The sequence below is a fragment of the Lepus europaeus genome, chromosome 2 (assembly GCF_033115175.1).
Source record: "Lepus europaeus isolate LE1 chromosome 2, mLepTim1.pri, whole genome shotgun sequence".
Classification (NCBI taxonomy): Eukaryota; Metazoa; Chordata; class Mammalia; order Lagomorpha; family Leporidae; genus Lepus; species Lepus europaeus.
Genome location: NC_084828.1, coordinates 167,626,533 through 167,698,621, shown reverse-complemented (window position 1 = coordinate 167,698,621; position 72,089 = coordinate 167,626,533). Strand labels below are relative to the sequence as shown.

Here is a 72,089-nt window from a genome sequence, read left to right as displayed (position 1 = left end):
CCCCAACCGGGACTAGAACCTGGTGTGCCGGGGCCGCAAGGCGGAGGATTAGCCTGTTAAGCCACGGCACCGGCACCTGTTCTTTCATTTATCTATTTGAAAGGCGGGAGAGGGGAGTGGAGAGGAGGGGAGACGGGAGAGGGGAGAATCTTCCATCCATCCACCGGTTCACTTCCCAAATGGCCACAATGGCTGGAGCTAGGCCAATCCAAAGCCAAAAGCCAGAAGCTTCTTCCAGATCTCCCACAGGGTGCAGGGCCCCAAGTACCTGGGCCATCTTCCATTGCTTTTCCAGGCCACCAGCAGGGAGCTGGACTGGAAGAGGGGCAGATGGGACACAAAGCAGCACCCATGTGGGATATCAGCGCTGCAGGCAGTGGCTTAACCTGCTGAGCCACAGTGCCAGCCCCTCCCCCTGTTCTTGTTTGCTTTCCTTGATGAGCTCCAGTTGGCCAAGATTCCTTAACCTCTAACGAGGGTAAATCTCTAAAGCAGTGGGACTTATTAAAAAAAATCCAGATACTTCAGCTGTTACCCACATAGAGAAAAACAGAATCTCCTGGGCTCCATGCAGCAGTATCGTTACAACTATCCAGGTGACAGCAATGTGCATTTAAATGTGAGCACAAGTCAGCTGTGTGGCAACCTTGCCAAAGATGGGCCCAGCTGCCACTTTTGAAAACAATTAGGAAACTATTGCATAAGGAATCATGTTGGCATTTAAAACCATTTTGGGGGTAGAGGGATTAGTCTGTAAAAGGAACTCTGAGTAGTCATATAATGTTAGATAAGGGGAAAGGATCACCAATACACATGGGCCAGGTATAGAACTGTTGATATGATATGTGTTGATGTGATATATATATATATGTATAACTGTTAACACTGTTGATATGATATAGGGCGTAATTAGAAAGAAATGAAGTTTCAGCTGGGCCAGAGAAGGAAGCTGTAGAAGTGATGGTTATGTTGTTGATGCAGGGAATGTTATGTGGCATAAACTTGTTGGGTTGTTGTTATGTTGGTAACCCAACCTGTTGGATCTTGTCCTCCAGAATGTAGAGGAGGGTGACCAGTGATTTTCTGAGGACTGGGTGTATAGGAATTGTAGAAGCAGAAACATTAGTGAGTAAGGTAGCCATGATGGGAGGTTCTTGAAAGGGAGCACATATAAAACATTGCTGTTGGTAAAGGGCCAAGAGTAAAGTAGAATTGGTAGTTGATAAAGTAGGGTGAGAGACAGATGGATGAGCTGTAGCCTTGTTAAGGGAGATTTAGCTGGGTTAATTAGTTGGAACAGGTGTTTAGAGGACTCATTTACTATATCAACCACCACATCTCGGGAGCTGTTGGGAACTGAGAGTAAGCCCTGATAATTTTTATGATTCCATGGGGATCTTCCACGTTAGAGCCTATATATAAAGTAATGGATCCCTCGATTTCATCTTGCCAGACCTGAAGGTAGGAGTCGTTATAGTGAAAGCTGAAGGGGGTTGGACTCAGTCCCGTCTGCTCGTGGCGTCCAAGCTAGAGTGCTTTTAATCTTGGAGCAAGACCTTAGAAAACTGTTTTCCCGGGAGGTCATACTTATGGTTGGTATAGTAGTACTTACAGGACCATGATGAGCAATCTTTCCAGTGAGCATCATTACATGATCCTGTGTTGACGTACAGAGTGATAGAGCCTGCACAGCCTGTGATGAGGCAGAAGGTAGCGTTAAGTAATTTAGGAGGAATGCAAGTGGTGTAAATCTGAAATCGCCAGGCATAATGTGTTCCTGGGACTAGTGTAGATGTAGGGCAGGCATAAAAAAGCAGAAGAGATGATATTATCAGGAAATTCATCGTGGTGTATGGAAGAGGGAGTGAGACAATAAGAGAAGATATGGAAAAGTGTAGATCTCAAAGAGAGTGAAGTCTGAGGAGGTTCCCTGGAGGTGCAAATCTTCAATATCTGAAAGGAGCCAGGAGAGGTGGATAGGCAAAGCGTGTGCTTGATCTTCATCCCACAGAAGCTGTAGGAAGGGGTGGCTCCAATAGAAGAGAGGATCAGTATGCATCCGGTGTTGGAAATGGAGGGAGGCCGGTGATCACCGTTTCTTGGAGGTGGGTTCATCAAGGGCAGGAGGGTCTGAGTCCTTGGGTACGGTTGGTAATGGAACCTGAGTCTGGGTATACTTGGCTGTGAGTAGCCCAGTGAGGTGGGGGGTTGCTTAAGGTGGGTAAAGTGGACCCAGTGGGGGATTCCCAGTAATTCTGCTGTAGGAGTAGTGAGAATAACCCAGGAAGGTCTGGTCCATTTAGCATGTAGTTTAGTGGGAATAGGGGGCAAGGAGGGGTGAGAAGCAGACAGGAAATCCTCATCTCCTGCTGTAATAGGAGGGAACCTGTCTGAGGTGGCTGGGCAGTAGGTGTCTGTATGTTTCCATAACGTTTCTGGAGATGTTTTGAGAGTAGATGGGGCAGCAGGAGTGGAGATTGAGAGTGTATAGTCAGAGGAACCAAGGGATGTCCATATGTCAGTTCAAAAGGCAATATATTGAGAGATTTTTTTTTTTTTTGCAAGGGCTCTGATATGCAGCAGGGCCAATGGGAGTAGTTTAATCCAGCCCAAGTGGAGCTCAAGAGAGAGCTTGGTCAGAGCACTTTTTAGTGTATGATTTGTCTTTTCTACTTTTCCTGAGGATTGATGGTGGTAAGGTGTGTGGAAGTGCCTTGGTAAGTAGTTGAGTTACCTGGGATGTAAATTCAGGACCATTGTCTGACTGGAGAGAGCTGGGAACCCCAACGTAGGAAAAAATCTCCCTAAGTAGGATGTTGAAAAGTCTTAGTGCCCATTTGTTAGTAGCTGGGAAGGCCACAACCTACCCAGAGAAGGTATCTACCAGTGCCAAGAGATTTTTGAACACGTCACACTCTGGGCATAGGGGTGAAGTCAACATGCCAGTCAGAGGCCAACAGGTATCCTCTGGCCTGATGGGAGCATTAGGGTGGAGGACAGAGGTTAGAGTTAGAGTTTGTTTTTTGACATACAGAATAAGAAGAGGTGAGTTGTTGAAGATATTTGGTAACTAACTTCTGGTGAGAGAGGAAGAGACTGTTTGACAAGCGATAATAAAGAAGAAATGTTGGAATGAAACAAATGGTGGAGATAGAATAAGATGGGCTGAGTGGAGGGCTTGTTGTGATTGTTGGTTTTGAGGGTGGTTTATCAGCATAGTAGGTGGAGCGGAGTATGAACAAGAGGAAAAGGAAGACCGTGCTCCCTTGTCTGCTCTGTTATTACCGGCTGTGATGGCAGAGTTATCAGTCTGATGGGCATTACAGTGGACAAGTCCTATTTGTATTGGAAGATGGGCTGCCTCTAAGAGAGGAGTTATGTAGGTAGCATTGAAGATGGCTGGTCCCCTTAGTGGTAAGAAGGCCCCTTGCTTTCCAGATTGCTGAGTGGGTGAGGAGGATATGGAAGGCATATTTTGAGTCAGTATAGACAGTGATGATTTTATTTTTTGCCAGCATAAAGGCACGGGTTAGAGCGTAGAGCCCAGCCTGTTGATTAGTAGTATTGAAAGGAAGCTGTCCTATCTCAACTGTATCAGTGGTTGCTATCACAGCATATCTTGTCCTTTTTATTCCCTTACAGAAGATGGAGTCATAATCTGTGCATCAGACTAGAGTAGGTTTAACTAGGGGACCCTCCTGGATGAAGTAGTAAGTGTTTGATAGTCACAACATATGAGTGGACAAGAGCCATGTGATCAGGAGATGGAGGGGGAGAGGGGGAGGGTAGCTGGGTTAAGGTGAGGACAAGGTTTAAAAGTGAGGGTAGGGTCCTCGATTAGCACAATCTGAAGGGCCAGAATGTGAGATGGTGGAGAGACTGGAGGCCCTAAGTTAGAAGCTCCGACAGGTGGTGTGAGGACAGAAGTTAGTGGAGAACTGAACGTGAGTTTTTTGACTCTTGTGTGAGAACCACTGCTGAGGCTAGCCCCTGTAAACAGGGCACCCAACCCTTGACTGTGGGACCTAGTGTTTTTGAGAGATAGGCTACAGGAGCAAAGGAGGGACCAATTTGATGGCCAAGAACCCCCAAGGCCGTTCCTTGGTTTTCAGTGACATAGATGAGGAAGGGCCGTGTGAGATCTGGTAAGTGTAAGGAATTGCATGAGTCATGCAGAGCAGGTTGGGAGTCTGTAGGGGTCTGTAAGGTTTTCCCTCCACCCAGACTATGGAATTTGAGGCAGCAGAGGTTGGTCCTCAGTACTGGATGAGGACTGAGAAGGTTGCCTCTGGGTCAATAAGAAATTGGCCTACCTGCTAATGTCACAGTTACCCTGGCTCCCATGGAGGGATGGACATAGTTGGTTGGTGGGAGTCCAGGCTCTGTCAGTCCTCAGTGCCAGCCCTAGAGGGTCAACATGTGGCATGGCTGGGGTGGATGGTCTACTGACTCAATGGACAAGAGGACAGTCCGCTGACCGATGGCCTTCTTGGTGACATTTAGCACAAGGACCCAGTGGGTCCTGAGGATAGGGACATAGTCTGGCCCAATGGCCTATTTGGCCACATTTAAAGCATGGACCTGGAGGACTCCCGCAGTCAGCAGGGTTACCGGAGGCAGCAGATTGCTGCAAAGCCTCGGCTAGCATTTGGTACATTGCCTTTGGGGCTGTCTCATCCCTCCCGTTGTATACTTTAAAGTCCACCTCTAGAATTTCTGCCTGTGGAGTTAATTGGCCCCTGTCAAGCTGCTTCAACTTTGCCTTGATATCAGGGAAACTCTGGGCAAAGAAATGGTTCATGAGGAGGCTCTGGTCATTGGGAGACCCTGGGTCTAGGCTGGTATGTTAGAGGAGACTCTGCATGAGGTGCTGTAAAGAGGCAGATGGCTTTTCCTTTTCATCTTGACTACCTTCTCCCAGTTTATCATAATTCACAGCCTTTCTGGTGGATTTTCTGAGGCCAACAGGTAATGAAGTGATTTCTGGCCGTTATGCCATTGGGAGAGTAGTAATTCCAATTGGAGTTCGGTTTGGGAACTGTATCTGCTCCTACAGGATGGGCAGGTCAGTTTGATGGGTCTCATCAGCTTAGAAACAGACCTGTTCCCAAATCACCTTCGCCCCTCTGGAAGGAGGGTGTTGGAGAGGATCCTGAAGATGTCGTGGGAAGTCAGATCATAGGACTGGGTTAAATACTGAAACTCTTTAATGTACGACACTGGATTAGAGGTGAAGGATCCCAGTTTTGGTCTGATTTGTGGGAGACCAGAAAGTGGGTCAGGATCCTGGACCCTGACTGTGCCCTCTGCTCCTGCCACCTCTTGAAGGGGCGACACGGAGGCAGGCTCCCTAGCTGCTGCACTGGAATGAGTGACTTGGGGACCAGGCACAGGAGAGGGGGGTTGAGAGCTTGATGCAGTGGTGGCAGGGCGGGTACAGTATGTTGGCTCAGCAGAATGGAAGAGGGTGAAAGTGGGAGCAAGGGCTGGGTTTGAGATAAGACAGAGAGAGTGGGGGGAGTACAAGTGGACAAGGACTGGTTCTGAGATAAGGGCAGGCAGGGGACTTGAGATAAGGCAGGGGGAATAGAAACAGATGCCACCTCACAAAATTCCTGGGCAGGAGGGAGAAGGGACAGTGAGAGCCGAAGCAGAAGTCACCTCCTGGAATCTCTGGGCAGGATAGGGAGAGGCAGACAGGGCAGTGAGAGCTGGAGCGCATGGTGGGCTTTGAGATTGTTAAGTGGGAAGTGACTGTGCAAGGCCCGAGCAGGAAGGGGCTGAGTCGGTGCTTGTGGTGGGGAGCGGTAAGGTGGGGGCTCATCTGCAGGATCGATTGTAGAACAAAAGGGCTTTGGCTCTGGCTCTGGGTCTTTAGTAGGAGCCTTGGCGGCTAAGAGGACTTGAGCCAGGAACATGGGGTGCAGAGAGAAGGGTTAGACTGGCGATAGAAGAAAGCTTGAACATAGGAAATCTCCTTCCATTTTCCTGAATGCTCACAGAATTGAGAGAGATCCCAAATAATGTCAGGGTCGAACGTGCCGTTTTAGCGGCCATTTGGACTTGTTGTTGAGGTCATACATGGGCCACACCTGATTACAAAGAGATCTGGGGCCAATTTGAGAGCAACAAAATTATTTAGGAGACAACTGATAAGAGAGTTGAATGGAAAGTGGGACAAGGAGGCTCCCATTGTGACCTGAGGGGTTGGACTGGTGGATAACAGGTGTCCCCAAGATCATGGCAGTCAACAAAGAGAGTAGGGGAGCAGGGAGTGGGGTGGTCACCCACACCCTCTGTCACCCGGGGCATAAAGCCTGAATGAATTGTCACACCTGGTACCAGGACTTCGAGGTGAAGCAGAAGTCACAGTGGGAGAACTCCCCGTTCCCTGTCTTACCTCAGGATCAGGAGGGCCAGTCTGTGGATGGAAATTACAGAGTGTTCGGTGGTGATGAAGGAGGTCCAGGGGTGAGTTTTGTGGTTGGGAGGAATCCAGGATCCCAAAGCAGCTCAGATCTCTGTGGGGAGAGAAAGGTCAACAGGAGAGCCTGAATCTGAGTCATGGCACCAATGAAAGGCCACCACAAAACACACCAAACACCGGAGTTAAGGGAAATGTTTATTGTCATGGAGGGGGGACTGACAGGCTGAAAGGAGAGAGCAAAGAGAGCCTTGCAGGAAAGCAGGTCTTGTTATAGCCTTGCTGGGATAAGGAAGTAGGAGCAGTGACCCCTTTAGGGTGGGAGTGGAGTTGACACTTGTGGTTGGGCCATTTGGTCACCTGACTTCTAGTCAGCCAGGCTGGATTTTGGAGAGATTAAAACTTATTGTACAAGATGGCAACTGGGCCAGAGCCTAAGATGGTGCCCAGGGCTCAAGATGGCACCTCAGATTATATGGCACTGGTTTCACTAACAGGTGCAAGGGCCCAAGAACTTAGAGCATCTTCTTCACTCTCCCAGGCAAATCAGCAAGGAGCTAGATAGGAAGTAGAGCAGCCAGGACTCAAACTGGTGCTCATATGGGATACTGGCATCACACACAGTGGCTTTACCTGATACATTACTGTGCCACAAGCTTTGTAAGAACAGAAGGTTCTGCAAAAACAGATGATTAGAAACCAGTGACTACCTTCTCATTGTGAATAGATAAGACCATCATTTTTGATGTCCCAAACCCTGTCTCTGTCCACCAGGCATCTGTATGTTTGTCACTGCTGTTCTGGGAGGCTGGTCTCAGCAAGGACTTGTGAGCAGCACTTCAAGGAGCAAATGCTGTCCCATGTCTGTCAGAATACAAAGCCTCTCTTCAGGAAGGCATCGCCATGTACTTTCTCCCGTATCCCCTGGTGCAAAACTCTCAGGATTCAGCCAGCTGAGCAGACAGGCTGCAGTGTAAGTGTCAATCTGTTGAACTTGTTTTTCTTCTGAGATGTTTTTCTACCCTCCTGTGTCCATTTCCAGTTTTTACTTGCAGTCATTAGTAGTGTATTTCTGCATTAATTAATCAAAATTTTGAAGCTATGCTCTATACTGTGACCTGCTCAAGGTGCTATGGAGATAACGGTGGCTAGATCATTGAGGGTCCTCCCTCATGGAGCCTTTGGTCTGATGGCTAAACTGATGATTCACCAGGAAACATAAATAGGACAGGATAAGTGTCAATCTGAGCCATATCACCTGGCTTCTTGTAAGCCGTATCAGTTATCTGGGTATCACTTTAAGACCTCGGCAAGGTAAAGTCATGTGCCACATACACAATGGTGACCGCACAAAATTACATTGCCTAGAAACATCATAGTCCTCTTAGCTTCTATCAGAATACTCTGATACTCACAGAATGATGAAACTGTCTAATAACACATTTCTCAGACATAGATACATGACTGTATTTGGATCTCAGTTAACAAAGATGTTGGAATGTTTGAAGAAGTGGGTGACATGTGATTCTTATTCTAAGAGGGTTGCTCTGGCTTTGTGTGCAGAATGGCTTATAGGACAGGGATAGATTATAGGATGGGTCTGCCAGGTGGGGTTACAGCAGTATAGACAAGAGGGTATTAGAGCTGTAACTAAGGGTAGCAATGGCATGAGAGGCCAGTAGGGTTTGAGAAGTAGTTTTAAGGTGAATCTAATGGGATTGTTGTTGATTTTTCATATTTGGAGATAAGGGGTAAGAAGATGAAAGATTCTAAGAGATCTATAGATTTAAGTCAAGAAGTTATTCAGGGCTGGCATTGTGGCATAGCAGGTTAAGCCACTATCTGCGATGCAGGATCCCATATGGGTGCTAGTTCATGTTCTGACTGCTCCACTTCTGCTCCAGCTCCCTGCTAGTGTGCCTAGGAAAACAGTGGAGAGACCACATGGGAGATCCTGGAGAAGCTTCTGGCTCGTGCCTTTAGCCTGGTTCAGCCTCGACTGCTATGACCATTTTGGCGGTGAACCAGCAGATTGAATCTGTCTGTCTGTCTGTCTCTCTCTCTTTCCTTCTATGTGTGTGTCTATAAATCTGCCTTTCAAATAAATAAATGCATCTTCCAAAAAAAAAAAGAAGTTAGCATTAATTGAAATAGAGAGAATTTATGTTGAAAAGGGATTTGGTTGTTCGTGTGTGTGTGTGTGTGTGTATATATATATATATATATATATATATGAGAGAGAGAGAGAGAGTGCTGGAGAGAGACAGTCAGAAATTCTGCTTAACCACCTGGATGTTCTAAGAAGTCAGACAGCTATGTATGAGTTGGCACCTAAAGGTGACACCTGAGTGAAAACAGCAATTTGAGAGCTGTTGGTGTGGCCATCAGTATCGGTGATATCACAGAATACATGGAGAGAGAGGTGCATATGGCCTGAAGCTGATTCCCAGTAGTGCAGCTCAACATCTAGAAGTTGAATGAGAAAGAATTGGCAAAGAAAAGAATGTCACTGGAGGGACGCTGGGAGAGAATAATGTGGTCACAGAAAACAAGGAGGAGAGTCCGAGGGCGATGGATGGGTCGAGAGTGAGGAACATGGGGATGAAGGAGTGACTGCATTTGGCCAGAAGCAGGCCGCTGCTAGTCCTTGAGAGCAGTGTTGTCTTTCCTAAAATTGGAATGAGTGAAGAAAGAAAGAGAGTGAGAAAAAAATAAAGCCAACTCTTTCCAAAAGTATAGTGATAGGAAACAGTGAAATGGGGCAAGCTGCAGAAGGGTATGGATTGAACATGTGTTTGTCTTAAGGTTGGAAGGGACTGGTTGTTTGCTAATGAGAAAGTTTCTTGAGATGGAGTTAACTGATGCAGAAGACAGGAAAACTGAGGGAACAAAAAGGTGGTTCAACCTTGAATTAGGGAGGAAGGAAGACTATGTGATTGGTGTGTGGTTTATAGTTGAAAAAGTTCAAGTCTAATGGGTTCTGTATTTTTTTAGTGATCTATAAGCAAGAACATATACTGAGTGGGTGTGAATAGGACTTGATGAGATTTGATTACCTCTGTATGAAGAAGGATAGGAGCTTCATGGCCATGGCCATGGGTGTTTTGCTTTATCGTTGGAGCATTGTCCTAGGCAGCAGTTTCTATCAAGGCAGAGGGTCGGGATGATTGTGAGGGGGGAGCAGAAATCTGTTGTAACCCTGTTGGAATCCACACAACTGCTGATGTATGCAGGATTGCCATTGTATAACTGTGTGACCACGGAGAGTGCGGACCCTCTAGGACAACTGTGGTTGATATTCTAGCCAGATTAGCAGGAGGAGAGCTTGAAGGCAGTGTCGGGATGATCTATACTGTCACACGACAGCTGAGAATTATTGCAACCACTAGAATCCCCAAACAGGAAACAGGAAGGTGGTAGGTCTCCTGGTGGGGATGTGATGAGGTCGACAAATTCTGGGCAAACTGGAACACAAGCTCTAAGAAGGCAGATGTCTTAGGGGCTTGCCCCAGCCAGGGACAGCTTGAGGCTTATAAAAAGTATGAGTCTTTCTGGGTGAGAAGAGCTGGTTGGGATTCCAAAGACAGATGTGTCTCTACCAAGACAGGGTTGTGAATTTGGGAGTGAGAGGCAGGGCTGAGTGGAGATTGGCAAGAATACCCAGTAAGTGGAATGGACAGAAGGGAGATTGTTAGAAGACTAATTTATTTATTTTGAGAGGTATAGTTACAGACAGGGAGAAGGAGAGACAGAAAGAGAGAGAGGTCTTCCTTCTGGTTCACTCCTCAAATGGCTGCAACAGCTGGAGTTGGGCCAATCCATAGCCAGGAGCCAGGATCTTCTTCTGGGTCACCCACATGGGTACAAGGGCCCAAGAACTTGAATCACCTTCCACTACTTTCCTGCCATTAGCAGAGAGCTGGATTGGAAGAGGAGAAGTTGGGACATGAACCAGCATCCATATGGGATGCCAGTGCCATAGGTAGAAGCTTTGCCTACTCTGCCAGCCCCAGAAGGGAGACTTTTAAAGGGTGCTTATAGCTGAGGCCATGGGAAGGAAGAAGGATGTTTGGGGTACTGAGTTGTTTGTGATAGACGAGAGTGAGACAGGATTTCTTTTCTAGGAAGAGTTGGAGGAGGGCTGGATGAAGCAGATATTGGAAACAGAAGCCAGAGAATGGAAACAGACAATAAACTCAGAAGAAGCTAATCAGAGAGAGGTGGGGACGTTTCTGGAGTGGCTTAGGCCAGGGTCCCTCGTGGAAACTGGGAGGATACTGGCCTCCCCCACACTGAAGGAGGCCATGGACTCCTGAGTCAGTTAGACCTGGTCCACTTAGCTTATGGCCAGAAGTGGAGTTTGCTCTTTTGCACCCAGTGAACTTGAAGCTTAAGTCCACAAAAATCCAGCCAAATTCAAAAATATTCCTCTGCTTGGCCATAAATCTGTAGGCTGGGGATTTACCCAGCAGCCCCACTGCGATACTAAAGCTAAATTATACATTGAGTCCTTTGTCTGGAATACTATGATTTTTCCGTCTCTGACAGGTGTGCATTAAAGGTCGCTCAACAACCCCTGAAACACAGACTGTCACACCTTAATAGCTGACAGCTTGAACTCATTTCCCTCCATCATCGCTCTGGACTTAGGCTTCAGGCTCAAAGTTGGAGGGATGGGGAAAAAACAACTCTGTTTGTTCCTGTGGTTTTGGTAGTTTTAGCTTTTTAGAGTATTTTTAATTAAAAGAGTGATAGTTATGAAAAAATGTGAAGAAAATATAGAAAAAATGGAATTGTGAAAGCATTTTTAGTCCAATCCACCCTCCAAACTTAGAGATGGTTGATGCTTCATTATTTTCCTTCTAATCTTGATTTCTACTAACTTAAGATCACACTGGACTCATGATTATATGGCTGCTAAATATTTTATCACAAGCATCCTCTAGATTTATTTGAGAGGAGGGGGGGAGAGAAAAAGGAGATGGAGGGCACGCCCATCCACTGGTTCACTCCTCAAATGACTGCAGTGTCTGTAGGGTCCAAAGCTGGAAGCCAAAGACTCCATCCAGGTCTCCTATGTGAGTGGCAGGATCCCAACAACTTGAGCCATCCCAGCTGCCTCCCAGGGCCTGCGTCACCAGGAAGCTGGGAATGGGAGTCAGAGGTGGGAATGGGAGCTGGGTCCGGGAATTGAACCCTAGGTACTCTGATCTGGGATGCCAATGTCCTAGTGAGCACCTTCGCTGCTAGCCCAAATGCCCTCCTCAAGAGTCTCTTTTGAAACTTCTAATTTAAATTTTTCTTACAAATTCACAAAAAATTCCAAAGTATAATAAATGTCCATTATTTTGCATCCAAATTCACCAATTGTCAATATTTTGCCACATTTGCATTATCTGTCTTTATTAGATATGTAGTAGCATTGGTGGTGTGGTTTGTTTTCTGAGTCATGTGAGATTGAGTAGAATATACTTTTCTTATTAAGTATTTTGGTGTATCTCTCCTAAGAACAAGGACACTCTGATATAATCAGGCTTTGATCAAATTTCAAGTATTCACTACTGATATCATAGAGTTATCTATTAAAAGCTCTTATTCTTCTTTTGCCAATTGCTTCAAAAATGTCTTTTATCAGAATATTTTTCCAAATCTGATTCTATCAAGAATAATATATTGAATCTAGTTGGCATTGTCTCCTTGGTCTCTCTAATCTTACAAGGCACCTCTGTTATCTTTTGACTCATGTGAGTTAACTTTTTAAAAAAAGATTTATTTATTTATTTGAAAGGCAAAAATGCTGAGAGAAAAAGAGGGGCAGAAAGAGAGAGAGATATTTTATTCTCTGACTCACTCCCTAAATGGCTTCAGCTGCCAGGGCTCAGACAGGTTGAAGTGAGCCAGGAGCTTCCTCCATCTTCTACATGAATGGCAGGGGCCCAAGGACTTGGGCCATCTTCTGTCTTTCCAGGCCGTAGCAGAGCCAGGTTGAAGGTGGAAGAGTTGGGCCTCAAACCGGCACCCAAATGGCATGATGCACTGCAGGTGGTGGCTGTACCCACTATGCCACAATGCCGGCCCCAAGTGAGTTAACATTTTTGTAGAACACAGGTATCTTGTTTGGTAGAATGGCTCTTGATTTGTTTCCTCATGAGCAAGCTATTTTATGTGTGCCTTAGCGTCCACTAGGTATATGTAGCATACAGTTTTAGGTGTAAATTCAAGTGAAATAGTTCACAGTAGCAGTGAACTTTTACTTGAAACTTTAAAAATTTTTTTTTCTTTTATTTTTTTAAGACTCAAGGAGGTCATCTGAATGCCAACCAAATTGGCAGTTACCACTTTAATTTTTTTTAAGATTTATTTTATTTATTTGAAAGGCAAAATTTTGGGGTGGGAAGTAGAGAAAGAGAGAGAGAGATCTCCCCTCCGCTGGTTCATTCCCCAAGTGGCTGCAATGGCCAGGGCTGGTCCAGGCTGAAGCCAGGAGCCAGGAGCTTCATCCAGGTCTCCCACACTTGAGCCATCTTCTGCTGCTTTCCCAGGTGCATTAGCAGGCAGCTGGATCTCAAGTGGAGCAGCTGGGACACAAACTAGTGCTGATATGTGATCCCAGCATCCCAGACCCCAAAGAATAATTTTTTTAAACGATAGAGTCTTAAGGCTGAAATGCCAGGATCAAAGGATATGGACACACGGATATCCCTTGATGTCTGGCTAAATTGCTTTCTGACGGGTAGTGCTGGCCTACCACTGGGCTTGGAGATGCCTGGTTGGGATTGTTGTTTGAAACAAACTTTGTCTACATACTGCATATTGTTTGAAATTTTTCTTTGAATCGTACTGACCTGTTTTCCAGGCACCAGACTCCTAGGCTTCATCTTTACCTCCTCTGGATTTATAATATTTAAATCTTCCTGGGTACTCTCTTGGCCTCATTGTTGTCACGTTCATGAAATGATGATCACGTTACAGGGATGGGAGGGAATGAGAGTGTGTCTGTTCAGCCTATGCAGAGAAATGAATCTCCTACCTTGAGCTATGTGAGGTCAGGGTGATCCAAGACTAGCATTTGGGTCTCTTGAAACCCTCTGTGGGTTCAAGACAATTGTGATGTGATTGTCCATCTGCCCATTCACATTTCCCAGGGCCACTTCAGGGACTCTGGATCAAATGATGAGTTCTAACCAGTTAGTCATGCGTGGAAGTGATGTGTATCACTTAGATGAAGCATTTTAGATGCTGCGTGTGGGCCCCTGCTCTCTTCTCCTTGGGCTGAGTATGGAGGCCATGTGTATGTAAGATGCTCACCTGGGAGTTGGCTCTGGGTGACCACAGAGTGCAGCTGACCCAAGCTGTGGACCTGTCCTTGACACGGAAGCACCTAGTGGAGACACACGTGCTCTCCAATTCGAGGTCTCTTCTGCATGCTAGGCATAAGGAAAAATGCAAAATGTTGTGACAACCCAAGATTCAAATTTTTCTGCTGTCATATATTACCTTTCTGGAATTTGCCTATTGGTTTTCAGAACAGCGTCTTGCGTTGAATTGGGGATCAGCATCTTGATTCTACGGAAGAGAGAACTGAGACTAGTGACATGTGCAGGGCCTGACTCCAGAGCATCTTGTCTTTCCTAGCCCAGCCCCTTGAGCGGAAACGTGATGGGCACAGAGCATGATCAGAAGCAGAACTGATTAGTAGAGAGAGTCCAGGGCACAGCCTGGACTGTGCCATTACTCTTGTTTCCTTTTATATATTTTAATTTTGAAGAAAAAACAAACTGCAATAGGAAAAAAAATGAGAGTGATTTATGAAAGTGCAAAAAGGTGCATTTCTTACTTGTTTAAGGGATTCCAGTTCTTTCTCCTGATGATGTTCCTGGCACTCCGTAAAAGAAACTCTGGATTCTTAGAATATCATTTAATGAACTAAAAATATCCTTTGTTTTATACCTGACAACACATTTTTTAAACCATAGACAATGTGTTTATGCTCTACAAAGTTGCTGTCTGCTTTTATACTTTTCTCAGAGAAAATATCACACTTTCTCTCTCTTTCCTGTCATAAATGTTTGGAAGTTGTGCCATTAAGATTATTATGAGAACTACAGGATTAAGGGCACGACCCATTTGCCACTATTCTGTCCAGTCTCTGACTTAGGGAAAAGATACGTGAAGACAAATCTCCCTTCTTCCGTTCCGAGTTCAGCACCCTTCAACAGCTCTTCCTGAAGGAATGAGTTTGCCTTGAGCTAGACACCGTGCACACAACAGGACTTGCCAATAGGCTGTAGCTGACACCAGGGCAGCAGGAGGACCTCCCCAGGTATTTCCATATGAGCGTTTTCCATAGTCACGGTTGGAATCCATGCCACTGTGAACTTAAACCGCACATAGGCGTTGTATATCATGGGATTACAGGCGTACGAGATACGCAGAAGACGTCCACATGTATTGGCCGTCGGGGAGGTGGAACGCATAGTGCATTTCCCTCAGCGCAGATAGTTAGCTCAGAAGAGGCATGAGTTTGTGTATCTGTAACCCAGGGCTGTGGGCAGGCTTCATTTTACAAATCACAGGAAATAGCTGCTGCTCCTTTGCCGTGTCTGTGGGAAGACCATACCTCTCCCTGCCCCAGTGCTGAGGAGCTTCTCTTGGCCACAGAGTGGGGAAGTTGCAACGTGAGAATTCCAAGCCTGGTCCTTAATAGGCATTGTATTGTTCCCCTTGTCCATGCTGCAATTCTGCCATCACCATGCCAAGTGGACAGCCTGGGCAGTGCACTGGCCCCAGAACCGCAGAATAATGAGAGATACACAGAGCTGACTTGGACTTGGCTCAGATCCCGAGGCCACGCCCAGCACGGTACAGCCTGCAGCAGCCAGACTCTGGTCAGAAAAGTAAGAAGTCAGTGCTTGCTGTATGGTGCCAAGAGTCTGTGGTTGTAACACTCAAGAGCTCCCTGGTGCGGTGAGTAGAGTGTGTGTTTCCCTGGAGTCACGTGCTTATGGATACAGACAAGGTCACTGTGCACGTGACACCTCACATTTCAATGATTCCCACACCTGCTGTTTCCCAAAGGGTTCAGTTCCTGTCCTCCTCCATATTTCAGAAAACCTTGTGTAATTACAAACTAGGTCAGACTAGCTGTACTGTTGTGTCTTCCGGGTAGCCATGGCCTCTGCCTGTGGGTACTGGCCCTGCTGCCATGAGCCTTGGGGCACCACTATGTCCATGTAGAAGAGCTGACAGTCCCCATTCCCAAACCGTGGGCTGTTTCGTCTTCTGGGTGCTGAGACGGGACTGCACCTGTCTGGAAAGCTTATGAATGCAGGTTCTTCAAGCACGACCTGTGAGCAGTTATGGCTTGCCTGTGGGGCTGCACTGTGCAACTCCTACTATCTAGGAATCCCATGAATTGGGCAAGTTTCTTTGTTGAGCTGCAGTTTTCTCATCCACTTAATGGGAATGATAATATTGCCTGTTGCCTAGGACTTGCCTTAGGATCCAATTAGAGACTGCATGTCCGATGCTGAGTCACCAATGCTCACAGAATCACTGATGTCTGGTTTCCTATGGCTGCTGCTTCAACTTGCTTCTAGTCTGGTGCCCGAGAAGGACACAGGTTGATGATCTCCGTTTCAGATCAAAAGGATGAAATGGACTTCTCTGGGCCCAAAGCAAGGTGTGGGTGAGTCTCTTGGGGAGAGTCCTCCTTCCTGCCTTTCCCATTTTCAAGAGGTCACTTCTGTTCCTTGGCTCATGGATACCTTCATCCACCTTGAAAACCACGAGTCTGAGGCCAACGTGTGGTGTAGTGGGTAAAGCCACCCCCTGCGAAGCCGGTGTCCCATCTGGAAGCCCGTTTGGGACCTGGCTGCTCCACTTCTGGTCCAGCTCCTTGCTAATGCCCTGGGAAGACAGCAGAAGATGATCCAAGTGCTGGGGCCCCTGTCACCCACCTGGAGACCTGAAAGAAGCTTCTGGCTCCTAGCTTTGGTCTGGTTCAACCCTGGCTATTGTAGTCACTTAGGGAGTGACCCAATGGATGGAAGATCTCCCTCCCTCTCTCTCTCTCTTTCTCTCTCTCTCTCTCTCTGTAACTCTGCCTTTCAAATAAATAAATAAATACATAAATCTTTCAAAAAGAAAACTGACCATCAGCCAAATCTTTCTCACATTGCTTTCTTCTGCAATTAACTCTCCTGCGTCCCTCTTCCATTTTTATTTGATTCTATTTATTTCAGGCACAGAGACAGAGTTAGAGTCCCTGGCCATTGTGGGCATCTGGGGGGTCAACCAGTGGTTGGAAGATTTCCCTCTGTCTCTTTCACTTTGCCTTTCAAGGAATTAAAAAAAAGCGTAAGCACTAAACAAAAGTAGGCGGTTGAACTGCAGATAGGAAAATAGACCCTTGCGATAAAGTAATGTAATATCAAAGGATGCTTTGTTTCTTTATTAATATGAAGGTAAAGAAAAACGCCAGCTTATATGGGAGAACAGAGAGGAACCAAGCAAACTTTTTGGTTGAGACTTTGTTCGTTAATTACCTAGGCAAAAACCTTTTGAAAAAATAATTTACCGGGTTGTAATTCCATTTAAAAAATCGGCATATAAAAGAACTGCTACACAGTATTTGAAGGAGGCCAAGTGTTATGGTCAAGGCTGTTTCGTGGTTTGTAACAGGATCCCTTCTTACAAGGACAGTTTTCCTGCAGGCTGCTGTGGATGGAAGGTACCTGTGCTCCCAATATTCATGCACTGAAGCCCTAAACTCCAGTGTGCTGGCATTTGGAGTAAGGAAGCCATGAAGCTGAAATGAGGTTTGGAGGGTGGGGCTCTGATCTGATGGGATTCATGTCCTTTTAAGGCACAAATGCTTGCTCTCTTCTCTCTCTCCCCCTGTGTCCCCTGCGTGCTCTCTCTGCACAAGGAGAGGTCATGTGAACACGCAGCAAGAAGGCTACTGCCCACCCTCCCCTAACAGGGGAGGGGACATCCTGCCCGTGGGATTATACAAACTCCCTGAAATCATTTGACCTGGCCCTGCCAAGGCAACCACAGGCAGGACCCAAAGTTCAAACTATCTACAGCAGACTGATTGTTAAGTTGACAATTTGGTACAGCCAATAAATGATATTATCGAGATCCAAATGGCTCTTGGCAGAAAAAACATTCTCTACCCCTGCCCCACAAACCAACAGTGCAGGTCTCTTGCTCTGGGACTTCCCAGCCTCCTCACAGTGAGAAATCAATTTCTGCAGTGTAAGCCACCTAGTCTGGGGTATTTTGTTGCAACACTGAGCAGATGGGCTGCTTAAAGTCTTTTGAAATCACTTTTTAAAGGCTTTTTATTTTTCTTTTAAACCGATCTGTATTTGTAACAGCCTTTTAAGGCAGAATGTGACGCCGGCACTACATTTCCATTGACAAGACCGATTCTGACCTACTTTAAAATGGCTTCACGATACACCTAGGGAGCCTTCTAATTTTGTTCCTTTAAATAATGCTTTCTTTGGAAAACAAGCCATGTGGAAAATTCCTCCCATGCATTCGGCTCAATTTGCCATATTTATTTCTAGAGGTACGTGTAGAATTGGTAACTATAGGGCTTGGGAAGTTTGAGAATTAGGTTCTAGAAAAATGAAAATGACACCATTTAAGCAAATGTTTTTTTCTTTTAAGTGTTAAGAGGTACCTCAGAATACTCCAGTGTCAAAGCTTTGGGCCAATAAGGCTTCTAGCTGAATAGCTAAACCCTTTAGACTACCTAGTTCACATTAGATTGTAGACATCCTACCTTGAGCTGAGCTGCCAAAACAAGCCAGTGCTAAAGTGGAATAGCATTGCTAGTTCTCCCCAGTGCCCGAAGTATCACAGGCTCAAGCTTAGACATAGAAAGCAATACTATCTCCCCCTTCATGTAGTTATGATGCCATATGGATTCTAAAAATGGTAGCAAAATAAAGGAGGCAATTCTTGGAAGTATGTCATCAGAGGGAACGCGGATGAAGTGTTGAGCACGTGTACAGGTCCCCCGTGAGGCAGAGCTTGGTCGATTTCTCCATGTGTGATGTATGTGCTGTCATCTCCTCCCGGGGAGATGTTCTCCCAGTGCGACAGCCTTGTATCATCAGTGACAGATCATCTTCTTTAACCAGACCATGTTGGACCATCCTGTAGATCCTGTTAGCGTGTGTCTGGGAATCCACCCGGTGAAATCCAGAAAACAGGAGCAGGGTTCCGTAGAGCAGGACCACCAGAACCTTGACAGAACTGTGCTTGTCAGCCATTGTCTGTGCCTTAAGGTTTCAGTATCAGAGCGGTGAGGGTTTATCTCCAGGTGTTTCCTTGCTGCCATCTCACCCTTAGATGCTCTAAGGGCTTGGCCCGTTCTCATTCATTCCATGTTTGCTGTCCAGCTCCGTGTGCTTGTGACCCTGCAGCACGGGCATGACACACCAACCTTTAATTTAGACTGTTGTCTTTCAGGATTTTGCAGAGTTTTCCATACTTGTTTTTCTTTCTCATTTCTTTTTTTTCTTCTTTCTTGAGTTGCAAGCCCTTGTAGGTGACCAACATTAGAGTCTTCCCTTTAGATTTCTTCAGCTGTTAGACTCTGTGCCCATTCATAGGCTGAATCATATAGATCATTTCTAAGCTATGTGTTACTAGATTTTTGTTTCTACAACAAAATACCAGATAAAAGCTATTTATGAAGGCATAAAGTTTGTTTTGTCCCATGATTTTGGAGGTTCACAATCTAAGATCAGGTGAGCCTCATTGGGTCAGCCAGTTGGTGAGGCTGGAAGATGGCAATTGTGGCGTGTATGCAGAGGAGAGATCACATGTGAGCCAGCAAACAGAGGGAGCAGCTGGGCCAACTCAGCTTGTATAGCCACATGGCAAGGGCATGGTCCCAATGACCTCAGGATATCCCACCAGACCACCTCCTGATCTCCACATTTGGGAAAGGGTTCCACCCTCTTAGCACCATCGACCTATGACCTAGGGATTTAACAGTCTCCGTGACTCTAGAAGTCCTACCCTATTCAAACCATAACACCATGCTTCCAAAGACATTCCACAAAGGCTGGGTTGGCTTCCTGGTCCTTGACCTCGCCAGTGATCCAGTTTTTCATGCTGGTGCGGTTGTCCTTGCTAGAAACCATCTTCTCACCAGAAGCAGAGGAAACGACTCTGAAAGCTTGTTTTGATTTTGAGGGTCTCTGTGCATTCCAATCTTTATATTTCTGGGGAACTGCTCATAAAACTTTTTGTAATTGTGTTTTTTAAAAATGATGCATTTGTTTGAGAGAGAAAGAGTGAGAGAGACTGAGTATATGCTCTTATTCATTGGGTTACTCCCCAGCTAGGGCTGGGGCTGATCCAGAATCAAAGCCAACACCCAGGAACACTATCCAGGTCTTCTATGTGATTGGCAGGAACCCAATTACTGTGCCAGTTCTGCTGCCTTCCAGGGTCTGCATTGCCAAGAACCTGGAGTCAGGAGATAGAGCTGAGCACTGAACTCAGGCACTCTGAGGCCTGCTCCCTGTACTTATCTTTATCCCCTGCGAGTTCAGTGAAGAGTTCTAAACAATTTTGGATCTTTTTTTTTTTTTTTTGACAGAGTCATAGGCAGTGAGAGAGACAGAGAGAAAGGTCTTCCTTCTGTTGGTTCACTCCCCAAATGGCCGCTACGGCCAGCGCTGCACTGACCCGAAGCCAGGAGCCAGGGGCATCTTCCTGGTCTCCCATGTGGGTGCAGGGGCCCAGGCACTTGGGCCATCCTCCACTGACCTCCCGAGCCACAGCAGAGAGCTGGACTGGAAGAGGAACAACTGGGACCAGAACCCGACACCACAGGTGGAGGGTTAACCAAGTGAGCCTCAGCCCTGGCCCCGCAAATTCTTTTTGATAATTTTCAGAATATTGCTTTATTGTAAGATGCTATAGAAATATTTGGAGGGAGAGTTCTCCACTCCTCAAACAGATCGAGATATTGAGGGACTGGTCTCTCTTAGTTATTCATAACGAAAACTCAGCAGCCACACAACTTAATGCTGTGATTCTTTTTTCTGTTTTCAAATAAGCCCAAATGGGCATTTCTGGGGGGGCAGAAATGGGAGCTCTGAATTCTGATTTCTCCTTCAAGTGAAAAGCGCTTTGTGCATAGGAGGTCGTCCTAGGTCAAGCCTTTGTGGAACTTTCCATGCTCTTCATTGCCATGCTGTCAGGCTTTCTGACAAATGCAATGGCCTTTTTCGGCCGAGCCCATCCCGATGGACGCACTTTTCCTGGGTCGTCCTCATTCTTGTCAGCATCCTTCTTTCCCTCTGTTTGTTGGGACCCACATCTTTATCCTCGTTTGTCCTCAGACTCCTGTTCTTGTTTTCCCTTTTCTTCCTCTGCATCTCGCTTCCCTTCAGCCCCCTCAGTGCCGAGACAGCAGCCAAGGGGTTCTCCCCCTGGATGTCTCCCTGTAGCCTCTGCAGCAGCAGGCCCCTCCCATCAACCTCAGCTGGGACAGGAGTCTGCTCTGGGCAGACTCTTTACAAGCTAGTGAACATTCCAGCACCTTCAGTTCTCTCCGAGTACTGAGCACAAGTGGAGACGTTGCATTGGGTTCTGAGTGTATAGAGAAGCAGAGCAGCCCACACGTTGGACAGCTGGAATGAAATGGACATTTAGTATGTTAAGCCACTGAATGTTGAGATCTGTGTCACTACAGTCTGGTCTGTCCTGGCAGAGGTGTGATCTCAAGAATGTCACTGCAGAAGATGAATAACGAGGGAGTTAACTCATGGCTTTCAATTTCAAAGTGTAAGGCCTAGCTTGTTAGAAAATCCGATTGGAGCTCCGAGTTATCATTCATGAGAGTAAGTAAGAATTCTTTAGAGCTAGGGGGAAAAATTACATGGAAAGTAAATAAACAGTGTTCATGCCGATGCAACCTTGAGTTTGCTTCCCTTTTCTCTGTCTCTGGGAGGTGAGGTTTTCCTTCCAAGCCCAGGGAATCTTGGAGATTCAGGATCTGATGGGATCTGTGCCCCGTGCCCAGGAAAACACTGCACCTAGCTTGAGGAGGAACAGGTTGGGTTCTGCAAAGTGTATGTGGAGTTGAGTTGCTTCAATGAGGTCTCACTCTGTCTTTTTCATAAGATCAAGAGAAAAGACCCATGTGCCCACTAGTGGCATGGAAATACCAGGAGACATCAGGGGAGGCCTAGCTGGAATGAGCAGAGGGAAGTGGCTTTCTGGCATAGTTACCTTCCTGGGTGAGCATCCAAGGTTTCTCCTGGTCAGGCTCTGCCTGCCTGTCTAGCCACATTTCCCACCCTTTACTCTATGCGCCCTATTAAACTATTCATGCTGCTCCAAAGCTCCAAGCTGTCTCATACCTCTGCACCTTGCAAATGCTGTTCTTCAGCCCAGTGTTCCCTTCCAATTCCTTGTTTCATTGAAATCTAATGATTTATCCTGAGATACATCCGATTCGCCAACCCCTCTGTGAAGCATTTCCTACTTACCCGTGAATCATAATTCCTTTATGCTACCAGTGTACCCAACAGCTCTCTAGTCAATAAAATTCAACTACTATTTATTGAATATGCACCACATGTCAGACACTGGGTCCCACATAGTAAAGACTGGTAGACACAGCAATAAGGTTCCACTTCACTGCCATCATTCTACTTATGATGGCTGCATTACAAATCACCACACAAGTGGAGCTCTGTATCTTGTCTGTCTTGGTTTCTGTGGGTCAGGGATTCAGGAAGGCTGTGGCTATGCAGCTAGCTTAGGGTCTTCAGTAGTTAAATAGTGGTTACAGTTGGGAGAGCTTGGGAGAGCGGAGTGTCTGCTGGCCAAGCATCTTTCTCTTTGAATCCTGTCTTGGAGCCTGTCCACGCAGTCTCTCTGCATGGGCTGGTTTGGGCTTCCTCATAGCAGGACGTCCTCAGGGCAGTTGGACTGCTTCTATGCAGCTGAACTCTTCAGAGTTGAGTCTTCCAGAAGGTAAGCTAGAAACCACTTGCTTTTAGGACTGTGCCTTAGTGATCACCTGCTGTCATTGCTGCTGCATGGTCTCAGCTAGCAGAGAGTCACCCAGCCTGCTCAGACCTAAGGGCAGGGGAGTCAGCTCTGCCTCTTGGTGGGGGAAGCTGCAAGGTTCTAGAGGCTCATGTGGGGTGGGAGGTGAAGGCACAGCCATCTTTGGAAGACACAACTTGCCATAGTTTTCTCCTACTACTCTTTTGCATGTCTATCTCTGAAACATAAGCTTTTTGATGATTTGAAATAGATCTCATTCTTTATCTGTTCTCAAAATTGAACACACTGTCTAAAAAAGGGAAATCACTAAATATATACATGAAATGCATATTTTTTGAATAAATAGATTCTCCAATTCTTCCTACAAGTCCAGAAAAATCCCCATTTCTATCAATAGAAATTATGTCTATTCTTTCAAGACAATGAGCACTTTCGCTCAGATAATTAAGTTGCTTAAAGCAGCAGAGTTTCCAATTTCCCAGTAGTGTTTTCCCCTTAGCTATCCATATTAGCCAAGCTCTCTAGAGAAATAGAAGAGATAACATAAAAATACATACATATATATACAGGTATTTTAAATTTTTAAAAATATTTATTTTAAAGCAAAGTGACAGAAAGAACAGCTCTTTCACTTACTGGTTCTCTTCCCAAATGTCTGCAACACTAAGGACCAGCCCAGGCTGAAGCAAAGAGCCAGGAATTCCATTGGGTTTTCCCATGTGAGTGACCGGAACCTAAGTACTGGACCATCAAGTACTTCCTCCCAGGCACATCATCAGGAAGCTGAATGGAAAGCATGGAGTACCTGGGAGTTGGACCAGTGCTTCAATATGGGATGTGGGCATCCCAAACGGCAATTTAACCTGCTAGTTAAATTTAACAAGGCTAGTCCTGACTGGAAGACTTATTATGGGAATTGGCTCACATAATTATGGAGGCCAAGACATCCCACTGTCTTCCCTCTGAGAATAGGAAAGAAGCTTATGGAATGGTATAGTTCGAGTCTGAACTTCTGGTAACCAGAACAGCCAGTGGTATACACTGTGGAGTGCAAAGGCCTGCAAACCAGGAGCTCTGACGTTCAGGGGTGGGCAAGGATGAAGGTCCCAGCTCAAGAAGAGAGAGCAACCCCATCCTTTCCCCGCTGCTTCTCAGATTCTGGAAGACCTGTGTGATGCCACTCTCTCCCATCTTGGTGAGGGCAAGTTTTCTCTGCTAAGTCTACCAACTCAAGTGCTAATCTCTTCTTGAAGCCCCTCACAGATGCACACAGAAGTCATATTTTACCAGGCATCTTAGCATTCTTGGCCCAGGCAAGGTGGCACATCAAATTAATCATCACACTATCAACGTCAAGTCTTGCTAACATTTGTGCAGCAAACACAATGTGGCCACAAGATTTGTTTTCCCCACAGAGTCCTTCTAGGTACTCTAGTTCTCCATGCTGAAACATCTCCACTTGTAGAAATTTTGGCAACTAGTTGACAAAAGCCAGGACCATTTGTGGTTAAGATTTCAGTAGAGGGGCCGGCATTGTGGCACAGTGGGTTAAGCCACAGCCTGTTGTGCCAGCATCCCATATGGGCGCCGGTTCGAGCTCTGGCTGCTCTAATTCCAATCCAGCTCCCTGCTAATGCCCTGGGAAAGCAATGGAGGATGGCCTAAGTCCCTGGGACCCTGCACCCATGCAGGAGACCTGGTTGAAACTCTTGACTCCTGGTTTCTGCCTGGCCCAACCCTGGTCGTTGTGGTCATTTGGGGAGTGAACCAACAGTTCACTCTATCTCTCCTTCTCTCTTTCTCTCTCCTTCTCACTCTCTGTAACTCTGCCTTTCAGTAAAGAAAATTTCAGTAAAGGTGAGGATTCCCTGGTCTGGTTATTCTGTAAGTCTGGGCCTCACAATTGTCTCTCCCCAAGATCGCCAAGTGATTTACTCCTTGAAGCTGGGGATGCCATGCACTGAGGATTTGCTGAAGCAAGCCATGGTTTCCCTGATGATCCTTTTGCCATCACAGCAGGACTGAAGGGCATCAGCTAGTGCTTGGACAAGCAAATTTTAATCAACTCCCTTCACGCTGAAGAATGATGTTGGATGAGCTCCTTTTCCCCATCAGTTATGAAAGTTTTCAGGAGGGATAAAGCAGGACCGACATGGGATGCTTGTGTGGTGCTACCAAAAGGAGTAAATGGTTGAAAAGCTGCCCTAGGTAGTTTTCTTGTTTGAACCATGTCTTATCTATGATATACAATTATCACATTTATTATCACATGAATGTATGTTATGGATATAGTTACATAAATTATAAATATTGATGGTAACTTGCATTGTTGAGGTTTAAGTCCTTACTCTGCTGAAAAATATCCTGGAGTAATATTCTCTTCGCCATTTGAGAATTTCTGGGAGGTGAAAATTCAGTAGAGGTGGCAGGGACAGCAGAGCTGGGCTTCAGCACCCATGCGTGTGCCACAGTGTTGAAGTGTCAGAGCTTCTCTCTGGACTCCTGGGGGAGGCATGAGTCTCGGGGTTGCTCTTCCGTCTCTGCAGGTGCACTGTCCACATCGTCCATACAGGCTCCTCTCTGGCAGTCAGCTCCCATGTGTCTCTTCACCTGCCCCTGTGACCAGCTTGTTGCCTGGAAGAGGAAGGTTGAGATGATCCCCCACTGTGAGTCCAACTGGTTGTTTGCTGCAGTGGATGCTGGTAGCAGTAGGTGGCAGATCTGGTATCTGGGGGTTGTGGGCTGGGGTCGCCTCCTATACTGCCTCAGAAATCAACAGGCGGGAAGTTGCAGCATTGTTTGGTGCTAAAGGCGTGGAGCTCGGAGAGAGAAAATCGTGCAAATCTGGCTTCATGATCTTAAGCAAATCACGTGGCTCTTCTGAGCATCAGTTTTCTCATTTGAGACAGGAGTTAAGAACAACTTTCTTGTCTTGCTCTCAAGGTTACTGTGACAATCAAATGTCTTAACCTTGTGGGAAATTGCTTGGGGAATTGTAAAGCGTTACATAATGTTGGTTATTTTTCTTTTATCAGGGGTGATCCGCAGTGTGATCGCCCTCAGGGAGAAGGCTGCATGGAAGATGAAGTGGGAGGCCTTAGGGTCCTGAGGATCCTGGCTGCTGGGAACGATTTCTGAGATGGACTGTTTTGTTGTGGCTGCTGGAGGAGGGAGACTGGATAGAGGGTAGATGACACGCCAGAGGTGGAGGAGCAAAGATTGTAGGACAGCGAAATCTTGCTGGTTGTGTATTAGAATGGAGAGGGAGAGAGAGAGAGGAGAGAGAGAAACTGTCAACACAAGAAAACAGTATCAAAGCACATGTTGTGCATTCATTTAATCCTTCATCAAAATGTTTTTCAACACCTGCTCAGTACATAGCACAGAGGGAGTATTGGAGAGAATATTAGACACCCATTTACACAAATTAATGATTATCTGTTTAGATGCATAAACTAATTAGATCAATATTTAGAAAATTAAGGTGAATGTCTGATTTTAAGTTTCCTGACCTCATAAATTCTTGCTTTATCCAGCCTTTTGTGTTTTTCCACTGTGTGTAGGAGACAGCAGAGAAAGGGGAAGCAGGATTTGACAGAAAATGCAGCTTGGTCGTTCCCTAACTCCTGGTCTTGCGCAGAGCACTTCTCCCCAAACCCCAATTTACCCATGGGTGAAATGCAGGTGATGGTGCCTCTTGGGGCATCAGATTACTGGGATGACCAGTGCTGTGTTTGGCAGCGATGTGCCGTCAACAAGAGATAACATCTTTTGTGGGGATGGCCAATGGCCTGGTGGTGGTGTGAGAATCCCCTGACCATCACTAGGCCCTGGAGCTGCTGAAGCCCTGGTCATCACTGGCCCCCACCGCACAGGCAGCCACTGTGATGCTGGCGTTGGTTTTGAACAGGAGCCTTGGATGAGAGTGTGTCCTCTCCGTGTCACTGCACCGAGAGCTCAGTACAGACTGAGGGCTGAGCTCTGGCTCCTGGGGAGTTGCAGTCAGTGGCCCCAGCGAGGTCTGTGGGAAATGCGGGAGAGTGTGCCTGGGAGGTGTCACCCCACCTGTCTTCTCCCCAGGGAGAAAGCTCAGATTGTATGGGCAAAGGGCAGAGGCCAGAGACTCTGCTGCTCAGCTAGGGCTTCTCCTGCATGGAAGCCCGAGGATCCTGCTAAGGCCTGCCTGCCTGTCACTGCTTTTCAGACCCCAGGGTTTTCACATGGCATTGCACTGATTTTTACACACCAGGTACTGAGGCAGGGGCCTCCTCTGTCACCCACTGATGCCAGGATTTAAGTGGTGGGTATGTCTGACTGGACTGTTATCTGCTTTTCCCCTGTGTTAGTCTGGGTAGGCTAATTGCTGCAACAATCTCATTTTCGGGGCTTGGGATACTTGCTTATTTCTTTTGCATCCATCCATATGTACCAGAGACCATTGTATAGCCTTATGTGTCAAGCCATGACAGTGCCTTTAACTGCCAGGCTCTGAGAGAACCGTATAGGGATTTTAGTGGTTAAGGTTGTAAAGTAAATACACAACCAACAGTGTGTTGAAATACTCGTGTGTGTGTGTGAAAACACATGCGTGTGTCTGTGTATCTATCATCTGCCTTCATGTATGCATACTCATCCTTCATCATATATCACCTTGGTCATCATCCATCTTCAGAGAAATCACCCGAAGCTCCCATTGGAGGCTGTGCCTGAGTGAACACAAAATCAAAGGGCTTGCTGGAGTCCATTGTTGGCATTCCCCAAGGCCAAGGCCTCCCAAATGGTCTGCAGTGGAGGTGGGATTAGAACCCTGGTCTCAGAATCACTCAGTGTATCTGCCCTCATTCAGAACTTTGGATCAGCCCAATGGAGAAAGACAAGGAATAGAAATTAGACATGTTATTGCTAACTTCAAAACCACCAGATGCCTTCAACAATATATGACCGATGACAAGAATCCTCAGATGTCCCTATGTATCCAAACTTCTCTTCTCCTCCTGCAAGTCCTGACCCCAGATCATGTGTTCCTCTCTCGTTAACAATCAGTGTGTGGCTTTTCTCCTCCGATGTGTGCCTCCATCGCTCAACGTCAGTCTCAGTTTTCACTTCCTGACTCAGTTCTGTGACTTGTCATGCAGCTGTGTCCCGGGGTTTGCCTCTGCACCGTCCTTCTTCTACCTTGGGTACCTGGAGAGAAAGTTCTGTTCCTGGCGGTTCTCTGAGGGTTCTGTCCCTCGATGAGGCTTCACTCCTATTGAATAATTTTGAGCAGAGGAACAGTAAACATGGGGTTTAGGGAGTTGAGATTTAATGTGACTTTGCCACTTACGTTCTCTGATATTGCACAAATTGCTTCAATTTTCTGCCTTCAGGTTTTATTTGCTTTGTTTTGTCTTTCATTTATAATAAGAAATAGGTCTAATTATCTTTAGGCTGTTATGTTATTTAGAACTCATAATTACAAGCTGTAGAAAACCCAGCACAAACTGGCCTAGGTGATTAAGTAGACTCTTGAAGAAGGAAGAGAATTGCACTGTTTCTCAATTGAAAGCAAAAAGCAAGAATCTATTTTTCATTGGTTCTGATTGGATAATGTACCCCTGCAGGAGCCAATCACAGTGCAATTGGTTAAACTGTGGTGATTGGCCGAATTTGAGTCACGTGCTGCATTACTTACTCAGGCTAGTAAGTATTACCCCATGTAGCCTGGTGGACTGGAGAGGGAGAACAGGAGAGATCTTCAGACAGAATCTGTTTCCAGCAGAGGAGCTGAATGCTATGAGGCAAAGAGTAGATGTCTCTGAGAATCCCTTCTTCCTCTGGAAGTCTCTAGTATCTAACTAAGGTCCATGCCTTTGCTAAAAATGCTTCTAAGAGGTGTGGGTGAGTGGTAATGCTGACAGTCTGACCACAAGTCCTGAATGCTAATCCTGACTCTACCAGCTATAGGAGTGAGTGAGTTACTTCTCTCAAGGCTTCAACATCATCATCCGTAAAATTAAGCATTTGGACAAAATCTTTTTTCTAAGAGCTTATCTAGCTCTACTATGATGGGTGTCTGTATTGTGTTGTTCAATTAAATGCCATCCAGAAGGGAGAGGAATCTTCCAGAACCAAAGCCTTAGAAATATAAGATGCCAGTGAAAATTCTTTCCTGCACACGGTTTTCTTTCTTGTACTTAACAGAATACTGAAGTGCTATATTTTAACTATGTTTTTCCTGCCCTTTTGGTTAATCTTTCTGTGAAATTACACTATTGCATTTGGGACCACATCCCCTATTTCCATAACAACTGGCTGGATAAGTGTTAAGTAGAGAAAAGTGATGATTGTTAATATAAAATCTACTGGAAACCAATTCTTCTAAACACTCAGCCCTTCCTCTAAGAAAGCACTTTATTGAGAAAAATTTAATCCATCTGATCATGATTTAGTTTCTATTGACTCATCATTTTCCCTCAGCAGAAGTGATTTAACTTCTACAAAGTATTTGAGTAACTTCAACTTCTTTTTGCCAGCACATAGAAAAGCACATTTTATTTTCCCCTAGAACAAATGGATTTGCAACCTGAAGTTTCTAGCCCAAAGCTATGAATGCTTGAATGCACTCTTGAATTTAAACAGAAGAAAATGTCTTCTAGCTTGGCTCAGGGAGGAGGTGAGGATGGTGTCCAGTTGAGACACTCTGGTGCTGTTGTAGCAGCTGGCTATGGCTTGTGTCCGTCCTGCTTGCTGGGTCCCTGGGCATATTAAGAACGGGATTGTGGGGAAGGCTTTGCCATCTGGGAAATGTTGTGGTGCTTTTCATTCATTATCTGGGTGCAACATGGTGCTTGTTGATGGTGCCTCCACTGCGCTAGGCTCTGAGAATGAGCACTCCATGTATCCCTGCCCCCGCTTCTCTGTTTAAGAAACGAGTCAGTGAAGGACTTGAGAAGACCAGAGTGAGCAAGACTGAAAAGGAAACTAAGCTGGGTCTGAGAGGCTTGGGGTTTGGCCTGGCTCTGATATTGTCTGGCTGTGGGAACCAACTGTCACTGTGCTATCACAGACCCTGTTTGTGCCTTAGTTTTCTCAGACATTAGGCTGCACCAGTGGTGCTTAGCTTCTGTGCAATGCATTGGCCTCATGATAACTAGTATGGCAGATGTAAATATCAGTGCGTCAACTTGGATTTGCAAAGGAGGCATTTTTCTTCCAAGTACACTTTTTGGTACAGAGTTTATTTGCTTAAAATGTCTTCAACAGTGATTCTGATGCGATGGTTTGACCCTCCTCCACTAAGTGGAGTCTGTCCTACTCATGAGTCTGGACAGGCTTTGTGACTTCTGCCTGGCTGTCTCTCTACAGCCATCAGGACTGCAGAGGCCACATGAGGGTATCTGACGCCCAAGATGGCTCAGCTGTTCCAGGCCCCAGCTGTTGGACTCTTCCAGTCCAGGCACCAGGCATGTGAGGGTAACCAGTCTCCAGACATGTCCAGCCCCAGCTGCTATCTGAGTGCAACTACATGAGCAACATGAATGAAAACATACCAATCTCTAGCAACATGTGGGGTGAAATAGAAAGGGTTTATGTCATCTTAAGCCGCTAGTTCATGGTGTATTTTTATGCAGCAATAGTCAATTGAATGACTTGTGTGTCAGGTTCCCATTCTACTATCATTTCAGCAGTGCTATTTTTCTTTATGTGGAACTGTATGAGCTGAGAACTGTTCCCTGGCGCTAAGCTGTCAGGGTCATGCTGTCCTTGGTGTCATCTGCTACCTCTGCCCTGTGCTCTAAGGTTTGCTTATTTCCTGTGTAGTGTCCAGTTCTGAGTTCATGCTGGTCACTTCCTGAACATTAATCCTCTTCATGTCTGTTAACTTTGGTAACTGTATCCCCACCATGCTCAGGCTCAAGGGACACACTCTTCATGTTGCATCTGGGTCCCTAAAACTCCCTTCTTGGGTGCAAGGAGACATATCTGCTGCTCCCCTTTCACATTATTACATAAGGCAATCTGCAAGGACCTCTTAGAAAAACTTCTAGGAAAGTAGTTCTTAAACCTCCAGGCTGCATCTCTAGAGTGGGCCAGAAATCAGTCTAGTACTTTGTAACCAGCATTTAAAAAAATTAAAAAGAGTAGAATAAAATGGAATGGAAGCTCTCAGAGAATATCAGGCATAGTTAAGATAACTGCAATGGGTAATTCTCTGTGTCAACTTGGTCAGGTCACAACACCCAGATGTTTGCTCAAATGTGTCTGGATGTTGATATAAAGATAGTTAAGATTAATTATGAAGATAGTTAATATAAAATATTAATATTGAAATTGTCAGACTATGAATTAAATAGGTTATCCAATACAATGTGGTTGGGCTTATCCAATCAGTTAAAACCTAGGGAAAAGATTGACAGGACCAAGGAAGAGGATCCTGCTGGCTGGTGACCTCCAGATTCTTCTTTTTCCCCAGAGACCTTTTATTTAAGGTATACCAACTTCATGCATTTCATAAATACAAATTCAGGAACATGGTGATTCTTCCCATCCTACCCTCCCTCCCATCTGTACTCCCTCCTCACTTTCTCCTCCCTCTCATATTCCCATTCTTGTTTTTTATTAAGATCTATTTTCAGTTAACTTTATACACAAAAGATTAACCCTACACTAAATACAGAGTTTAACAAATAATATATATATATAAAAAAAACCTGTTCCTCAACAGATGAGACAAGGGCTGTTCAAAGTCATCGAATCTCAAAATGTCGATTTTACTTCTATAGATTACCTTTTAGGTGGTCTATTCATCAACACAGATCAGAGAGGATATATGGCATTTGATTTTTTAGGACTGGCTTATTCCACTAAGTATATTGTTTTCCAGGTGCATAAATTTTGTTGCAACTGACAGGATTTCATTTTTTTTTACCACTGTGTAGTATTTCATGGTGTACATATGACATAATTTCTTTATCTAGTCTTCAGCTGATAGGTATCTAGATTGATTCCATATCTTAGCTATTGTGAATTGAGCTGCAACAAACATGGGTGTACAGATAACTCTTTCATATGCTGATTTTTTTACATTTGAGTAAATTCCCAGGAGTGAGATGGCTGGGTCATATGGTACATATGTATTCAGTTTTCCGGGTGTCTCCATACTGTCTTCCACAGTGACTATACCAGTTTACATTCCCACCAACTGTAGATTAGGGTGTCTTTTCCTCACATCCTTGCCAGCATTTGTTGTTTGTTGATTTCAGAACAGAAGCCATTTTAACGGGTGAGGTGAAATCTCATTGTGGTTTTGATTTGCATTTTCCTGATGGCTAGTGATCCTGAGCATTTTTCCATGCATCTGTAAGTCATTTGGATTTCCTCTTTTGAAAAATGCTTGTTGAAGTCCTTTGCCCATTTCTTAACTGAGTTGCTTGTTTTGTTGTTGTTGAGTTTCTTGTGCTCCTTTATATATTCTGGATATTAATCCTTTTTTAGATGCACAGTTTGCAAATAATTTCTCCCATTCTGTCAGTTGCCTCTTTGCTGAGTGTTTCTTCTGCAGTGAGAAAGCTTCTCAATTTGGTGTAACACCATTTGTCAATTTTGGCTTTGGTTGACTGTGTTTCTAGGATCTTTTCTAAGAAGTTTTTGCCTATGCTGATGTCTTTCAGGGTTTCCCCAATGTTCTCTAATAATTTGATGGTATTGGGTTGTAGATTTATGTCTTCAATCCATTTTGAGTAGATTTTTGTGTAAGGTGTTAAGTAGGGGTCATGCTTCCTGTTACTACATGTGGAAATCCAGTTTTCCCAGCACCATTTGTTGAAGAGATTGTCCTTTCTCCAGGGATTGATTTTAGCTCATTTGTCAAAGATAAGTTGGTTGTAGATGTTTGGATTGATTTCTGGATTTTCTATTATGTTCCATTGGTCCATCCATCTGTCTGAATGGGGAGAAATTGGAAGCATTCCCACTGAGATCTGGAACCAGAAAAAGATGCCCACTCTCACCATTGCTATTCAATATAGTCCTAGAAGCTTTAGTCAGAGCCATTAGGCAAGAAAAAGAAAGCAAAAGGATACAAAATGGGAAGGAGGAAGTCAAGCTATCTCTATTTGCAGGTGATATGATTCTATAAATAAGAGATAAAAAAGACTCCACTAAGAGACTATTGAAACTCATAGAAGAGTTTGGTGGACAGGTGCTGTGGTATAGCAGGTAAAGCAGTGCCAGCATCCCATATAGGTGCTGGTTTAAGTCCCGGCTGCTCCACCTCTGGTCCAGCTCTCTGCTATGGCCTGGGAAAGCAGTAGAAAATGGCCAAAGCCCTTGGGACCTTGTACCCATGTGGGAGACCCAGAAGAAGCTCCTGGCTCCTGGCTCCTGGCTTTGGAGCTCCGGCCATTATGGTCAACTGGAGAGTGAACCAGTGGCTGGAAGAGCTCGCTCTCTCCCTCCCTCTCTCTCTCTCTCTCTTTCTCTATCTCTGACTTTCAAATAAATAAATAAATCTTAAAAAAGAAGAGTTTGGTAAAGTAACAGGCTATAAAATCAATACACAAAAATCAACAGCCTATATATACATAGACAATACCACAGCTGAGAAAAAACTTCTAAGATCAGCCCCATTCACAACAGCTACAAAAAAAAAACCCTCAAATACCTTGGAATAAATTTAACTAAGGATTTCAAAGATCTCTATGATGAGAATTATTAAACATTAAAGAAAGAAATAAAAGAACGTACCAAATAATGGAAAAATCTTCCATGTTCATGAATTAGAAGAATGAATATCATAAAAATGTCCATATTTCTGAAAGTAATTTATATATTCAATGCAATACCAAAAAGATTCTTCTCGGATATAAAAAAAATGATGCTGAAACTCATATGGAAGCACCAGAGACCCCAAATAGTTAAAGCAATCTTATAAAACAAAAACAAAGCTGGAGGCATTGCAATACCAGATTTCAAGACATACTACAGGGAAGTTATAATCAGAACAGCCTGGTACTGGTAGCAAAAACAGATGGATAGACCAATGGACCTTTTGTATTGCTTTTTGGTTTCAATTTTGTTTATTCTTCTCTAATTTTAATTGTTTCTTTCCTCCTACTAATTTTGTGTTTGGCTTGCTGTTGTTTTCTATGTCCTTGAGATGCATTGATAGCTCATTTATGTGGTGTCTTCCAATTTCTTGATGTAGGCACCAATTGCTATAAACTTCCCTCTCCACTTTGCAATTTCTGTATTCCATATGTTTTTGTATGTTTATTGTTGTCTTCATTCATTTCTAGAATTTTTTGCTTTCTCTTAATTTCTTCTATAACCTGTTGTTCATTCAGTGTCATGTTGTTCACTCTCCATGTGTTTGCAGATGTCTAGAAATTCTTGAGTTGTTGATTTCCGGCTTCATTCCTTTGTGGTCAGAGAAGATGCATGGCATAATTTTGATTATTTTAAATTTTCTGAGACTTGCTTTATGTCCTAATATGTAATCTATCCTAGAGAAATTTCCATGTACTAAGAATATATATTTTGCAGCTGCAGGATGGAATGTTGTATAAATATCCCTTAGGTCCATTTGGTCTGTAGCGTCAATTAACTCTGTTGTTTCCTTGCTGATTTTCTGTTTGATTGATCTGTCCATTGCTGAAAGTGGGGTATTGAAGTCCCCTATTACTATTGTACTATCGTCTGTGTCTCCCATTATATCCATTAACTGTTTTTTAAAAAATAGCTAGATGCTCTGTAACTGGGTGCATATATGTTTGTTATAGTCACATCTTCCTGTTGAGTTGATCCTTTAATCATAACATAGTGCCCTTCTTTGTCTCTTTTAACAGTTTTTGTTTTAAAGTCTATTTTGTCTGATATTAGGATAGCAACATCATCTCTTTTTTAGTTTATGTTATCATGAAATATCTTTTTCCACCCTTTCACTTTCAGTCTGTGTGTATCTTTGTTGGTGAGATGTTTCTTATAGGCAGCAAATACATGGGTCTTGTTTTGTTTTTTAACCCATTCAGCCTTTTAATTGGATAGTTGAGGCCGTTTGCATTCAAAGCGACTATTGATAAGTAATTACTTGGCCCTGCCATTTTTCCATAAATATTCCTATTGTTTACTTTGGATTTCTTTTGTACTTCTACTGGGGGATTTTCTGCCTTCTCATTATTTCATAGTGATGACCATGTTTTTGTGTTTCTCTGTGTAGCACATCCTTAACCATCTTTTGTAAGACTGAATGAGGGGTGACAAATTCTTTCAATTTCTATTTGTTATGGAAGGTCATTACTTCACCTTCATTCATAAATGAGGGCTCTGTTGGTGTAGTCTCATGCTCACCTTCTCTCCTTCAAAGGAACCAATACCCAGGAGCTAACCCCAGTGGTTGCGCTATTCATCCAGAACCACTCAAAGGATTTGGGCAGTCCTCAGTGTGAGAACAGATCCCGCTGCAATGACTCTCCCCAGGCAATCAGTGAGCCTCTTGCGTGTGGAACCACCCACAATGACTGCCACATTGACCCAGCCACAACCTGTGTCCGCCCACACAGCCACAGTGTTTTCACAGTTCCAGCACCCAAGGCTCCCACAATCATGGACTCTCAGCCCCCTTTCAATTTTCTAAGCCAGGCCCAGGCATCTCCTCTTGGCTGGTTGCTGGGTGGACACAAGCTGGCACAGCTGTTGCATATGTCCAAAATGGTGCATGCCCTCTCTGATCTAGTAACAGGATGCTGCTGTCGGGTGATTGGGTAGAGAGAAACATGCCCCCCCCCCCTTTTTTCCCCTCTAGGTTGGCAGGTACACTGTCCCTCACAGGGTTCCAGGCCAGACTCACGCCAGGCTCTTCCTGCAGCTTTATCGCTAGTGGCTTGGGCTGCTGCAGTCTTGTCTGACTTCACTCTCCAAAGCTGGTGCTGAGGCTCTCAGCTTCTGGGATCCTGTGTTGTGTCCAGGTTTGTGCTGCATGTCCACACCCTCTGCGTAGATCCACAGCACCCCTCTAACATGTGTGGAGTTTCCACTGAAGTTTTCTCCCTAACTCGTCTCTCTGGCCTTCAGATTCTGCCTGAAGCATTAACTCTTCTCTGGGACTCCAGCCTGCAGCTTGCTCTGTAGATTTCACACTTGCCAGTCTCTACAATTGTGTAATATAGTGCTTTAAAAGAACTCATATTCTCTCTCTCTCTCTCTCTCTCTCACTCCCTATCTCCCTCCCACTAATATACACTAATATACATATATACAATGCAGCTTCAAAAGTTGGGGTGAAATGGAATTTTTCATGAACTTTTAAGCTCTCTTGTATATATATGTGTGTATATATACACACACATATATATATATACATATATATATATATCTTATTGGTTCTGTATGTAACATATTATCAAGCCAATGATCACAGTGCTATCAATTTCACCATCATTGGCTCTTGGATGGGCACTTAGCCCAATCATAACCAATGGAAAACAGGTTTTTAGGTTGTTTGTTTAAGATTTATTTATTTGAAAGATATAACGAGAAAGAGATTTTTCACCCACTTGTTCACTCCCAATATAGCCACAATAGCCAGTGTTGGGCCATGCTGTAGCCAAGGACTCCATATGGGTCTCCCACATGGATGGTTGGGGCCCAAGTACTTGAGCCACCTCTGTTGTCTTCCCAGTACCATTAGCAGGAAGCTCTACTGGGCGCTTAATGTGCTGAGCCACAATGTCAGTCCCTTGTTCTTATTTTTCATTTGAGAAAGAGTTTATTTTTCTTCCTCTTTCAACTTAAAGAGAAATCTAGGTAATGATTCAGTTTGTGCTGAGTTTTCTACCACATCCAATTATAAGAGCTCTAACATACATCCTTGGAGATAATTAGACATATTCTTTGTAATAAGTAAAAAAGCAAAACACAATTCCTGAAGGCAGAGAACTTACAGGTACATAAAAATTGACTTAAAAGACAAACTTATCTTGGTGCAAAAATGTTTGAAATCCGTGCATAGCTGTTTTATTTTTGTTTTTTTATGATACAGTTTTCCCATGAACCATTTCAGGACCCCTCATATGCATGGTATTCACATTTTTTTGGTACCAAAATGGACTTATTTTTTAATTCCATCTTCCAGGTACTTAAACTCTAATTTGAAAGAAAGAAGAGAGATATAGGCAGTGCTTCCATCTGCTGGCTCACTCCCCAAAAGTCCACAATGACCAGGCTGAAGCTGGGGACCAGCATGTTATCCAGGTCTCCCCTGTGAGTGACAGGAACCCAATTATTGAGCCATTGCATCCTTCTGTCTCTCTCTCTGTGTCTCTCTCTGTCTTAGCAGGAATCTGGAGTTAAGAGCCAAAACTAGAAATTGAAGCCAGGTACTCCAATGTGGGATTTGAATGTCTTCTCAGGCTAAATGCCTGCCCCTGTGAAGTTTTTAAGGTACCTTCACACATACGCGCACACACACACACACCTATTGATTCTGTTGCCCTGGAGAACTCTAACATAGTAACTATTGTTCCCCCTTGAATCTATGGTTTTGAGTATCTACGCATACATGCACTGAGTTGTTGTGTAAATCATGCTTCTTAATGTGAGTTACAATAAAAATATTTGGCACATGCTCTTAGATACTGCTTCTGTTCTCTTTCATGCGGTATCTGGTCATCTCGTTGGACTTTCCCCAGTATTAGTGGATCTCCAAACATCTCCAAGTTTTTTTTTTTTTTTAAATTTGACAGAGTTATAGAGAGTGAGAGAGAGAGAGACAGAGAGAAAGGTCTTCCTTCCGTTGGTTCACTCCCCAAATGACCGCTACGGCTGGCGCTGTGCAGATCCGAAGCCAGGAGCCAGGTGCTTCTTCCTGGTCTCCCATGTGGGTGCAGGGGCCCAAGGACTTTGGACATCCTCCACTGCCCTCCCAGGCCACAGCAGAGAGCTGGACTGGAAGAGGAGCAACCGGGACTAAAACCTGGCGCACATATGGGATGCCAGCACCGCAGGCGGAGTATTAACCAAGTGAGCCATGGCGCTGGCCCAAGTGTTTTTTTTTTTTTTTTAATTGTCCTGTCTCTGTTCCCCAAGGCTCAGCACAGCAGATGATAAAGTCAAGTTGCTGGAAATGGATTGACACAGAGGGTTCCTTATCTTAAGTCCTCCCTTCTCATAGTTACTGCCCTCTGTCTTTGATTCCTTATTACTTGAAGACTGTTTTCAAGTTGAGGAGATATGATTGGTTACCTTCTGGGTGACCTCTGACAGGGGTTCTATCATCTGTATCATGAGGGGGTTAATGTATGCTTCTTGCTATTTTTGTGCAACTGGACCTAAACGAGCAGGATCTGACACATCTTAATTGCTCACTGTCTCTTAGATGTCTTTTGTTTCTTACCCACAACATAGATTGACATGCTAGTCCTCCCTGGAGACTGAGGTTCCTCAAGGCAATAACCTCTTCTGATTATTTTTTCATTAAAGATTTATTTATTTATTTCAAAGGCAGAGTTACAGAGAGAGAGGGAGAAACAGAGATGGAGGCGGAGATCTTGCATCTACTGGTTCACTGCCCAGATGGTCGCAATGGCTAGCAGTAGGCCAAGGTGAAGTCAGGATTCAGGAGCTTCATCCAGGTCTCCCATGTGGGTAGCAAGGGCCCAAACACTTGAGTGATCTTCTACTGTTTTCCCAGGCTATTAGCAGGAAACTGGATCAGAAGTGAAGCAGCTAGGACTTGAACCAGCACCCAGTTGGGATGCTGGCATTGTGGGTGGTGGCTTTACCAGCCACACCACATCATCACTCCCTGCCCTTTTGATTATTTTACTACTATAGTACTCAACGGGTCCTCAGTATTTATTGAAATAAATTCTGAATCGAAATCCCCATTAATTCTGAGCCTCTGAGATTAGGAATTATGCCTAATTTTTTATTGACAAAATACACAGAGATTGACAGATATCAGGCACATATCAGATAGAGATATTATCTAATAAAAGCATTATGCAATTGGAAGTGACTGACTGCCATGGTTTATCCAATAGGGGTTCATGTATTGGAAGCTTGGTCCCCGGTGTGCAGATGTTAAGAGGCGGTGGGACCTTTAAGAGTTGGAGCTTGTGTGAGGTGGAGTGGAGGTGGGAGGGGTGTTGCTTGGTCTAATGGTTAAGTCACCAGCATCCTGTACTGGAGTGCTTAGATTCAAGTCCTGATTCGGCTCCTGATTCCAGGTTCCTGCTAATGTACGCTCTGGAAGGTACTCTGGAAGGGCTCAAGTAGTTGGGTCTCTACCACCCATGTGGGAGACCCGGACTGAGGGCCCAGCTCCTGGCTTTGGCCTGGCTCAGTTCCAGGCACTGTAGGTGTTTGAGAAGTGAGCCATTGGATGGCAGCTCTATCTGTCTGTACCTCTCTCTGTATTTCAAATAAATAAATATTTTTCTTTCATTTAAAAAAAGGGGTGGAACTAGTGGGAAGTGATGGGGTTATTGGCCATTGAGTGTGTTGTGATCCTGGTGGGCTCCTCGTGAGGACCAGGGAGAAGGTATAAACGAGTGAGCCTGGACTTCTTGGCTTCCCGTGTCAACACGTGATCCCTCCCTCTTGCGAGTGTGCCCACCATGATGCCTTCTTTCAGCTTGTGACACACCCAAGGGGGCCTTCACCAGACTGCCCAAACAGACTCTCAGCCTCCAAAGCTATGAACTAGATAAACCTCTTTTCATTACGAAGTATCCTTCCTTGGCTAAGCAGATTGCCAGGTGTGTCTCCACACTGGAGTCCATTCTTCAGAGACTGCTGAAAGCCGCAAGGAGAATTAAGCAGGAAGCAAATGTTGCAGGAATGTCTTGATGTTGAGTTTGACATGGACCAGGAGGCTTGATTGCCTCCAGTTGATATTTGCCTGTGATTGGGTCAATATTTCTTGTTGCTGCCTACAAACTTACAGAGAGATCTCCCTAAACCTCTAAAATAGAGGTTTTATTCTTTTATAGTTTCTGGGGGAGGCATAATATATACTGATAGAGAAGCTTATGTAGTAACTGCGCAAGCTGTTCTTACAGATATACACCAAGGTGGGCTTTGTGTAAGTAGCCCATAGAAATAAAATAATGTACCTACCTTCTGTGGATGGGCACCTACCTCTCTCTCTCCAGGGTGGGTTGTGTCTGTCTGTTCAGATTACAAGGCAATTAGTCATGAGAGGCATCTAATTCTGTGTCCCAGGCTGACACAATGGTGTTCAGTGAATGAAAAATATTTCATTCTGCACCATTGGCTTATAGCCTGGAATTTAAGCAGTTACCATCTTTTTGGGATCCCATTACCGCTTACAACAAATGTAAGGTAATTAATATAATAATCCCTTTCAAAATTACAGCCATTGGTTTAAATAGCTTTACTATATATTCAACTGCTTTGGTGAATGTAGTTATTTAACAGTTTAAATCTATTTTCATTTTGACAATAGAGCATTGTTCAGCTATTGAAATGATCAAGTGCCGTTTCATGTGCCCTGTGAGAAGCATAATGAATAGAACGTTGTGTTTACACAGTGTCTGTTTTCCTGAGTGCGGAGGTCAAGACAGGGAATGCACGTTTCCTGAAACTTCTCCACATATTCTGGTCAATACAGCAGGGCTTTTTTTTTTCTTAGGGGGCTTCCTTCTTCTATTACCCACTGTCTTTCTCCTCGTTTGTGACTCCCCTCTGGGGCCCACTTCTCACAGTGAGCTTCCATAGTTTTCCTCTGCTCACATTTCTTCTCTCTTCCCTTCTCTTATCCTTTTCAGAATGGCTGCCTCCTTTAATAAGATTTGACTTTGTGAGCAGGTCCTGTGCTGGTCAGTCAGCTGAGGAGCACCAGGAAAAACTAGGCAGATGTTGGTTTATGGTGCGTGGTTTTAATAGCAGGCTCTTCTTTGGGATGTATGAATGACATGCAGTTCAGATAAGAAAGAAGGCTTCATCAATATTCCTTGTTTAGATAAAAAAAATTTAGTTTAAGACTCTAAACGCAGATTACTGGACCAGTGCCCTGCAGGGTGGGGTAGAGAGTGGCACTCTTTGCAGTGCTAGGGATAAACAGAGAAGAGAAAAGTATAGGAGGTGCACTCTTGGTGGAGAATTGGAGAGAAAACCACCCAGGAAGCCCCACAGGAGGAGGTGAAATGGCATGGACCTGTGTGCTGAGTGCTGACGCGCAGCCAGTGCAGCTGCAGTAGCAGAGAGCCTAGGGGAGGCCAGACTGCACCAGTCTGAGGATAGAGCCAGAGACAGTGTGGTGTGGGATCAGACGAGAGCCTGGTGGTGGTGGTGGTGGTGGTGGGGTGCTGGTGATTGTTGATAGTCACCTGTGGTCCCAGTGGAAGTGGAGGGGGAAGTTCGATTCAAACCAATCTTTCTAAAACAGAACCTATGATCTGGCTGGGGGACACCATTTCATATTAGGGCAACAGCTAAGGAAGCCTGCAGGTGTGCACATAACAGCTCACTGAGGTAGGAACCTAAATACAGCAGTGGCAGCAACAGCGGGCAGGCGTTCGGCCAGTGGCTCTAGAGTGCACATGTGATCCAGAGCTTTAAGTGAAGGAAACAACCCGCAGCCCCTGCTGACTCAGAGCTTGGGTAGGAGGTGGCTGGGTAGCTAGGAGGGACAGAGGGGCACCTGTGCCTACAGTACCCTCTGGACTGGGCAACTGTGGGAGCCTTGTGTGCCAAGACCTTGGGGACATGGTTGCTACATGAAAAGGTTAGGGTGTAGCTGGAAATTGAGTTCTACCACACCCAACTTGGGTGTTACCCTGGGAACTCACCTCACCCTAGAACTTTGACCAGAGCCCCCGGAACACACCTACCACATGCCTTCTGATATTCACTGAAAGTGCAGAGATTAGCCCCAAAGATAAAAGCTATCAAAAGAAAAAGTGAAAAACAACTCCACAAATGCTGAAAAATAAGAGCTGAAATTCAAGAAACAAGAATAAGGAAGTCACCATGACCCCCCCCCCCCCGATCAACACAACAACATTTCAATATTAAAATGCAAAGAGGAAGAGATCAAGGAAATCACAGAAATGGAATTTAGAAAATTAATCATAGGACTACTCAAAAAATAAGAAAGTCCATGATCTAAAGAAAACCATACATGATATGAATGAAAATTTTCCCAAGGAAATTGAGAATTTAAAGAGAAATCAAAATGAAATATTAGAAATAAAGAATTCAATGGATCAAATAAAAAATGCAGTGGAAAGCCTTAACAGCAGACTTAATGAGGCAGAAGAAAGAATACCCGAGCTAGAAGACAAATTTTGGAAATCTTACACTTAGACAAAAAAAAAAAAAAAAGAAGAAAATAGAAAACTTAAAAACAGTGTTGGAGATCTATAGGATACATCAAATGACTCAACAAATAGGTCTTAGGAGTTCCTGAAGGAGTGGAAAGAGAGAAGGGAATAGAAAGCCAATTTAGTGAAATGATTACAAAAAACTTCCCCAATTTGGAGAAAAAAACCATATGTTCAAGTGGATGAAGCACATAGAACTACTAACAGACATGACAAGAAAAAATCTTCACTATGACACATTACAGTCAAACTTTCCATAGTAAATTATAAATAAAAGTTTCAAAAATGTGCACAAGAAAAATGCCAGATTACTTTCAGAGGATCTCCAAATAGACTCAGAGCAGACTTCTCATCAGAAACCCTACAGGATAGAAGGGAATGGCAACATATAGTCCAAGTCTTAAGAGGAAAATAACTGTCAACCCAGAATACTGTAGCTAGCATAGCTCTCATTTATGAATGAAGATGAAATAAAGACCTTCCACAACAAACAGAAATTGAGAGAATTTTTTATCACTCATCCAGCCTTACAAAAGATGCTTAGAGATGTGCTACACACAGAAATACAAAAAGATAGCCATTACTATGAAATAATGAGAAGGCATAAAATCCCCAGTAGAAATACAAAAGAAATCCAAAGAAAAATGGCAGGGCTGAGGCATTATGCATCAATAGTCACCTTGAATGTAAATGGCCTTAATTCTCCAGTTAAAAAATGCAGACTGGCTGAATGGATTGAAAAATAAGACCCATCTATTTGTTGCTAACAAGTAACACATCTCACCAACAAAGATACACACAGATTGAAAGTGAAAGGATGGAAAAATATTTCATGCTAACAGAAACCAAAAAAGAGCTGGTGTTACCATCTTAATATCAGACAAAATAGACTTTAACATAAAAAGTATTAAGAGATGAAAAAGGACACTGTGTTATAATTAAAGGATCAATTCAACAGGAAGATGTGACTATAATAAACGTATATGCCCTCAATTACAGGGAACCTGGCTAGTTAAAAAATGTTAATGGACCTAAAGGGAGACATAGAGTCCAATGCAATAGTAATGGGGTCTTTAGTACCCCACTTTCAGCAATGGACAGATCAACTAGACAGAAAATTAGCAAGGAATCTGCAGAGTTAATCGACACTATAGACTAAATGGACCTAACAGATATCTACAGAACCTTTAACCCCACAGTGACAGAGTACACATTCTTTTCATCAGTGCATGGAACTTTCTCTAGAATAGATCATATGCTAGGCCACAAAGAAAGTCTCAGCAAACTCAAAAAAATCAAAATCATTCCATGCATCTTCTCTGATCACAATAGCTGAAAATCAACAACATAAGAATCTCTAGAACATATGGAAACACATGGAGACTGAACAACATGCTCCTGAATGAACAGTGGGTCATTGAAGAAATCAAAAGAGAAACCAAAAATTTCTAGAAACAAATGAAGATGACAATACATCATATGAAAACCTATGGGGCCAGCGCCGTGGCTTAACAGGCTAATCCTCTGCCTTGCGGCGCTGGCACACCGGGTTCTAGTCCCGGTTGGGGTGCCGGATTCTGTCCCGGTTGCCCCTCTTCCAGGCCAGCTCTCTGCTATGGCCCAGGAAGGCAGTGGAGGATAGCCCAAGTCCTTGGGCCCTGCACCGCATGGGAGACCAGGAGAAGCACCTGGCTCCTGGCTTTGGATCAGCGTGGTGCGCCGGCCGCAGCGGCCATTGAAGGGTGAACCAATGGCAAAAAGGAAGACCTTTCTCTCTGTCTCTCTCTCTCACTGTCCACTCTGCCTGTCCAAAAAAAAAAAAAAAAAAGAAAACCTATGGAATATAGCAAAACAGGTGTTAAGAGGGAAGTTCATAGCAATCTGTGCCTACATGAAGAAACTGGAAAGGCATCAAATAAATGAGCTATCAGTGCATCTCAAGGACCTCTAATATCAACAATAAACCAAACCCAAAACTAGTAGGAGGAAATAAATAATTAAAATTAGAGAAGAAATAAACAAAATTGAAACAAAAAATCAAAACAAAAATCAGTTAAATTAAAAACTGGATTTTTGAAAAAATAAATAAAATCAATACACCAGTGGTGCAACTAACAAAAAAAAAAAAAAGGAAAACACTCAAATCCAAATCAATAAAATCAGAGATGAAAAAAGAAATGTGGGACCAGCACTGTGGCACAGCGGGTTAACACTTTGAAGCTTCAGCATCCCATATGGGCGCCGGTTCGAGACCCAGCTGCTCCACTTCCAATGCAGCTTTCTGCTATGGCCTGGGAAAGCAGTAGAAGATGGCCCGAGTCCTTGGGCCCCTGCACCCGCATGGGAGACCTGGAAGAAGCTCCTGGCTCCTGGCTTTGGATTGGCACAGCTCTGGCTGTTGTGGCCACCTGGCGAGTGAATCAGCGGATGGAAGACTCTCTCTCTCTCTCTCTCTCTCTCTCTCTCTCTGTCTCTACCCCTCTCTGTAACTCTGCCTGTGAAATAAATAAAATAAATCTTAAAAAAAGAAAAAAGAAATGTAGCAACAGATACCAGAGAAATAAAAGAATCATCAGAAATTATTACACAATGAGCTGTGTGCCAAAAAACCAGGAAACCTAGAAGAAATGGATAGATTCCTGGAAATGTGCAATCTACCAAAACTGAATTATGAAGATATAGAAAACCTAAACAGACCAATAACTAAGACAGAGATTGAATCAGCAATAAAGACCCTCCCAACAAAGTAAAGCCCAGGACTGGAGAGTTCTACTTCTGAATTCTACCAGACATTTAAAGAACTAATTCCAATTCTTCTCAAGCTATTCAAAATAATGAAAAAGGAGGTAATGCTCCCAAACTTCTATGAAGCCTGCATCATATTAATACCTAAACCTGAAAAAAGATGCAACAAAGACCCATATCCCTGATGAACATAGATGCAAAAATTCTCGATAAAATATCAGCTAATTGAATCCAACAACACATCAGAAAGATCACTCACCCTGACCTAGTGGAATTTTTCCCTGGTATGCAGGGATGGTTCAACATTTGCAAATGAATCAATGTGCTACTCCACATTAACAAATTGAAGAATGAAAATAATAGATTATCTCAATAAATGCAGAGGAAGAATTTGGTAAGATGCAACATTCTTTCATGATAGAAACCTTAAGCAAATTCAGTATAGAGGGCACATTCCTCAATACAATCAAGGCAGCTTATGACAAACCCATGACAAGCATCTTATTGAACATGACAAAGTTAGGAGAATTCCCCCTAAGATCCAGAACCAGACAAGGATGAACACTCTCACCTTTGCTATTTCATATGGTCCTGGAAGTTTTAGCTAGAGCCATTAGGTAAGAAAAAGAAATCAAAGGGATACAAATTACACAAGAGGAAGTCAAATTATCCTTATTTGCAGATGACATGATCCCATTTTGTTCCTAAATCTGTATCTATAAAATATATGAAATTTGTATACCTTATAAAATTAAAAAAGAAAATAAAGAAACACATAAAAAAGACTCTGTCTGCAATTCCAACATGCCATATGGTTGATGGTTCAAATCCAGGCTGCTCCTCTTTAGATCCAGCTCCCTGCTAATGGCCTGGGAAAGCAGTATAAGATGGCCCAATTGCTTGGGCCCCTGTCCTTGTGTGAGAGACCTGGAAGAAGCTCTGGGTTCCTGCCTTTGGATTGGCCCAGCTCTAGCCACTGTAGCCATTTGGGGAGTGAACCAGAGGATCTCTCTCTCTGTCTCTACCTCTCTCTGTAACTCTGCCTCTCAAATAAATAAATAAATCTTGAAAAAAACCCCATATTACCATATTTGTTTATAGCATCAGACCATCATAAAAGTGGCAGGCAATTAGTCTAGTGGTGAAGACACTCAAGTCCCACAGCAGGGTACCCAGCTTGGCTCTCTATATTTTAACTTCCTGCTAATGCAGACACTGAGAGGCAATAGTTGGGTTCTTGACACCCATAGAAGAGACTTAGATTGAGTTCCTACCTGTAACTTTGGCTTGGCCAAGTTTCAGCTGTTGTGGGCATATGGGAAATTAACCAGCAGATGGAAGCTCACGTCCTCTCTCTCTTTCTCTCCCTCTCTCTTTCTCTTTTTGACTTTGTACCTCTTGAATAGATAAGTAATTTTTTAAAAGCATTGCAATAAAGTGCAAGATTCAAAGGAATACATGGATACAAACTGACATTCTCATTCAAAAACCCATTGTGATTTATTTCTTCTTATTGTGTAATGAGTTTCCACGTCCTGCCATAATTCACACGATGAAACCCTAATCCTCACTGTAATGTTTTTTTGGGAGGCAATTAGGGTGAGGTATTGTCCTAAGGGTGAGGTCTTCATGATGAGATTAATGTCCTTATAAACAGAGGGAGGAGTTCTCAAACTGCAAAAGTAAAAGACAACATTGCCAAGAAGCAAATCAATCATTACATTGATCTCTGACTTCTCAGCATTCAGAATAGTGAGAAGTGAATTTCTGTTGTTCAAGCCATTTTGGCTATGCTATTTTGTTAAGCAGCCTGAGCTAAGACATCCTCCAACATACCTTCTTGTCCTGCTGTGGCACTGTGGCATAGTGGGCTAAGCCTCTGCCTGCATCCTGCGTGGGCACTGATTCACGTCCCAGCTGCTCCTCTTCTGATCCAGCTCTCTGCTATGGCCTGAGAAAGCAGGGGAAGATGGCCCAAGTGCTTGAGCCTCTGCACCCATGTGGGAGGCAGGGAAGAAGCTCCTGGCTTCAGATCAGCCCAGATCCAGCCATTGAGGCCATTTGGGGAGTGAACCAGCAGATAGAAGACCATTCTCTCTGCCTCTCCCTCTCTGTCTATGACTGTACCTCTCAAATAAATAAATAAATAATTTTAAAAATTAAAAAAAAAATTCTTGTTCAAGGGTCAGCGTTGTGGTACTGCTGGTTAAGCTGATGTCAACACCAGCATCACGTAGCAGAGCTGTGGCTTGAATCCCATCTGCTCTGCTTCCGATCCAGCTCCCAACCAATGTACCTGAGGGATGCAGAGGACCATGGCCCAAGTACCATGGCCACCCATGTAAGAGATTGAGAAGGAATTCTTGGCTCCAGCCTGGGCCATATAATGGCCATTTGGGGAGTGAACCCGAGTATGGAAGTTTCAGTTTCTCTCTCTCTTTCTCGTCACACTTGCTTTCAAATAAGTAAATCTTTGTAGAAACAGAAACAAGGTCCTGAGGCCTCCACATCTGGGCTCTTTCCTTGGTGCTTCTGGGCGTGCCCTCCAGCCACTTCCGGATACCATCTCCTCTTCTCTCTGTGGTTTCACTGGATCAGAGGCATGGTCTTCAGTCCTTCTGAGATCCCGGTTGCTGTGTAGAACCAGTGAGTGTGTTGGGCCTCCACAGCAACCTTTTAGCAAACCATCACGTTTCTGACACCAGATGACGGGGCTATCCTGCTCTGTCTTCCCTTCTCCCAGGGTTCCATGCAGCCCTGTGAAACCTGGTGGTTTTTCCCATTAAGGAGACTTGACTGTTCTCCCTCACGAGCCCTAGCTCGATACGGCACCTTGATGTAGAGATGGAACGACTGATCATATTAGAGGCCAGAAAACACATTTACTTCCTTTCTCAAGTTACTTATAAGGCCTCTTTCTTCAATCGTTAAAACAAAGCCAAAGCAGTCAAACTGTGGATTAAGGTTATGTACTTTTAACAAGAACAAAGGAAAAAAATCTATCAAATTCTAGGTCCCTGGAATAAAAGCATGTTAACTTACAAATTTTTAAGTGCAAATTTAAATACAAAAATTTAAATGCATTTTAATTTGTTTATCATCCAAGGACAGAATATCCAATCCTGAGATTTCCTTAGTCGTACAGAAATTAGTACAGCTCACAGGTAAGAAAAACTCAATTCCAACAGGCTCGGGCAAGATCTGTTACCTTGCATTGCTGGAATTCCGTGGGCAGGATGGCCTCGCGGGCCGGGACAATCAGGATGCCTGGGCTAGTCCTTGGGCTCTTCCCTTTGGGTGAGGATGGCTCTCACTGTTGGAAGCTGGTTGTCAGGACAATTGTGGAAAAGGCTTCTTCAATGGGGGGGGGGGGGCGCAGCAGGAGATGTAACAGATTCTGTCCCGCAGTTGAGTCAGGTGAGAAGGGAGGTGAAACAAGGCAGGGCCAAGCAGACTGACATCATACAGGCCTGGGCCACAGAGGGCACGAGAGAGAGAGAGAAGGTGTATCAGAAAGATGGTTTTCTGGATGTTCTTTAAAGATTTATTTATTTGTAAGTCAGAGCTACATAGTAGAGGAGGCAGAGAGAGAGAGAGAGAGAGAGAGAGAGAGAGAGAGAGCAAGAGTGAGAAAGAGAGAGATAAATCTTCAATCTGCTAGGTCATCCCCTAAAGCAGCCAGGCCAGGAGCTTCTTCCAGGTTTCCTGTATGGGTGCAGGGGCCCAAGCACTTGGGCCATCCTCTGTTGCTTTCCCAGGCACATCAGCAGGGAGCTGGATCAGAAGTGGAGCAGCTGGGACATGAATTAGCTCCCACAGGGGATACTGGCATCTCATGCTGTGGCTTTACCCGCTGCAGGAATACATAATGGGGAAAGAGCAGTACTTTAAGGCACCAGCTATTCATGTGCAAGATACTGACAGCAAAGGAAATGAGAAAGAACATTTGAAAGACATTAGGGTTGTGGTATAAACATACACTCCTGGGGTGGCTCCATGAAAGACTGTACATTAGGATTTGCATTGATTTTCAATTATTTTGGTTGTTGAAGTACAACGGATACTAAAGGTCAGTTTGCTCAACACTTCTTTTGCCACTGTCTATTACAGAATGGTTAACCATGCAATTTGTCATCCAAACCCGGATACCTGTGAGGTTGTAGGGGAACTCTGTAAATGATTGTGCTGGTGCTACCAGTGTTAACCAGGACTGTCCCAGGATTCATTCCAAGAAATGAGATTTTAATTGGAAAAGCTTCTGTAATAGCTGGAAAATGAGACACTTAGTATCTGCACCTCCCTTGCCTCTAGGGTGGTCAAGTTTCACAGTTCTGGTCCATGAGATGGAAGTGGACATCCCTGAAAGGGTTGTGCCTTCCTAGATAAATCAACAGTAGAGAAAGCACATGACCTTTGCCCTCTTCCTCCTGCCTGGACTACAGAGGAGGCACCTGGAGACACATCAGTCTTTTCTTGGAAGCCAGACTCCCAGGCTGGTGGAGAGAAAGATGGACACGAACTGGGATACTGATGGCTTTGTGCAGCTGCTGTCCCTTCTGTGCTGGTGCCCTTCTGTCCAGCCTTGCTGGCACTGAGCAGTGTCTCCCCCACGTTGGAGACAGAGCCCACCTCATAGGGTAGCTGTCAGAGTGAATGGGGCAAGGCTGACGAAGCGCTCGGCAGTAATGCACCCAGTATTCACAGTGGCTACTGTCTCTGTCAACTCAGTTTACTTTGCCTGATTTTCTTCTCTTTTATTCTAGAACAGGTGGTGGGTGAGGCAGGCTGCAAAAGGACAAGCATTTGAAGATGTCTATTTCTATAACTGTCACGAAATTATACATCATGTCACAGGGACTGGCTGTCAGGGCTCCATTTTCCCAACCTGGGAGCCGTGTTGCTTCCACCAAATAGAGAGGCAACTATTATAGGAGAAAGGGGACAGCTGGTCACAGATATACCTGCTCCAGGGTTCAGGGGTTGCAATTAGTGACAGGGGAGGTGCTGATCTCTCAAAACCAGTGAAAGTCTCCCATATATAGGGCCAGAGTAATTTCATTTTGTAGATTTAGAATACTTAAAAGGAATATTTTGAAAGCTTTAAAAATGTATTTATTTACTTAAAGAGTTCCCATCCACCTGTTCACTCCCCTAATACCTACAACAGCTCCTAACAGGGGTCAACACCAGGAGCTGGGATTTCGATACAGATCTCTCATGTGGATGGCAAGAACCCAGTTACCTGAGCCCTCGCCAGGCTGCCTCCAAGGGCCTGCATTGGCAGAAAGCTGGATTCACAGGCACAGCCAGAATTCAAACCCGGGCACTTGAGTTACCAGACTCGGGCACCTTAACCACCAGGCCAAATGCCCAACCCATGGAATCATTTGGGTTTTGAGATCTCTATGCAAACTATAAGACAGAAGACCTCCCATGCAAACTTCCAGAGCTCTTTGGCCATTAAATCTCATTGAGAGACATTTTCCAGCACGTTCTGGAGAATGAGCTGTGTTTCCTGCAGATGGTAATGGGGAGAGAAGGAGGAGACCTCGTTTGTCCCGAAAAACAGGCCCTGTCTTAGTGTCCAGTTGTTTTTTTTTTTTTTTTTTTTTAATTAGGAGGGTTTCTTAGATGTGACTTCCGGAAAGAGAGAAACTAAGGACGTAAGGTGCATGGTTGTGGAAGTGAAGAAAAAGCGGCTGCTTAGCAAGGCTGGGGCCCCAGCTGGAGTCTGCCTCTGCCTATGCCATGGGGAGCTCTGGGGCATGAACTACCGTAACGTTGCGCCCACCTTGAGGCAAGAGAGCAGGCGTTTTGCCCCTTCCAGCTAGCCGGTCGATGGCTCTGCTGTACCCTTGTTAAGGAAGGGAAAATGCACTCTCTCACGTGGGCTTCTTTTCTCTCCAAGACCAGTTCTGCCCTTAGCATCCCTCATCCATGGTAGCCGGGGAACAGGGGCATGACATGCTGGTGGGGATCTGGGAGAGACACTGGCAGAGGCCCCTACAAAGGCTGCCTTTATTTGAAAGTCAGCTTTGTGCCTGCTCATGCTGCTATAACAATTTGTTTGCGACCAAGGGGCTAACATCTCTAAAAGAGAGACCCATTATCCAAACTTGCTAACACATGGATGTTCTCCCGAGATGAGTTCTCTTTGCCTCTTACCTTACTTGGCTTATGCTGTTTTATGATAACATTCTTTTACACACACACACACACACACATATATATTATTTTGAAAGTACTGCTAAACATCCTATGCTTCTATTTCTTCAAAAGGCACGACTCTAAACCAGACCACAAATTAAGTTTTAAAAACTATGAGGCCATGCAAAAGCAAATTGACAATATGACCCCGATGCTATGGATGCTGCTATTTTGCTGGGTGTGAATTTCCAATCTCAGCCTTAAGTAGGTAGCTGTGACATTGTGCACACGGCTTTACATGCCCGGTGACATGACGCCTCAGGGGACCAACCTCCCACCACTCTTGGGTAATGCCTTAGGTTAACAGATCATGAGAATCTCTGCTGTTTCCTGGTGGAGAAGGAATTATTAGCCATTGTACATCATCTGTGTCTGCTCTGGTCATTAGCACACAATATCAAAGGCACCATTGTGAGCGGAACCAAAATGCAATGCAGGAAATTTAATGCTGTGGCCATCCATGGTCAGTAAACCATAAGATCCAGAAGTCTGTGAAAATGAATCCAGAGTATTTTGACATTTATTTTAAGGATATCTCCGAAATCATGTCAGCAGCATCTTTGATGTGAGGCAGTAGCTTTGTCCCATGAAACAGGAGAATTTGCCCAAGTGATGACACTTGATCTATCCAAGAAAGCAGCATCCTAACACTTGCAGGTTGGGACAAGGGTCAGCAGCATGGGGACAGTCAGCAAACCAGAGAGCAAGTCTCTGACACTCCGAATGGCCGAGTAGTGGTTTCTTTGTCCCATGTTTCATTACAACATCTACGATTTAATGACAGCCTTGACTGCCTGGTGGTCCTGCATTGAGGCTGTCCCTTGTGCTGTGTGCACTGCCTGCCCTGGCCACGGACCTTACACACAGTGAAAGCTGCAGGAGCCTGTGACAAGCCAGTTGCCTCCCAAGGGACCCTGAGCATCGCAGCATCACGTGCAGGCTGGGGAAACCCAGGAAGCTGGGCTGTCCCACTGCTGGCAAAGGTGCCTGGTTTCTTTGCCACCTCTGGTTCCTAACAACAAATGTTATTCCCTTGGGTAATCGGAGCACAGTGTTCCCAACACCTGAAAGAACCTAATGAATACAGAGAAGGCTGGCGATTTCCTGCTCTCATGGCTTGGCTCATGTCTGCTTCCTAATCCAGCAACAAAACCTTTATTGAATCAGAGTCCATCGTGAGACAGGGTGGATTAAATGGAGTCTGGGGTGGAGGGCAGGCATTAAAACCCTTTGTTGAATTCAAACGTTTTCCAAAGGGAAAACCAGGCGACAGTTACAGATTCTGTCTGTTCCAGGCCATCCCTACCTTAACACTGCAAAAGAAAGACTCAGAGAGACACATGGCTTCCTTACGGGCTCATGAATTTCCTGGATGCGGATTGAGTGATCTGTGTCCAGCAAAGTCGTGATACCATGCTGAGTTTCAGCCACACGACACAGAGAGTCCGGAGCAGCCCCTGCCCTCAGAGCGCTCTGAGCATCAAGGGAGACGCAGGTGGGCAAACAGATGGCTGTGATGCAGCGCCCTCAGAGCCACAGCAGCACCCTGGCAGCACAGCTCGGGGAGCGTCCTGCAGCGTGAGATGACAAAGAGGTAGCGAGGGCAGGTGTCCTGTGCCACAGTTGTGCTGGCCCCGCTGCCCAGGGTTTGCCGAGGGATTTCTGGGACAAGGACTCACTGCCTCCTGGAAATGGAAGAGTAGCTGGGATCCCAGGAACAGCTCTGAGTCAACCTCCATGTTTTCATTGAAAGAATCTGCTGAACACCTTCCCAAGCCCATTTCTTTTCTTTCTTTCTTTTTTCTTCTTCTTCTTCTTCTTCTTTTTTTTTTTTCACACAACACCGTGGGTTTATTGGGGGTTGGGCACTGCAGGCTCAGGCACAGTCTGTTGCTGGGTAGGAAGAAAAGTCACGGCCACGCGGCTTGGCTCCCCCGTGGCACCTCCGGAGGCTGCCCCTGCAGGGCCCCTCCCCGCTCCCCGCGTCTCACTCCTTCACCAGCTGGTAGATGTGGTGCTGAGCCCCGTGCTCACTGGCCGACACCTCAACGACGTAGGCGATGCACAGCAAGGTCTCCCGTGTGTCCCTGTTGGTGACCACCTGTAGGATGGTGAAGTTCTCCAGCACGCTGTTCATCATGTGCTTCTCGGGCAGGTGCTTCAGCTTGTGGATGAAGTTGCTCATGTACTCGCGGTGGATGCGGTAGGAGCAGTGGCCGTTCTCCTAGCGAGCACACTCTGTCTCAACCTTCTCCACCACCTGCTTGCCGAAGGAGCAGACCTTGGTGGAGCAGGTGACGATCATGTTCTCGGGACTCTCGTATTGCCCGGCCCATTTCTTCTATTTCAATTCATGGTGCTCACCACGGTCAGAAGGTTTCCTGGATCTGTAACTCTGTTTTCTCCCTTAGAAATCCAGATCCTCTGCCAACTTGTAAGACCAAGGTCACCTTGGTGAACTTACCTCGCTGCTCCCCGCATGCTCCTTCCATTGGTTGAAATCACAGGCATTAGGACAACCTATCTGGTAGCAGTCGCCAGCACACATTTGAGGATGACTGTGCCTGTGTTTGGGGATGAGAAGTACTCCCGCCGCGCCTGTCCTTCAAGACGTGGTGCTTGGCTCAGTCATGTCATGTCACCTGGAAGTTCGCTAAAATTCACAAAATCCTGATTCAGACCTCCTGACTCAGGATTTGAGTTCCTTAAGATCCTCAGTGATTCTTGTACATATTAAAATTGGGGAAATTATTCAAGACGTTACTAGACATCAAGAGGTAATACAATCTAATTGCAAAGGACATAGAAATGACCTCTAGTAGCTCTACTTGCAAGTATGGTCTTCCATTTGTCACTTATCTTAAATACAAAGAACAGAACCTTTTAGTTATAAAACTGTGAATGTTGCAAATGGACAATGACAGCATTTTGTTTGTCAATTTGCATAATGCTGGCATTAGTGTCACCTTTTGAAAGCAAGCTAAAGATGCATAAAATAATTTTTAAAATCAGCAGCTGAATGCAAATACATTTGAAATATGAAAGGCTATAAACACATTGTACAATGTTTAGAAGATTGTACATGTATTGAAAAATATAAATGCTTACTGTACATAAACAGATAAAATTAGTAAGCAAAGTAATATTCAAAAATATTTACATGAGAAAGAAGATGTTAATCATAAAAAATTTGAAATATGTGCTTATTTACAAAAGTGAAAATGTGAAAACTGCAAACAAAACAGGCAACGTGACTGTTCATACCATAATTGGGTATTTTCACCATTTTTCTTGCCTGCTCCAAAGACATTTGCATGTTCTCATATAGGAATACGGGGAAGACTTCCTTTTCAAATTGTTATTTCTCCTTCATGAGGGGAACTGTTAGAGCAACCTTCAGGAACTCTATATATTATCTCTCGTTCTAGACAGAGATATCAAGAGAACGCTATATTTTTTATCTGAAAGAAAGCAGTCCAGTTTCATCTGTTGTCTTCTTTGGTTTCATCTTGTACTGCTAGATACTTCAAGCAGAGTTAGCTGTTCCACTCTCAAAACTGTCAGATTTATATACCATATAACTAAGCAGAAAGCCTTTGGACTGGGTAAGACTTATTCTTGGCAGTGAAACTCTATCAATTGTCATTATTTTCCTTTTTTTGAGAATTCTGCAGTTTTTGAAAAAAATTCTTTCTAAACAAGAAATCTTTGTTCAATACAAAATGTGAATGCAAATAAAACCTTTTAAAAATATTCATTTAAAAGGCAGAGTTACAGAGACAGAGGGGGAAGGAGAGAGGGAGAGGGGGAGAGGAGGGAGAGAGAGAATATCTTCCATTCAATGGTTCACTTCCCAAATGGCTACAATGGCCAGGGTTGGGGCAGGCTGAAAACAGGAGCCAGGAGCTTCATCCAGTTCTCACACATGTGTGGCAGGAGCCCAAGCACTTGGGCCACTTCTGTGGCTTTTCCAGGCACATTAGCAGGGAACTAGATAGGACATGAAGCAGCCAGGACTTGAACTGGTGCTCCTAGGATATGCTGACATCGCCGATGGTGGCTTAACCTGCTGCACTATAATTCTGATTGGGAAGAAGACTTTTTAAAGATGCATTCAATATGCAAATAATTGTCAGATTTCAGATCTAGATTATAAAATAATGGTGGCATATCAATAAAAGTGCCTGCATTTTGACTAACATACGTGAGATCCCCAAATACCAAAGCCAAGAGAACAGTGAATAGTGAATGACAAATCAGGGAGTGTTCACTGCCAAAGAACTCACTGACAAAGCCAGAGATCATTGGTGAAGATGACACTGAGGAAACTGTACCCCTCTGCTTTTACTATGCTAAAATTTTCCATTCACTCATACTGAATTAGAACAGATTTTTGAGACAACTCATTTTGAATTCCAGTCTAAGATGCCTGGAGCACTGACATATGCCTATGCTGGCTCCAGGGAAGTCTGCTTGGAAAAATAATTTATCTGCAGTCCAAACTTCATTGATTCCTATTTTAACGAACTTCTATGAGAGTTGTATGTGCAGAAACCAGACTGATGCTGTGATTAACATGAGAAATGTTTACAAAAGCCTACATTTGTGTTCCTTTCATGTACTCTGGTGATTATGTTGACATCTTTATTGAATCTAGTGGGTTTCCAGAAATAAAACCTAATTTATCACATTTCACCTGCAGGAAACAGGAGTCTAATTTATAATGGTGGGACTTGCAGCCTTCTTCCTGGAATAATTGAGCCTCAAGTTGAAGGTCTTGTGAAGGTCATCTGTGTACCTGGCTGCTGATACAACCCTCTGCTTGCTCTTCATAAAGTCACAGTGGAAGCCTAGGGAGAAAAAGTGTGTGTGCATTTTGGTTTATCTTCTTTCTGTGTCACACGGGGGTATTCAGAACGATACTAGCTATGGGCATCCCTCAGCAGACATATTGCCTGGCGTTGAATCTCCTATCTGAAGCTTGTTCTCCACGCAGTTTTGGATAGGTTGGTTTGCTCGTCTGTGAAGTGGGGAGGATCCCAAGCGTGCCTCGCTCATCAGACTGATGCAGATTAAGTGAGGAGTATGTCCAGAGTTCTTACATCAGGACCCACTATACGTAAGTGCTGTACACGTTGCCATTATTGTTGTTCTACTCTCAGGAGAGAGTCACTGTGCCCCTCTAGTCCCCTCCCTCTGCTCCCAGAAAGAACTGAGTGAAAAGCGAAGTTTATTATGTTCATCATCAAAAGTAACATGATGTGGTGGAAAGGGCGTCCCTGTTGGAATCACACAGATCTAGGCTCCAAGGTCATCTCTCGTTAAATGTTTACACCACAGTGTGCTATGGATGCCCACCTTCGGTTTTTTCATTGAGGGGGAACCACAGAATCTATCTCACAAGTCATTTTGTGATAATAAGATAAATCAACATACTCAAAGCATCCAGCACTTGTCTGGTTAGGTGTCAAAATTGTCAATAAACATCCATTTCTTTCTCCTTTTTCTGTCATTACTCGCACATTTCATGGCTTGTTTGCTTGTTTTGGTTTTTTGTTTCTGTGAATAATCTCCTGTTCTACTCCAATTTATTTCTGCTCTTCAAAGCTATGCATTCTTTATCCCATCTCTTTAAATCCTTAATCCTTGCTCTTTTCAGGGCAGGCATGTGTATCAATTCAACTGGGGTATTAACTAGGCTGGGATTTATATCTTCCACTAAAATCCTTTAAGCCAAGAGAGAGAGAGAGAGGAAGAGAAGAGAAGAGAAGAGAAGAGAAGAGAAGAGAAGAGAAGAGAAGAGAAGAGAAATTTACCTACTGCACCATCTACCAAAATTCATTTGGGACCCACCATTAGATTGAAACTGTGTTAGACTCTAGGAATAGAGAAATGAGTCAGGGACGGTCCCTGCCCTGGTGGAAACCCACCTATTGCAAAGCAGGAGACAGATACAGTAATGAATGGGTGCTTACAGCACAGGGGCGTGAAGGCCATGAAAGCAAGCGCTAGGGAGGTGCAGAGGTGTGGCTAATCCGTCTACCGGAGCAGCTGGTCAAATATTCCAAGAGGAGGATTTCTGAGTCTTATAGGACAAGCAGGAGAGAGTCCTGCGGGAAAGAAGAGAAACAATAGGGTGCAGGGGGTATTGTTGGCAGAGGGGTCACATGAAAAAAGCACTGAGAAGAGAAACAGCCTAGTGGTCATGGTAACAGTGGGGGCTAAATGGGGAACAGACTCTGTTGAGGGGCAAGGAGCCGGGGTTCTTGTCTCCAGTGCATAGAAGAATTTGAGGTTGAGGTGTAGATAAAGGGTAGCAGAGGAATAAGATTTATAAGTAAAGAATGGCATGCATAGAGGGAGTATGGACACACCGTAGGGTGAGCTGCTACCCACCAAGTTCAGGGTCTTCCCTTTCTGGGATCTGGGGGCACAGGGGACGGTGCTTTGGGCAGAGTTTTCTAGGAAAAGGTGGAGATTTCCAGGCATTTGGTGACTGCCTGATTTCTGGCCTTGTTAGGAAGCCTCTGATGTGTCATGGTGTCTGGTGCATAATGGGAGTGGGGGAATCGGCCATGATGATTTTATGATTATGGTGTCTTAATAGGCTATAGGTCATCACGGGAACACAGTGGCAGTTTGAGTGGAAGCTTTGCTATGATAACCATTTCCACATGGCAGGCCAGGAGGAGGGTGTGGTGACTTTCCTCTGGCTCTCTTTCTGACCCAGGTGTATCCTTATCTATAACAACCTGAGGAGGACCAGAGTGCGAACCAGGAAGCCAATCAGACGTCCAGAAGAGTGGATGAGACAAGCAATGCCAAGGGCATGTGATTCAAGCAGTGATGGGGAGGAGAGAAAAGGGGGTATGGACCGTAGCAATAACAAAATAATAAATAAAATAATCAAATCAGAAGGGCTTTGCAAGCAAGGATGAAGGAGATAGAAAGTAGATTGAAGGGTGAAGGAAAAAGAGGGGGCAGGGATAAAGTCCTGGTTTCTGGCTTGGATGCTGAGGTCCGTGGTGGGGGAGCGGGTTTTCTGACACATAGTTTAGACAGTCCTTGGAAGAGGGTGAAGCTCCTCACTGACTGCCTGCAGGGTGCTGTCTTGCCTGTCTTCATGTCAAAATGACCAGGGTGCTTCACTTCCATCCGTCAGTGACTTCTCAGCTGCCAGCAACAAACACAGACACACAGGAAAAGCAAAGCCCCAGACTCCACAGCATTCTTACTTTGATCTGGTTCCCATGCCTCACTGGCCCCCATCCCCATCCCCAACCTATGTGGAGCTCCCCACCCCCTTCCCTAGGGCCTACCTGCCATGCAGGGTGTGGGCCATTGCTCAGCACTGAGGTGACCGCGGTGGGGGAACTGCTGCTGGTTCTTTGTCACCGGTCAACCGTGGAGCATGTAGGGGTTCCTGCAGCCCATGGATGAGCAGCGTGGATTCCGAAGGAGGGCTGCGCTCCCTGTTGCCTTGACACTGCTCACAGCCCTGACACCTGCCCTCCTCCTGCCTACATCCCTCCCAGATCCCTGTCCCGGACATAGTGCACAGCCCTTGTTCTTAGGACTGGAAAGTCATCCGTGCACAACTTTCGCCTTCTGCACGACTCTCTCCCTTCTGGTTTGACGCCTTGATCAGCAAGGTTCTCAGTTCACTTAAGAATTTGGGAAAGCCAAGAGCTAAAAGTTGATTTTTGGCTTTTACCCAATTTCTACCTTTAAGCATTGAATCCTTTCCTTGAGGCAATGACTAAAGCCCTCCTCACCTTGAAGGGGGACAAGTGGGAAAAGCAAGGGAGTAAACACCGAAAAATACATCAGGGCGGGCATTTGGCTTAGTGGTTAAGATTTTCGGTCCCGTGTCAGAGTGTCTTGGTTTAAGTTGATGCCCCAAGTCCTGACTCTAGCTTCTTGCTATTGCAGACCCTGGGAGGCAGTAGTGATGGCTCAAGTAGTTGGGTTTTTGCCATCTGTGAGGGAGACTGGATTTTGTTTCTACTCCCAGCTTCAACCTGGACCAGCTTGCTATTGTGGGCACTTGGGGGAAGTGAACCAGCAAATGGGAGCTCTTTCTGTCCCTCTTAAATAATTAAAATTTTAAAATTAAAATAGTTAATATCCTGTTCACAGCGGGTTAACGCCCTGGCCTGAAATGCTGGCATCCCATATGGACGCCGGTTCTAGTCCCAGCTGCTCCACTTCCAATGCAGTTCTCTGCTATGGCCTGGGAAAGCAGTAGAAGATGGCCCAAGTCCTTGGGCCCCTGCACCCACGTGGGAGACCCGGAAGAAGCTCCTGGCTCCTGGCTTCGGATTGGCGCAGCTCCGTCCATTGCAGCCATCTGGGGAGTGAACCAGCAGATGGAAGACTCTCTCTCTCTTTCTGCCTCTCCTCTCTCTGTGTAACTCTGGCTTTCAAATAAATAAATAAATCTTTAAAAAAAATCTTCTTTACAAAACTCACCAATGGGGCTGGCCTTGTGATGTAGGGGTAAATCCACCGACTATAATGCCAGCAACCCATATGAGTGCCGTTTCTAACCCTGGCTGCTCCACTTCTGATCCAGCTTCCTGCTAATGGCCTGGAAAACCAACGGAAGATGGCCCAAGTGCTTTGGCCCCTGCATCCATGTGGGAGACCCAGATGAAGCTCCTGGCTCCTGACTTCCATGTGGCTCAGCCCTGGCCCTTGTGGCCATCTGGGGTGTGAACCAGCAGATGGAGGATCTCTCTGTTCTCTCTCTCTCTAGTTCTGATTTTCAAATAAGTAAATAAATCTTTTAAAAAAACCACCAAAATAAAATAATTTTTATTTCCTAGCTTAGGAAAGTCATTGAAGAAGGAGCACCAAAGGCATAGAAAACAAAACCCATGCAGGGTGCGTAATTGTGGATACTAAACAATGCTACTGCCCTTGTCTTTAGTACTTACATGTCCATGGATATGGGAGTCTTTGGTTGGATTTTTAATGTTTGTGATAACCCTCATTTTCTTTACAGTTTCAGGTATGTGTCTTGCAATCTTTGAAAGGTGCATGACCTGGAGGATTGCAGAATTGGGAGAAAATGAAATAACAAAATAAAATCAAGGTGAATCAGAGACCATGCTGAGGGTAAGAGATATCAAGGGATGCTGCATTATCTTTTTTATTGTATATAGTTGAAAGGCAGAGTTAGCGAGGGATGCACACACACACATAATACACACACACAGGAAGGAGAGAGAGGGAGAGGGAGAGGGAGGGAGGGAGGGAGAGAGAGAGAGAGAGAGACATCTTCCATTCACTGGTTCACTCCCCAGATGACTGCAAATAGCAGTTGGGGCTAGGCCAGGCAGGAGCCAGAAGCTTCATCCGCTGGGTCTCCCACATGGATGCAGGGGTCCAAGCACTGGGGCCATCTTATGTTGCTTTTCCAGGTGCAATAGTAGGGAGCTGGAATGGAAGTGGAGCAGCCAGGACTTCACCCACATGGGATGCTGGCACTGCAGGTGGCAGCTTCACCTGCTAAGCCCATGCATTTTCTTTAAATGGAATGCAGACTGTTTCTATTATACTGAGACCAGAAATTGGGGAAATTCCTGATAACTGAGGAGATGTCCTGTGATAGATGTGGATGTCCTGTGTAAGTGTTCCTTTTCTATTTCCACTGGCAACATTTGCTTTCTGACAAAAAGTCCTGAGTGAGAGTTAACGCCATTGATACGGTCCGGTGTCCCAGGAGCTGATAGATCAAACATTGAATTCCCTCTTGGATACACTTGGGACAATTAAACTTCCGGCATGGAATTATACGTTTTCTAACTGGAGAGTTAAGGCTCAGAGAGTTTAAATGCATGTCTCTTAAAAAGGTAAGGTTGGGGTCATTTCCCACAAGGCCATGCGTTCCCTTTGAACAGTCTTGTGAGTCCTAGGCTGGAAGCCTTTCCTGTGGATGTCTATGTGATAGGAAGGGCACAGCCAGGAGCGAAAGGCCTCAGGACCCAGTCTCCCCTGCATAGCTTAGTCTTGCCTTGCACAGTCAAGTACCATAGCTTCTCTGACTCCAGTTTCTTCATCTATACAATGGTAGTTTGGCTTGGATCAGAGGTAAGAAATAACAAACATTTCCACAAGCAGGACAGGTGACATGAATATAAAAAAGGTGCACTACTGCACATCATGGCTTATTTTCTTGCCATTCATAAAAATGATTGTGTTGGGGCTGACGCTGTGGCACAGTGGACTAGGCCTCTGTCTGTGGCACCAGCATCTCATATAGGAGCCGGTTCATGTCCCAGATGCTCCACTTCAGATCCAGCACTCTGCTTATGGCCTGGGAATGCAGTGAGAGATGGTGCAAATACTTGGGCCCCTGCACTCACGTTGGGGGCCTGGATGAGGCTTCTAGCTCTTGGCTTTAGATTGGGCTAACTCCAGCTATTGCAGCCATTTGGGGAGTGAACCAGCACATGGAAAAACCTTTCTCTATGTCTCTCCCTCACTCTGTAACTCTGCCTCTCAAATAAATGAACAGAATTTAAAAAAAAAAAATGACTGTGCTGAAATTCCAGTCACTTCCACAGAGCTTAAGCTTTTCTCTGAGTACCTCTTGCATGTGCCAGTCATGGTTCTTCCCATGGTTTGTTTTCCTAATGGATGCTTCAGTTGGATTCTTTTGCTATAGATGTACTTTGTTGGTTTATTAAACCCAGAAATCCTCTTTATGTTCTGAAACCTTGTGTCTGATCACAGCTTGCTTAACGCATGTGGCTCTCTCAGTCTTTGTTTCTTTTTTTTCCATTAAAGAAACACATGGGTGTGAGGATAAATTCTGTTTTCTTTTTTATTCTTCCACAAGAACAGCAGTGTTAATGGAAGAGTTGACAGCAGCAGTGTGAGGAAACCTAGCGGGGCTGTGGCAGCAGGTGAACTTGAGCTGTGAACATGCACAGAGGCAGCTGCCTCTCTTGCAGCAGGAAGACCCTTCAGCATTGCTTGATTTTGGCCTCTGAGCACGCGAGTCCACATGGATGAGTTTTATGCCTTTGTTTGTTTTAAGAAAAGCTGTGTGTCTTGATTATTTTACATGGAATTCTCCTTAATTATGATTGTTGGTGATGCAGTTTGAAGTTTAAATTTAAAAACATCAGAGGAGCAACACTCAGTAGACCCTGGTTCGGGCTAACCATGAGCCTGCTATGGGTCAGATGCTCACAATGGTTTGAAACATTGAGGCCACACCCTCAAGGATTCATTTCTCCTAGAACTGCCTTTTTTTTTTTTTGACAGGTAGAGTTATAGACAGAGAGAGAGAGACAGAGAGAAAGGTCTTCCTTCCATTAGTTCACCCCCCAAATGGCCGCCACAGCTGATGCGCTGCGCCGCGCCGATCCAAAGCCAGGAGCCAGATGCTTCCTCCAGGTCTCCCATGCAGGTGCAGGGCCCAAGGACTTGGGCCATCCCCTACTGCATTCCCGGGCCACAGCAGAGAGCTGGACTAAAAGAGGAGCAACCGGGACTAGTACCCAGCGCCACAACCGGAACTAGAACCTGGAGTGCCGGCACCACAGGTGGAGGATTAACCAAGTGACGGAAACCCAAGGACTCAGGCTATATTCTGCTGCCTTCCTAGGTACATTGGTAGAAAACCAACTGGCTTGTAAATAGAGCAGCCAGGACTCCAACTGGTGTTCCAATAGGAGAAAACTGTATCCCAAGTGACAGCTTAACCTGCTGAACCACAGCATTGGCCACTATTTCTTAATTTTAAAGATTTATTTATTTGAAAGGCTGAGTGACACAGAGAGAGGGAGAGTCAGAGAGACAGGGAGCTCTTCCACCCGCTGGTTCACTCCCCAAATGGCTGCAACAGCTGAAGCCGGGCCAGGCTGAGGCCAGGAGCCAGGTCTCTCTCATGGTAGCAGAAACTGAAGGCTTGAGCCATGATGTGTTGCTTCCCAGGCACATTAGCTGGGAGCCTGAGCAGAAGAGGAGTTCCTGAGGCCAGAACCTGCACCCCTGTAGGGGTCCCTGGTGTCCCAAATAGCAGCTTAGCTTGCTGTGCCACAATGCCCTGCCCTCTATTTCGTATTTTTGATGAAAGTTCCTTGACAAATCTCAGTTTATGCAATTTGTTTTTGATGACAAGGAGCACATTTATTAGAATTTATATGAAGTTAGTAGCTTAGGATATTTTCATTTTGCACGTGGGAAATGATGGACTTATTAGGTGGCTGAACATTCGTGTGGGTCAGATCAATACGCGCTTACATTAGTGAGATTGAAGGGAACGAGACTGTGGTTAGAATCTGTCTCCTCCAATCAGTTCTTGTATGTAAATGAGGCACTGCCCTTTGATTGGCTGCTGCTGATCCCTGGAGCCAGAGATGAATGGTTTGCTTTCCTGGCTGCCTCCACATGCGGAGAACGTTCACACAGCTATATATTTAGGCAATCTGTCACAGCAGAGAGATTTTCAGAGCTTTTCAGTTAAAGAGGTTTCTGAACGTATGTATGAGCAGTATATGGTCTGACTTTTTATTTCCACAAATATGAAGATGTATTACCCCTCAAGGTCTGTTATTAACCTCAGTTTCACCTCCGTTAATATTTACTCCGTAGGTCAATAAATCTTGATATCCACCTCAACAGAAGCCAATATCTTCAGATTATGAGTGATTAATCTTGGCCAAGCTGAAAAATTGTGTGAATATTTTTCCTTTACTAGAGAAAATGAGGACTTTCTTGTCCTCGGGCTCTCTTGGACGGGGAAGTTAATTTTTATTTTAATCGGCAGACTTCCTTTTCAGATTTAGTGCCTGCAGTCGATGGCGTGAGTTTAAGAAACTCATTGAAAGAAGTGCAGGAGGCAGGGGTTAAACAAATCCTATATTAAACCCTCCTGTGAAATACCTGACTAGGAGGAAGAGAGAGCAGTGGCCAAATTACTGCTACCCATCTTTGGGTAACTTCCTGACTTAGCTGCAGTTGAGTCAAAGCAAATGTTGTGTATCTGTAGAACTCAAGCAGCCGCATCGGGCCATCTCAGTGTTATAAAGCATAATACTAATAGCAAACATGAAAAGACATAGGTGAGGAGCACACGTGGTTCCCCAACAACACACTTGTTGGCACTGAACTGTGCCAAAGACACAATGGGTTTGTGGCTACAAGGAGTGTTTGTAGTCTTTGAATCTGTGGAATCACATCTATAATGATAAAAGAAATCCAAGACCAAAGTGGGAAGAGACATGAGAGTAGGTAGTGGGCATCTTAGCTGCTGGCAGGGGTTACTGCTCAAGGGAATAAAATGCAGTTTGAGTTTTCAGGTTGTTTGCTGGAGAGGCCCAGGGACGAGGAGGAGTTGCTACATATGACAGTAGGGCTCTGGCCAGACAGGCAGCCTCCAGAGTCTTGGCCTTCCTTCAAAACATGGTTCCCAGACCACAACGTCAGCCCAACCCAGGAAGTGCTTACAAAATGCAATTCCTCACTCCTGGCCCAGAGCACTGAACCAGAAACTCCAGGGTGGGGTCCAGCAACCTGTGATTGACGATTCGCCAGGTGATTGTCATACAGCCAACTTTGTGGACCACTGCACCAGGGCATGGATTTTCCAATCTTATCTGAACATGGCAATTCCTTGGAGAGCTTCCAAGATGATGATCATGATACGCAAGTTTTATATGGAAAGATTCTGATTTAACTTGTCTGGGGTGTGGCCTGGGCATCCGTATGCTTTTCAAGTTCCCATGGGATTTTAATGGGCAACCAAGGTTGGGAATTCCTTAAGGGCAAACTCCCTTCCAAATTCGTTTTCAGACCTTGTACTCTCTTCACAGAAGGTATTTTGCCATGATTCCCTGACTTTCTGGAAGTGAAATTTACATGAAAATTATTTTTAAATATTTTTACTACAATATAAAAGAGAAATAATATAACAAAGTGAGGCAGGAAGAGGCTATGTAAGTTTTTATGAATGTGGACTTGTTAGGCAAGGAGAAATCAGCGATCAGAGAAAGAGCTGGAGGAAATATGTCACCACACCCTTCCTCAGGGCTGCCTCTCAAACTCCTTCCACAAGGGGCAACCTGATATCCCTAGTGTAGCAAAGCCACAGCGGTGGCTGAAAATACTCAACAAGGCTGCTGCCTGCATTCTGTGATGGCTTATCATTCATTCACATTATTGCCATAAAATAGCACGTCTGACACTCCTACTCCCATCATACAGCTGCCTACATGATACTTCTGAGACCTCCTAGAAAGGTCTGAAACTGGGTGGTCACCAAATTCCTGGAAACCTTTGGCCTTCAGTGGAAAACTGCCCAAAGTGCCACCTCTTATGCTTCTGGATCACATGCAGGAGTAGGGAGCATTTTCTTCTGCCAAGGGCCATTTGCATATTTATCACATCATTCGCTGGCCATACAAAATGATCAACTTAAAAATTAATCTGCTGGGCTAGCACCGTGGCTCAATAGGCTAATCCTCCACCTTGCGGTGCTGGCACACCCGGTTCTAGTCCTGGTCGGGGCACCAGATTCTGTCCCGGTTGCCCCTCTTCCAGGCCAGCTCTCTGCTGTGGCCAGGGAGTGCAGTGGAGGATGGCCCAGGTCCTTGGGCCCTGCACCCCATGGGAGACCAGGAGGAAGCACCTGGCTCCTGGCTTCGGATCAGCGTGGTGCGCCGGCCGCAGTGCAGCGGCCATTGGAGGGTGAACCAACAGCAAAGGAAGACCTTTCTCTCTCTCTCTCTCTCACTGTCCACTCAACCTGTCAAAAAAAATTAATCTGCTATAGATTTATCGAATTTCAAACCGCAAACCACATGATTTTGCAGACCTTATACAACCCACGGGCAAGACATTCTCCACCTTGAAATGAGTGAGACCGAACCTCATAGGCTGCAGCTCCTCGAGGGCATTCTGACACTCCCTGTGGAGTGTCCCCTTTCTCTTTGCTTATAAATATTATTCCTCCGCTAACCTTTATCTATGTCTCATCTTTGAATTCTTTTATGTTTGGAGACAAGAACTTGAATTCCTCTTCCTCCAACAGACTGATCCAATTGTATTGAATTGGCAACTCAAAAGTCATGAGTGGAATGCCTGTGGGTGACATGGTTCTCTGGAAGCAGGAACAAATCTGAATAATGGTTCTAACAAAATAGTGAAATCTCCCCTCTTTCTCTGCTCCCTGGTTTAACGCTCAGAGCTCTCTGCTAGGACTTAGGTCTTTCTTCCCTCAGCTGTCTGGAGTACTGATGGCTGTTGCCTTTTAGAGGACCACTCTCTTTGGGACTTGCCTGCAGCGATGAGAGTGCTGTGAGGATTTAGCTTGACGTGACCACATTCATCTTGGACGTAACTACCAATATGGATGCCATCACTGTCTTTGTCCCCCACCCCTTAGTAACCATAGAGGTCAGCCTAAAGCCTACAGTGGGTAAAGTTGTTAAGATAACCTTCTGTCCCCCTCCCCCCAGCATCTAGATGCCTCTTATCTGACAACTGGAATGTCTCCTGATTCACCATGAGCTACCCTTTCTCCGCTATCCATGGCTCAAGGATCCACTGTCTGGCTGCAGCCTGAGACCTTACTATTGTCTGTAAGTACCCCAGTAAATTATAGTCTGGTGGCTGGTTAAACCACCCCCTGCAATACTGGTATCTCTTACGTGTACCTGCTCAAATCCCAGCTGCTCCACTTCCAATCCAGCTCCCTGCTAATGCTCCTGGGGAAGCAGCAGACAGTGGCCCAAGTGCTTGGGCCCCTGCACCTGTGTTGGAGACCCAGAAGAAGCTCCAGGTTCTTGGCTTCAGATAGGTGCAGTTCTGACCATTGTGGCCATTTAGGGAGAAGACCAGCAGATGCAAGGTGTGTGTGTGTGTGTGTGTGTGTCCTCCTCATTCTGTAACTCTGCCTTTCAAAGAAATAAATACCACCACCACAACAACAACAACACACTCTTTGTGATCTTAGATTTGTGCTCTTTCTTCAGTTTCTCGGCCTCTTTTGCCTTCTATGGTTTTGCCCCAAATAAGGGCTTTGCCCAGATCACAGCCCTGTTCAGGCACAGACGACATTCGTTGGCTGGTCGAAGCAGGACTGTACAGGTCCAGTCCTCCTGCTCAGTGCGGCATGGGTGTGAGAGGCCGCCTCAGACTAGCTCTTCCAGGTCGGGGGCTGTGAGCTTTCCTGCCAGCACCGGTCACCCTGCTGCTCAGCTTCTGTCTGCGGAAAGAACCCTGTTTCTCAAGCCCTCGCTGATCCTGAGATTACTCCAATAAATTCCCGTTTCCCAGCTCTGAGCCCACTTCCCGTAACTCTGTCTTTAGGGGAAATCTGAGGTCCCTACCAGTTAGCTGGGTCACAGTTCTCTAAGAAGATGTTGTCTGGTACTTTGTCCCCCCAGCCCCTTTCCACCGAGGCAGCTGTGGACAATGAGGCAGGAAGTTAGAAGTTAGCCTGTGTGAGAGAGGCGCCTGAGTTAGCTGCCATCTGCCGAAGACCTATTGGGAAGCAGCCCAGCATCCACTCTTCAACTTGCTGCCCGGACCCTGATAACCTTCCAGGTGGTCCCAGCCCTTCCCACATGGGGAAGCTCTCTCCTGAGAGCCTGGCCTGACAACACTGAGCCATAAAACCTCTACATTCTCCTCCAAGGAGGACACCCTAGGGGGAAGCCCTTCTGTGGACACCAGGGAACCTGGGGAGGAATTTCCCAATTTATACTCAGCAAACCCTTTGTCCTGGGGGAGGGGAGGGGGGGAAAGGAGAAACCTGGACCCCTTTTCCCTTATAAGCCCAAGTCTAAACAAAGACCGCCTCTGTTCTCCGCTGAGCCGCTCGCCTGGCGTGCCAGGTGAATTCTCTCCCTTTAACCATGTAAGCTTACTTTCCCAGTCTGAGTGACAGCACTTGCTCTCTGTGTCCCTTCTGTTTTGACGGATGCCCTGTCACCAATAAAACCTTGCTGCCTTGCTCTCTGTCTCACACCTGAATTCTTGTGGGAAGACAAGAACCGGGGACAAAACCAGAATTGCATTTTGGGGAGTGAGTGCTTGGATCCCCAGAACAGGCTGTAGAGGAGGAAAGGTTCAAGCGATACAGGGGTGGACAGGCAGCCAGCTGGGAAGTGCTAGGAGCAAATCCCTAGAAATTGATCTGGTAGGGACCTGCAAGGCATTGAAATGCAAATTGGCACCTTTTGTTTTGCTTTTTCCCAGTGTCTTTCTCTTTTTGGAGCCTGGAACCAACAGAACCTACTCTCTGGAAAAGACCTTGATAGGCTATTTACCCCACAGTGTGAATCTAAGTCAACAATTTTGTTTGTTTCATTTCTAGAGTAATTTGCATGCAGAGTATTTTTTATGGACTAAAATGCATGGTCCTTTGTTAGAAAGAATTTTGAAAGAACTGTCCCTGGGTGCAGAGATTGGGAGTAGGGAAGAGGGTCTCTTTCCTTCTCCCAGCCACTCAAAATCAGTTCTCACCTGGGAATTGTTTAGGGTCCTACAATGCTGGAAATGGGGTTTTCTATCAGAAACATGTATAAGCTGTCTGAGGCTGGCTCACCTGGGAATTCCATTTCCCCTCCCCTTGGACTTTGTTTTCTAGAGTTGCAAAGCAAAACCTCATAGTTGTGGTTGTAGAGACACAAGGAACTTGGAAATCTCTGGTTATCTGGACAATTTCTTAAAAACACAGATTTGGTTTTCAAAAAAAACACAATAAAAACATGGGGACATATTTATAAATTTTATTTCCTTATGGGCTACTGGAAGATGAACAGTGTTGGCCTAACAACTTTGTGTCTCTGACCTTTTCCATAGAACCAGATCATTACTCAAAAGATTCCTCTCCTGAGAGTCATTCTCACCCTCGCCTTTAATCATCTTAATGAAATAGAGAAAGAAATAAAATTTGGAAAGCAATGAGAGCGACGTGGAATCGTCTGTGTAGAGGACTTGGTCCTCTTTAGCAGCCTTATAATTCATTCATTCGTCCATCCCAAAAATACTGACTGCTGTGCTAGGCCTTGACCTGGGTTTACACACAGAACAGATGAAGAGGGTCTAGCCTCTGTCCTTGGGCATGGCCGGGGTGGCAACCTCTCCAGGATTTGTTGACCTGCACAGCAAGACTTCATTTATTGCTCACATTAGTTATGTCCTTGGCCGTGAATTAACCACAACTTTGTTTTCTAAGAGCAGCGGGTATGAAAGGCCTCTGCAGGCCATCTGCCTGGGTGCTGTTTGCATAATGTATTGTCTGTGCGTGTTTAAACAACACCTAGGAGCATCATTAATGCCAGGTACAGTTATTGAAATGAACCCCCTAAGCATATCTCCCATTCATAATCTGAATTCTAGCCAGTTTCTGAGGCCTTCCTGAGAGCAAATGGCTGTGTGCATTGCTACTGTTATTTTAATCTTTCAAGTTCTTTCAATCACTGAGCTGGCTAGCTCTCTGCTAAGCTCTCTAAGCCTGAAAGGTAGTGTTTTTGAATGAAATGATGCAGGACCTAAAGGAAAAAAAAGAATTCAACCATAGGAAATAATGATTTGCTGAGACAGAATGTTCTTTATCAATAAAACAATTTAATAAGTTTGTGAATAAATACAGTAGTTTCATGGTAAGTGCGGAGTGATCTGATTATTAAGCACAATTTGCAGTTACACATGCCACGTTGTCCTGCTGGGATGATAGGGACCCTGACTCTTCTGAATCTTAGTCTCCTCATCCATAAAGTGGACGTTTTTACTTCCACTTTATGGAAAAAGAAAAAAAAAGAGGAAATTGGAAGTTTGTGTTTCTCTGTGTTCTAGACAAATGAATGCTGGATTTGCAGTTTTCTCTATATTCTAGAGCACAGATAGGCAATTTTTGGCTTCTAGGCCAAATCTGGCTCACTTCCTGATTTTACAGTTTTTTGCAAACACAACATGCCCAGAGTTGAGAAGCTGCAACTGAGTGAATGCTGAAAATATTGATTATTTGGATCTTTCCAAAAAAGTTGGCAAGGTCTAGAGCAGGAATCTACTCAGAGGAGGAAATGTACCCTACTGAGAAGGGAGGGAATTGTTCAGCTCAAACATCCACCAATATCCATCTTTATCACACCGTTTCTGAATCCTGTTGTTGGCATGTGTCTTATGCCTCTGGTATTTCTGTACAGTCACGTGTATGGTTTTTGTTAATCAACTTGTACACTCACGGATGGGGGCACATTCTCAATACCGGATACTAGTACAGGGTCATGGTCAAAAAGACGTGGAGACTATTCACGGGAGAATGAGTATTCCAGATCAAATGCACAAGTGTAACCCACGCAATGATAACAAATAAACATTTCAACCTCCACGAAAGCCAGTCTATATAAGACACTTTGTCTTCCAGTCACAATAATCAGAAAGTGCAGGGTGGAATACGTACTTTTAATAATTTGAAAATGGGCAGGTTCCATTTACATTTTAGAACAGTACTTTTCAGACTGTCTTTGTAAAGGACTAGTTGTTGTTGTTGTTGCTAGTTTTGTTGTTTTGTTAGTATTCAAACCAACTTGGACTCATACTTTTGTAAATTCAGTAAAAACGAATTATCTGAAAAATGAAATAAAATAAATCTTCTTTTAAAAAATTATTAGATTCACAGACATACAGCCATTAATCAAATTTCTGTAAACATATCTAAATATTGACTGCCAATGATCTTTTTGTGGATTGGCAACTCGAAATTTGCAAACCAGGCCTGACTCACTATCACACTTAGAGTAGCACAGGTGCAAAGACTTGAGGGTTCCAATGAAAGCCAGGAATCCGAAAATTTTGCTACATCTTCAATATTTGGGTGGCAACTTTATTTAGATGTGTATTTGTGGCAGTCATATTTTAGTGTAGAAATGCAAATGAAAGCAAAGTTTATAAGATCAAAGGAGAAATTCAACTTAAATCACGTTTCTTGGCCTGTGTTTCAAGGGATATGAGAGACACCCCATGGAGAAAAAAATGATGAATGAGGCTTTATTTGCCTTCATGGAGCACGAAGTCAAATAACAGTTTTCCAAGCCTTTTGGACAGATCTTCAGTGTTAGTAATGCATTTTGTGTGTTGGCCATGGTGGCATCACAGGTTAAGCTTCTTCTTGGGACTCTTGCCTCCCACATGACAATACCTGTGAAGAAGTCCTGCTTCTGTTTCCCATCCAGATTCCAGCTCATATGCCTGGGAGGCAGCGATGATGGCTCAAGTACTTATGTCGCTGCCACCCACGTGGGAGACCTGGGTGGAGTTTCAGGCTCCTGTCCTCGGCTGGGCTTTGCCCAGTGGCTGCAGGCATTGGGGAGTGAATCAGCAAATGGACCATTTCTCTCTCTGTCTCACTGTTTCTGTTGGTCTGTCTTTCAATACATAAAAATGAATAATAAACATGAAAAATGTATTTTGTATAATGATACAAAATACAATAATACAAAACTATTTTTGGGCAAATGTGAGTAAATATTTACCTTTGTTATATGCAAATCATTTGATATTTTCTGTCTACCCCTTTCTATTTTAATTTATATCTTATCATATTCTCTTTCTAGTCTATTCTCTTTTGTGTTTTAAAAATTGAGGTTGTGAAACACTCATTGATTTCATGATCCACTAATGGCTTGATTTCTAGAGTGTACAAGCTCTGCAAAGGGGACAAATGACAAATATAAAACACTTCTGCTTTAGGGAAGAGTGTTCTCTCAATAGTAATTCCAAATAAAACCCTACACACTCTCAAAGGAAGTAGATGTAAGACTTCATTAGAGAAACAAGATAAGCATGAGACATCATGAAAGGCATTCTTTGGGGAGGGATAGGATGAAGCATTTTTATCAAAAGAGGAGAAGCAAAAGTCAAGGTTTGAAACAGGAATGGGAAGGGCATGTTAGGAGGCACAATGAAAAATAGACTGAAACCTTGAAAAGACACAGAATAACAGGATATCCAAATGGTAAATGAATGCATCAGGTGCTTAATTTTATTAGTTACTAAGAAAATTCAAATTAAAGCCACCATGTGATACACTTAGATGTCCGCCAAATTGACTAAAATTAAAAGACAGAAAAGTTGGTGAACATATGAAGCAGTGAGAGTCATCGTATTGAGGGTCAGGTGGTGCAACTATTTGGAAACAATTTAAGAGTTGTCTATTAGAATGGACAATATGCGTACCCTTTAACTTATCAATTCTTTTCTTGAGTGCACATCCAACAGATATGTCCACATGTACTCATCAAACACATGTGTAGGGATGTTCGTAGTGGTATTATTAATGCTAGCTGAAAATAAGGAATTTCCCA

The 72,089-nt window shown here is 44.7% G+C and overlaps 1 pseudogene; it reads right to left on the bottom strand.

The window, feature by feature from the left end:
• Window positions 1–18,414: 18,414 nt before the first annotated feature.
• On the bottom strand, window positions 18,415–52,945 carry LOC133752201 (heat shock protein HSP 90-alpha-like; annotated as a pseudogene).
• Between the last annotated feature and the right edge of the window lie 19,144 nt (window positions 52,946–72,089).